This window comes from Protomyctophum bolini (assembly GCF_963924005.1).
Source record: "Protomyctophum bolini genome assembly, chromosome: 15".
NCBI classification, from domain to species: domain Eukaryota; kingdom Metazoa; phylum Chordata; class Actinopteri; order Myctophiformes; family Myctophidae; genus Protomyctophum; species Protomyctophum bolini.
Window position 1 is genome coordinate 23506705 of NC_137876.1, and position 72089 is coordinate 23578793.

At 41.8% G+C, this 72089-nt stretch overlaps 5 protein-coding genes and 2 long non-coding RNA genes across 12 annotated transcripts in view; all 7 read right to left on the reverse strand.

Moving 5' to 3' along the window:
* Positions 1-19878: 19878 nt before the first annotated feature.
* On the reverse strand, positions 19879-23382 carry pcare1 (photoreceptor cilium actin regulator 1; the record flags this gene model as incomplete). Its single annotated transcript, XM_080784279.1, has 2 exons — positions 19879-20277; positions 20437-23382. 2 exons carry the CDS (start codon positions 23380-23382, stop codon positions 19879-19881), a joined length of 3345 nt encoding a protein of 1114 aa, XP_080640405.1.
* A 1330-nt stretch (positions 23383-24712) lies between these two features.
* LOC308329782 (G-protein coupled receptor family C group 6 member A-like) lies at positions 24713-26285 on the reverse strand (the record flags this gene model as incomplete). The annotated part of the gene is made up of 2 exons (XM_080784280.1): positions 25610-26285; positions 24713-24756 (listed from the first exon to the last, which is right to left on the reverse strand). Exons 1-2 carry the CDS (start codon positions 26178-26180, stop codon positions 24713-24715), a joined length of 615 nt encoding a protein of 204 aa, XP_080640406.1. The 5' UTR covers positions 26181-26285.
* Positions 26286-27716: 1431 nt separating this feature from the next.
* LOC308329783 (G-protein coupled receptor family C group 6 member A-like) lies at positions 27717-29670 on the reverse strand (the record flags this gene model as incomplete). Its single annotated transcript, XM_080784281.1, has 4 exons — positions 29568-29670; positions 28837-29125; positions 27912-28732; positions 27717-27732 (listed from the first exon to the last, which is right to left on the reverse strand). The coding sequence occupies exons 1-4, from the start codon at positions 29645-29647 to the stop codon at positions 27717-27719; spliced, it is 1206 nt and encodes a 401-aa protein (XP_080640407.1). The 5' UTR covers positions 29648-29670.
* Positions 29671-33831: 4161 nt separating this feature from the next.
* Positions 33832-45172, reverse strand: LOC308329784 (kinesin-like protein KIF2C; the record flags this gene model as incomplete). Its single annotated transcript, XM_080784282.1, has 15 exons — positions 33832-33914; positions 37545-37680; positions 37944-38012; positions 38096-38186; positions 38995-39062; positions 39736-39846; positions 40785-40998; positions 41433-41575; positions 42438-42529; positions 43103-43166; positions 43305-43395; positions 43801-43963; positions 44087-44141; positions 44481-44591; positions 45158-45172. The coding sequence occupies 15 exons, from the start codon at positions 45170-45172 to the stop codon at positions 33832-33834; spliced, it is 1506 nt and encodes a 501-aa protein (XP_080640408.1).
* Positions 45173-45180: 8 nt separating this feature from the next.
* LOC308328948 lies at positions 45181-45661 on the reverse strand. The gene is made up of 3 exons (XR_013965340.1): positions 45608-45661; positions 45410-45514; positions 45181-45255 (listed from the first exon to the last, which is right to left on the reverse strand). It is a non-coding gene; the product is annotated as an uncharacterized lncRNA (long non-coding RNA).
* Positions 45662-52932: 7271 nt separating this feature from the next.
* On the reverse strand, positions 52933-54692 carry LOC308329039. The gene is made up of 3 exons (XR_013965355.1): positions 54595-54692; positions 53479-53586; positions 52933-53154 (listed from the first exon to the last, which is right to left on the reverse strand). It is a non-coding gene; the product is annotated as an uncharacterized lncRNA (long non-coding RNA).
* Positions 54693-57710: 3018 nt separating this feature from the next.
* LOC308330100 (zinc finger MYM-type protein 4-like) overlaps positions 57711-72089 on the reverse strand; it is a 62647-nt gene continuing 48268 nt past the window's right edge. For 3 of the 6 annotated variants that reach the window (XM_080784788.1, XM_080784789.1, XM_080784785.1), the window contains exons 24-32: positions 71670-71957; positions 71139-71215; positions 70843-70972; positions 70288-70439; positions 69268-69382; positions 60624-60863; positions 59675-59756; positions 59092-59160; positions 57711-58994 (exon numbers count right to left, since the gene is read on the reverse strand). In XM_080784788.1, coding sequence (XP_080640914.1) covers positions 58880-58994; positions 59092-59160; positions 59675-59756; positions 60624-60863; positions 69268-69382; positions 70288-70439; positions 70843-70972; positions 71139-71215; positions 71670-71957 — 1268 coding nt within the window. In that variant the 3' untranslated portion in view covers positions 57711-58879. The remainder of the gene's footprint in view (positions 58995-59091; positions 59161-59674; positions 59757-60623; positions 60864-69267; positions 69383-70287; positions 70440-70842; positions 70973-71138; positions 71216-71669; positions 71958-72089) is intronic. The other 3 variants (XM_080784786.1, XM_080784790.1, XM_080784787.1) reach the window with 2 other exon arrangements.

The window sequence follows — 72089 nt, forward strand, 5'->3', positions numbered from 1 at the left end:
TCACACGGGTGTGATTTTTTTAATTAAAATCGATATATCGATACAGTTACTATATCGTTACACCCCTACCATTTACCCATTGTGTCCTCCCAGTCCACTCAACAGTTTTGATATAGGCATGGACAAAGATGTGCCCAAACATGACTCCTATACTTAACCTGTCCTCTGCCACCACAATATTATTCTCACTCAGTAAGCTGTACTCTTGTCACGTTATACAGTAGGCTACATATCTGGGTGCCGCTGAGTCACTTGTGAGTGGTATTGCAGTGCTGGTAGTGACTTACACGACACGGTGTACTGCAGAGAGGTGTGATGATCACTCAACATTACCGGCAGAACCTCTCTTTTCATCATGTTCACAGATCTATTAACCTAATGTACTAGCTACATTATTGTTCTTCCTGAGGAGGCCCAGCTAGGTCCTGCAAAGGGCTCTACCAGTCTATAGTATCCAGTGTCCTTTTCCTTGCCACATGGTCTCTGCGATACTCCCTCTACAAAACTCGCTTGATTAAAAAAGTATACGCAAGTATCCTACTCATTATGCACAATGTCCCATTTCCCAAGTTTCCACACGCACAAAATGGATAAACATCTTTTGAAAATAGCAGATCTACAAACTCTCACGATGCGTCACATATTCGCAACACATTGTGAGCTGGTACTGTACATTCACCACTCTTCAACCCAATATAATTGTTCCTGGCTCTTCACTAATGCTCATGATAAAATAGCACAATTTGTACTGTCTCATAGCTTTTGCACCGTAATAATAATCAAAATATACAAGGTAACTTATCTGCAGCTGCCAAATAATTGTAGTGAGAGTAAATTATAATATTTACCTCTGAGATGTAGTGGAGTAGAAGTAAAAGTACTGAAAATCGTAGTACTAAAAATTGTAGTGAAGTATAAAGTACTGGAGTAAATGTACTTGGTTACTTTACATCACGGCACAGGGGATGCCAACAAACTCAACAAGCTGGTGGTGACGTTGGCGAGTTACAGTAAACTAGACAAATCTGGAGTGGAAGGGAAGGTGAGGAGGATGGTGGATCGCCTCCAATCCCCTCTATGATGTGCTAGCGGGGATGAGGAGTACTCAGACTCATCGATCCCCAGCATCAGAGCGACCTGGACAGTCTATTGTGCCAGTCTGCTAGCCATTGATTGATTGACATGTTTATTGATAGTGGCGAGAACTTAAAACGCTACGCCTGCTGCTTCGGAAACCAATCCTTTCGATTTCCCCGATAAGAAGAAGGACCACCCTGAAGATTTTAATGCAATGTAGTAACGTCTGCTATTATGTTTTAAAAACAAAAGCTGAGGAATGTCCTACGTTACTAAGGTTGCCGTGGAGAGGGAAGTCTGGAGCTCTCTGCTGGAGCTGTTGCCCCCGCCACCCGACTACGGATAAGTGGTTGAAGATGGATGGACGGAAACACAGCAGCCGCAGGCAATAACTATAACTGTGGTTGCGTTTAATGTTAGGTGTTGCGGTCCGTCGCGGACAGCTCCCACACAGTTTCGCCTCACGCTGGCACACACAGACACAGCATGCAGGGAGGAACACACAGGCTGCACACATGCCTGAGCAACGGGGTGGCGAGAGCGAGGTGCGCGGGATGAAAAAGGCATTTTCGGCCAGTCCCTCTGCGGGGATTATCACAACACGCTGGGAATCACAGGGGCCAGTTGGTGAAGGGCCGTCCTCCTGTTGGCCACGAGGCAAACAGAAGCCGCTTCAAGGTGGTTGTGGATCGTTAAGAGAGGAGAGGCGCAGGGGTGGTGCTTCCTGGCCAATGTGAGAGGGTCACCTGGCTTTTTGATCAAGGTCACATGGTTGAGAGGGTATTCTCACTGTCGAACGACCCCCCCCCACCCCCAAGAACACCCAATGACCCCTGTTAACGGCAACGTGTGAGTGCACCAATTGCATCACAAGATTATATGTCACTCATAAAAGTCACTATATGTAACTTTTATGCTGGCACATAAAATAAATCTAAATGAAACACTCACACTATCAATGTTGTTATATTCTGTGTTTTACCCGACAGAATCGCTGTTGCGAAAAGGGCCCGTAAGTGCAGCCGAGGGGTCAGGATATGCTACAGTGTGAAATCTAATTACGTTTACTGTAAGTCAAGGACAATACAGTCTGTCGGGTAGCCCCTTGCACTGTGAATGCATTATAAAGCAGTGTCCATGTTAAGCACCACACACACGTCACCTCTGGTCAACCACCCTCCTAACGCTGACCCCCCCCCCCCCCCCCAAGGACAATATAGTTTCTCATGTAGCTCTTCATAAATATACATTGTGTAAGGCAGGGAGCACCACCCACATGACCAGTGACTAACCACCTGTCAGCCAGAGTTGACTTGTTGATTTAGATTGGTCTTTTGAATACATTTTCATTTGGTTTCAGCTATATTTTAGTCCTCTGAATTTTTTGCCATGTTTTGCTTTTAGTCTCGATATTTTTAAATATCATAATGCCTAATTTTACACTTCTGCATGCTGAAAATAGCCGATCTACAACGTGCAACGCGTGTGCAAAACACCCGAGCGCAACCAAACAAAAGATTACTTTTAAATTAATTTAGTCTTAGCCTTAATTAATCGTAACTGAGTTGTGAAAAAAGGGTAGTCGACGAACATTTTCCATCATATAGTTTTAGACGACGTAATGAACACCGCTACCAACGTTGACCCCCCCACGCCCTGCGTCAGTAGTGCCGTTATCCCAGCAGATAAGGTCTCCTGTCTGTCTGGCCGACCTCCTGGGACTCCTTGACATTTGGTGGGCAGAACAGTGTCACTGGAGCTTACCTGACCTTTCGCAGGCTCGAGCAACAACACTTCCCAACAACGAGATCCAGAGAGCTGCATGGCGTCAACAGCTCGTGTGGACAAGAGGATCTACTGGCAGTGCTTAATAAAGGACGACTTCAGCTCATTACAATATGGTAGCATTATTTTTGTCTCAAAGGAGGGCTGTGGACGGTTCAGAAACCCGCCTATACCAGTGACATGATCATGTCGATGGGAAATGGGAAACGGCAGGCTTTCTATCCCTTGAACGTTAGCATGCTATAATAGAACCCATTGTTCTCGCATTAATACGAAATTATGATATGAAAAGACTGAAATATTGTTTGTAATGACCAAACCTGCCAACCGATGTCACTGGTTTCTGAACTGTTCACATCCCTCCTCTGAGACACCAAGTGAATAGACAAAAATGCTACCATATGAGCATTGAGGACTAGGGCTGTCACGATTACAAATTAAATTGACGATTAACAATTACATTTAGTTTTCTTCTTTTTTTGCATTGAACATTGGTATTTTTGTTTGCCTTTTAGGCTTCATAATCACAGATATGACAAATAACGTAAATATACAAAGAAATCACTGACACATTTAATCATTGCTTCTTTTTTTTTTAAACTACAAAATAGCAATGCGTCACATTGCGTCATTGGGACGCATTGTGGGCTTGTAGATCTGCTATTTTCAAATGGCCGAAATGTATATAGGGCTGAAGTGGGTAATAAAAGTGTCGTAATAATAATCAAAATCTGCAAAGTAACTTGTAACTAAAGTTTTCAAATAAATGTAGTGGAGTAAAAGTACAATATTTGGAATCGAGATGTAGTGGAGTAGAAGGGATATTGGAAATACTCAAGAAAATGACAAATAGCTGTGAAGTACAGGACATAAGTAAATGTACTTTAAGGATTGAAGACAAGGGTTGGGAGGCACTGCTCTCTAGAGAAGAAATATCTATGCTAACACTGCCCCCTAGTGCAATATTACACCCTGTCTAAACTACTAAAATAATGGTCAAAATGCCAGTGCAAAACAATTGCATTAATAGTGTACTTGAAACCATGTGGTGATTTTCAATAACCTCAAATGCAAACTAAAGGTGGTGCATGCCGCACGCCTGTGACAAATTACTAACATCAAATCCTAGTTAATTAGCCAGTTCATTTATGCATAATACATGATTACACTCCAAATCCCCCTGCCAAAAAACATCAACTTTCTTAATTGCATTCGTCAAATCGAGCCCTGGTGCCCTGATTAGAGAAAGAGGAGACCACACGGTTAAGACTGCCAGGGGATTATTTCCTGGCTCCTTTTCATTACAGGCTATAGGGGCCAGCAGTTTACAGACGTTGAATGTAAATGTGAGCATTGAGATGCACGGTATGCACCAGTACTGTATTGGGACACCGGCGTTGATGCAGTGAATGAATAACAAAAGCCAGGAGGATGCATGCGTGCACTCAGAACTAATGGCTTATAGCCTGTACAACACAAATGCATCATTTATCTTAAAGGACGTGAGGGAAGCTGAAGGCTAAAGGGATCCCTTTTGTACTCTTCTGATTCTTCTTCTCTGCATTATAAAATTGGGGTGATGCTCTTTCACTGCACAGCCTATTGTGCCTGCATGGGCTCATGGAAACATTGATGATCTATATTCAAATGTATTATGAAAGGTTAGCTCTTCGTGAAAACATCTGCGTAGGTTATCACATACTTTTCAGTAACTGATGGGTCGCATACTGTAACTTACTTAAGTCTACTTAACTGCTTGCCATGCACCATATCTCTCACATAATAGTGGCACCAACCATTTTCCGCCAAACTCTAGCCTCCCGGATTCGTTTTATCAAGATTCATTTTCATATTTTCTCATAGGGTCTCGGAGGGACTGTGGGCGATCCACACACTGAATGTTGTGTCATCAGGAGCAGTTGTCTGAGATTACCTTACATTACAGATTTACAATTTCCTAGCTGCTATATTTCTACATATCACTGTTGGAATCCTCCTTGTTTGCTCAGAGTGTTGTGTGAGTGCAGTGCACGTATCTCACACACATTTCCAAAGCCCCCTGAGTGCCAGGGGGCGCAATTCAAATTAAGGTCATAGGATTATTGTGCCAATTTAACCACTTTCAACCTGTACTTCACATACCTCACGCCACTGACACGGTTATCTCAACACAAAAAGATGCAGATTAATGCCACAGCAAACGTCGGAGATAATGTACAGTATATAAAGGCTTCAAATATACAAACTCGCAAGGACCCTTCAGTGTAAATAAACTTTCAGTCATGGATGGAGTCATGAAAGCTATTTTCATTAGTGTCTTAACTATCTGTTAAAAAAAACCAAATGGTAAATGGTCCATTTATGCGCTTTACAGATTGTACATTACATTCACCCATTCACACACCGATGGCGGAGGAAACCATGCAAGGCACCAACCTGCACATGGGGAGCAAAAAAGGTTCAGAGTCTTGCTCAAGGACACTTCGACACTAACTCTGGTGGAGCCCAGGATCGAACTGGAAACCTCACGGTTACCATCCGTTTTTTGTCTGTCAGTTTATCACAAAAAATTCCCATACATGGAGAAAGCCCCCATATATGGTGCATGCTCAGGTCCCGTGACATCACTATGACATCATCAGGGATGATAGTAAATCAGGGATCATAGTAAATGCGACGTGCTGTCGCAATTAAGCCCATCTATGGAGATCCCTGATGTCATCAATATTAGTATATGGATATATGTCAGAACCTGTTCTGACATTCCATATGTTGATCCTTCCCCATCCATCCTTCCTCTTCGATGTATCCCTTTTGACCGATACCTGCCCATTTAAACTCTAGACGGGCTGCCCCAATTAAAGTTATTTGTGCAGCCGTGCCCGGCAGCTGGCGAAGTTCTCAACAGGCCCGAAAATTAAGTCCCGGCCCTATACTACCTGGGCCCTCATCAAACCCTGTACACTCAAGACACGCTGCCAACCTTAGATCTCCATACAGAGCAGACCTGATATGACATTCCATGTTGATCAAACCCGGTACACTCAAGACACGCTCCATATATGGCCAGTGCACGTGACCTCGCACTTTAGGGCGAGGCGCTTCTCGCCCTCAGGCGTTCTTTTTGAAGTCGGTGGGGCAAACTGTTCTCGAGATACGTGGATTACAGACGTACACGCGTACGTACACACAGAGACTTGGTGCATTTATAGATACTAGAGTGGTGCCATTTGGAGCCTCTACAGCGGTGCCCGTTTGGCACTGGCCTACTTGGAACGATGCAAGTTGGAAATGCATGCCCACCCAGAGGCCTTTTTTGTGGCGGTTCTGGACAACCGTGGGTCCGACCGACTCGACACCAGGCACTGGGAGGTGGGACCTGTGGGGGGTGGAACGCGTGTGTCGAATTTGAAGTCGGTAGGACTAACGGTTCTCGAGTTACGCATTTGTAATGACCTTTTAATACATCCCTTGTTGTGCTGTCATGTCAACACTAAAAGTGGTTGCATTAAAGATGGACATTTACAATATCATTTCATCATCCCTCCCCCCCTTATGATGTGAGGACAGCTTTACGTTTGTGGAAACAGTAATGGCTACATTGATCACCCTCAACAACTACGCTGTACTTTGTATTGATTTAAGGAACAAGCCATGGCAATGATATTAGAGGGTTTAAGAGATTGAAATGCCAATGCAATACCTTGGCAGTAACTTCATCTCCTGTAAGTTAACAGCTTTGTTGTACGATGCAAAAACAAAAGCCAATCAAGCTTGCAAATCTGCTATTTTTGTTAATTTTGAATACATATAGATAGATTTTTCCCAAAAATGCCAGATTGAAAGTGATAAATGGAACTGTGGCATTGAGATGTGAAGACTAGAAGGTAAGCCATTATCCCCGTCTTGACACAGGCCGATGGATGCCTTTGTGTGAGTACTTGATGTTGTGCTGCATGAGCAACTGTTTGGAAGTATATTTATCAAGAGCACAGCATTGACCTTCACTTCAAATACGTGTTTAATGGAAGCCAGCACGCACAGAGTATCGACTTAGAGTGACATTATGTGTGACATTATGTGTGACATTGTGTTACATATGATGCTTAGAAGAAATCTGGCTTAAGGCTTCCCATTAAATCATGTGGCATCACCCTGTTATACGGTGAATCTACTCCAACAGTCCGTTTAAAAAAATTAATTAAAATGTTAACATTACCTGGGAGTAATTACTGGGAGTTTTACTGGAGTGAATATTTTGACAAATAAATGTCTGTTACATACACCTGATCCAAAAGTATCTGTGTTTTCTGAATCACAGCTTAAACTAAAATGTAGAAAAGGATTCATTGTGTTGTAATAAAATCAAAAAGTATAATCAAATGCAAAGGAATTACTGTTGTATGTACAGCAGCAGACAATACGGTGAATATTTTATTGTGAAGTTGAATTTATAGCTACATTTTAATATTTAAAAGCCTGTCTGCAACAACAGTCTAACAGTCTATAAATGCCCAGACATTTTGATTGTGTCTGATCTAGTGTTTGACTTTTTATGACATTGTATTACTTCGTTGCGGCAGAGCCTTAGAAGAGCATGCACTACAAGGTTATTCTTCTGAAGCTACTGGAGCAAGCACATGATGCTGTATTCATGCTATTCACATAGGAGCATCAGTAAGTGCAAAATAATTGTTTTTCAAATAACAAATCAAGCCATGCATCCACCTTTTTTACCATCATTATCCAGGGCAAGTCTGCTTTACATGACTCATGCAGATACAGTTAAGGCCTATTCATACTCCAGTTTTAGGTGATAAGCTCTCCTAACTAAACAGTGGCTTTGATACAGGCACTCATAGTCCATCACCTAAACGGTGGTTTAAGGCCTATTCATACTTTTAGGTGATAAGGTGACCACCAAAAACTACAACATGATGTTACGCCACGGTGGTAAGCAACTCACTGCTCACTACCCAAACATCTCTCTGTTTTTACTAACCACCCATTTGTGTGGTCACCTCATCACCTCACTGGAGTTTGAATAGGCCCTTAGGAGGGCACTCCTCCATACGGAACTAGCCAGGGTGAACGCGGAGGTTTAGTACAACAGAGAGAAGTGCTGGGTTGTATAATAGATTCCCCAACCACTGTGGTGGTCACCTTATCACCTAAAACTGAAGTGTGGATAGGCCTTTATTCACACCTGGAAGGTATCCAGTGCATTCACAGCCCTATACTGTTGGCCACTGAGAAGCTCCACTGGATCATTTGGGAGTTCAGCAATATGGGTACCCATCGGCAAAACAAAATGAGTCAATGGTCTGTCTTGACTCTTGAGAGACTATAGGGTTCAGTGCGTGCCTTGCTCATGCATGGGCACTTCAATGGTGAGTGGTTGGTAGTGGTGGAAAAAGTCCAGAATTCAACATTTAGTAAAAGTACTAAAGTATTGGCTTCAAAAGGTACTTCAATTACCACAAATAAACACACTCATTGTGCTGAATTTCCCATTTCAAGTTATAAAATGTATAAACATCTTTTGAAAATACCAGATCTACTAACTCACAATGTGTTGCATCGCATAATTTGTGAGCTATTGGCTAATTGGCTGAAATGTATAAGGGCTGAAGTGGTTTGCCATAATAATCCAAATCTACAAAGTAACTAAACTTTTCAAATAATTGCATTGGAGTAAAAGTACCATATTTGCCTCTGAGATGTAAGTAAGTAGAAGTAAAACGTAAATAAAAGTATACCGGTAATACAACGTCTGGGTTTCCAAGGCTAGTATACCGGTAGGTTGGTAGGCAGGCACTTTATCTAACTCCTTCCCTTCGCCACTAGATGGCACTATTGGCTCAGACTTCCCCGGTTTTCAGCCCGCACAGCTCTTTTAAGAAGCGAGACCGACAAAAAAATCAGTATAAAAGCCCGTCCAATGTCGTCTTTGGCGGTCTGTGATCATTAATTAAAGTCGTCCAATGTTGTCCTTGGCAGAGAAGGACTGTACATCCCTGGGGGGTAATTAAGGTTACAGCAGCTGTCATAGAGACATCAATAAAAAAAAACATCTAAAATAGGCTACCTAAAAGAAATATATTTAAAAGATCCACTTCTCTACCCCGACTTTTCCTTAGATTGTTCAGGTGGATCGCACCAGAAACCTTTCGGCCACAAGAATGCTTGTTGATCCTCTAACCTTTGGGACCATGCTGCACCAATCAAAAAATTATCAATCTCTCAATCAATAAACCAATTTGAAGAGGACTGGGGCAGCATTTCCTGCTAACCACTACTGTGCCTATCCCCAGCTGGTACATTGAATACCAAACGAGTCGCCCATTTACCAACTTGCCCCAGGTGTACAGCCAGCGGAACTGCTCAGCCTGGTATTCCTAAAGTAGCCCAAGTAATTTATGCTTAAACGGTTCAATCTAACCTTTTCCTAACCTTAACCTCAGTAAAACTATGCTTAAACCTAACCCTATTCCTAAACGTAAAACTATGCCTAAACCTACATTTATTTCCAACCTTATTCTCAGTAAAACAAAATTAAGAATACAAGAACCGCCGCACCGAGGGCGAGATGGATTATGGTCGACAGTACCCGATACCGGTACATTGAGAGCAGTCCATTTGGAGCTCATTTCCAGGTTAGGGCCATTTGAACTGCACACATGGCTATCATAGTGATATTATCTGGTTGCCACCATGTCTACACTAGACCTGTGTAAACACAGGGCCTGATAAGAGACATGTTTTACCTCACCCCAATGGACAAGAGAGTTTGTGAGATATAGGCCAACTAGAGAGGCGAGTGCCTGTGTAGGGAATATAACACACACACACACACACACACACACACACACAGTCCAGTAGAGTAACAGTATTTGCTTTCTAATGAGGCATTGGGCAAATGATGTGAAACCAGGATAATAGCGACAAATTGTGTAGGAGTAATATAAACATGTTTTTTGTTATCAATAATCTGTCGCCTGGTGGTTGTATAACTGTGCAATAAAAATGCATAACACATAACAGTGTATTTATAATGTGTAGTAGTGGGGGAATGTGTGTATGCATAATTTCACGGAAATCACACGCCGTGTCCAAGATTTAAGCCAGGCATTTTGTTCAAAATGGACCTAACCAATCCTGCAAACTTTGATGGGATATGGGAAAGCGGACAGGTCTGTATTGATCACATGACTGTAGAGGTAGTGTATTCCGATTTGCGTGATGTATGGATAAAATCTGTACGAGTAATATAAATAAATGTGTTTTGCAAAAATCGGCCTCATGGTGGCACTATAACAGGACATTGTAGAAAAAAATGGGGTTTGTTGGCATCCAAGGAGTGTGTGCAGTTTGGCATTGACCGGGCCAACAGTGCCGGAGATTAGCTGTACACAGACGGACGGACACACGGACGGAGTGCAAAACATACTCTCACCATGCCTTTGGCTGGTGGAGACAATTAATGGGCTCATAATGAAGATAGAAAAGGCAGGTTCATGTATGGATGGTGGGCAATATTTTATGATTGAATATATTTGCATCGGGTATGGATTCACTTGTTATATAATGAGTCATAGCCTAATTGCTGTGCGTGCGTGCGTGCGTGTTTTGACAATATAGCTTAAATGAAGTTATTGACTTCACCTCTCAAACGGTATAAATGTTATGCATTAAAACCAGCAGTTGGCTCAAATGAAGAATGAGGTTTATTTTTCAATTGACCACCCAGTCCCTCAGTGGGATTGATCCACTCCAAAGTAAATGTGCACGTCGTATGAAAACATACAGCACATTTCGCATGCAAGCATTTGCTAGCTACCTTGCAAAGAATGGCCCCCTTATGCCTGGAGCCCCAGAAACGCACCTACAGTACAAGGCTACAACATAATTGGGCCCTATCTTACACCACCCTTTACCCCTTATCCCTAAACTTATTTGCCTTTACAATTTTTAAAATAATTTTAAAATAGTCCAACTAGCCGATCTACATCGACACGCTATTTGAACTAAGGTATTTTAGAAGGTTTTTCAAAATAGTAAAAAAATGGCAAATAAGTTTAGGGGTAAGGGGTGGGGCAAGATAAGTATGTATAATAGTATAATATGCTCAGCGTACTTACCGGTCCGGTATTTGCTTTGCTTGCTCGTGGTTGCCCATCGAATCTGACGATGTCTTCTACTTCTGTCCAGCGGTGAGTAATTTGATGGCTGAAGCTGAACAGTCGAATCCTGATGGCAGTGGCACCCATGGATATCTCCTCCTCCAGCCTGTGAGTCCTGCAGCACTGTCTGTGTCACCAGATCGCAGGCCTGTCACAATTATTACATGCAATTATTTGAGATAATCGCAATAACTTTGCGATTCGTTTCCACGTTGAACATTTTTCAGACACTTTCAGACAAAAATGGGTGAACTGAGTGGTGCACATTAACATTTTAATCTAGTTGAGGCGCTAGCCCCTCCAATGCATGGCTTTCCAAAATTATGTCATAGGCCAGCCAAGACTATATGGACTTAATTTGTTTAGGGCAGTTATCCTTATAATGTAATTTTTGGCCAGCGAAGTCTATAGACTTTAATGTTTGTTTACGGCCGTTATAATGTCATTTTTTGCCAGTCAAGTCTATGGTCTAGTGTTTGTTTAGGGCAGTTATGATGTACTTTTTGTGCTGTCCTTAACCTTTTGGCAAGTCCACTGTGTACACTCACAGATTATTTGATGCACCTTATACTACACAATTGTTCCCAGTTGATCCACTAAGCAGTCTGTGTAAGTAAGTAGCTTTGGGAACCAACAGTTCTAGAGAAAGGCCTATAAGTCAGGGGCCTATCTCCTGTTTCTGTGGATCTTAGTGAGCTGATTCTCTTCTGCTGTATAGTATAGTTAAGCTTGGAGTACTAATGGAATTGAATAACAAGCCTCCAATGTCTTCTGTAAATTATAATGACTAGTCCTGAAAGGGGATATGACCCGTTCTGGGGAGAGAGACAACGGGTGTCCCTGTGGCACACCCGTCACGGTGCCATACATTACATGGGCCTTTTTCGGCACCCAGAAATGTGCCCCGAAATGCACCAATTCAATTTAGAGGACATTACTAAAATTATTACTAGTTAGAAATCCTGGCAGTGGCCGCTCAAAAAAAGGTCTTCCAAGTCCTATTGCAACTTTAGAAATGTGCATGTACACTTATAGTGTATGTTGGCTTGTTGAGCGAGAAAACAATGTTGCACATTAAGCTAATCATCTGGGGACCCCGGCCCTCCCCAAAATAATTTGGCCAGACCCACAGGTTGAGAGCCACTGCTGTGCAGACAGCTTGACAGAACAGAATATCTGTGTGCAGATGGAGATTCTATTCCGGTAAGACCTGGCACTGGAGACTCCCAAAAGCAGGGGAATTCAGATGGGGAAACATTGTTCTATAAGCACAGATATATTTTTAACTGACTGGCATGCATGCATTCTCATTTGAGCTAATAACTTATAAGCTATAGCCTACAAGACTTCAATCATGTCAGTGACGTGGTCATCACTGATTCCCTGCTATATCAGTACATACTTGCTACGTGTCCTGAGGCTAATGCTAAAAATAACTGCTCATTCGTGGGTAACAAGGACGATGCATCATTCATTTGAGTAAATTGCTATGGTAGCCTACCCCCAATTATAATGACTGTACAATATAGAGTATGTCACCTATGCCATGGAGCGCCAGCAGGGTTGGATCCTGTCCAGTTCACGGGCCCCTGGGAGCTGAGACTGCCTGAGGTATTGGGCCTCGGGCCTGAGCCCATCATGCCGTCGCAGGGATATCCAGCTCTGACCACCAGTTGAGTTAAGGGACAGCAGACAGCTCCTGTGAAACCTATGGGCAGTGGTGTCCAAGAAGTACAAGTATAAATACTGTAATGTAGAAAAATCTGGCATTAGAAATTTACTTGAGTAAAATTACAAATGTATTGGTATCAAAATCAAATGCACTTAAAGTACCAAAAGTAGCCAAGAAAGTATAGGCCTTCATTATGTAGAATGTCCCATCGCAAAGCATTGTGATATTGTCTATTTTCAAATGGCCGAAATGTAATAGCCTATAGTTGAAGTGATTATTGTAGGCTATGTTTTGTAATAATTTTACAAAGAAATATCTAACAATACCTCAATGTTAGTTCTACTCAGCTTAATACTTGAGTAAATGTAGGCCTACTTTACACCACTGCCAGTGCCTATACCTACCTACATAGCATTCCTTCAGCTGTTTACCTGTCAAAGTCTGCTGTGAAAATGGCTGCCATAGGTTATTAATATTGTTGTGGACTAACTTTCTGTGGTTTGGAGGCGAGGAATGATGCCACAACAAGGGTTTTCAGTAGCATGCTGTTTAGGCTACTGGCAGAACGGCAGACATACAGTGTACCGGTACTTCCAACAGGTTGGCACAATAACAACAGGACTTCATAGGTCGGCAATAATACAGCAGCAGTACACGTAAACTCACACTAGTACGTCTCTTTGGTGGGTGAGTCTGTTCGTGGTGGTCGGGTGGAGACCATAGACTAGACGGAGGATTCCTCGGTACGTCTACATACTCATTGAACACCGGAACATAACTGACTTAAACCAGGCGGGCTGAACAGAATACCCAGAACTCTCTGAGGCTGAGTGAGAGCCAATAGCAACAGCTAGATTACGTCTAGTAAAGACACACATCATAGGCTGTGGGCAATGTTGTAGCAGGGCATAGAATGGCAGTTGTTCCCGGCTCCCGCGTTACAATATGCCGCTTTTCAGAAACATTTTATTTTAGAAATGTGAGGCAATGATCAATTCCCTGGCTGGCACTTCCTCACAGCGTGAAAACAACAAATGTGGAAGACAAACAGCTACTAAGATGATCTTCTATGCGAATATCACTGGATGTGCTGTGCACCGTGCACGCAGGGGGCAAAACTCTTTTAGACAGAAACCAGCTGTGCATAATTAGCACAGGCGATTTATCCAGCTGCTAGGGAGCAACAATCTGTGTGTGTGTGTGTGTGTGTGTGTGTGTGTGTGTGTGTGTGTGTGTGTGAGAGAGAGAGAGAGAGATAGTAGAGAGAAGTAGGCCCACAATACATACATACAGTAGGCTACCAGGCTGTACATTTTCAGATGTTTTGCGGCTGCCCATAGAAGAGTATGGAGTCACAACTCACAAATTCACTCACGTGAGTTGCAAATCTGAACTTGTGAGTTACAAATCTGTGTTATTTACTGTGAATCTTTCGAGACTGTTCTGACTCCATAGAAGAGCGCTAGGCCTATGCAAGTTTGCCATTTGAATTTCCGAAGCAATTTGTATTGGCCTACCTGTTAAAACACTGTGTGAGTCGAGACGTTTTAGTTTTTAATTAAACGTTTTCTTACAAAAGATTATATTATTGACAACAACAAACACTAGCCTACCTGTTTGTGTTTGTTCTCTATCTTGGGAAACATAGGAGAGGTAGCCTCGGAAACCGAGACGTTTTTATTTCAAGGGAGCTGGGAGAAAAAATGTATGTGGACCAAGTTTGCTCTCTAGTGGACAACAGTCAACATCGCATGTCAGATTACATTCCAGATACTGGATGTAATGTAACTTCCTGTAGTTTATTGATCAGTGCGAAAGGTGGGGGATATTGATACTGAGTCAACCATTATTATTATTATTATTATTATTATTATTAGTAGTAGTAGTAGTAGCATCCTATAGTACTGTAGTAGTAGTAGTAGTAGCAGTAGTAGTAGTAGTAGTAATAATAAACCAGCTGTTACTGTACATCGTCAGTTTTGTCAAACCTAAATCATTTTGGTGCTTTCATCGAGGTGCATGCTTTCATTTTCCATTCAGAGGCTTTTCAAAGTAGTCTATATCAATTCATCATTCATTTGTATTCTTGTTGCACATATTTTTCTTTTTGACTTCTAACCATTTATACAATGTTTTTGTCATTACTCATTAAATGTTTCAATTAAATGAGTACAAAAGGACCTAAGATGGAAACCGACTTGCAGAGCCATCGGCTTTCTTGCGTTTAAAATGCTCTGAGCAGACCATGTACTTGTAAACTGTACTTTCCTCTGCTTTTTATTTTTATTTTTCAAACTGCTAATGAAGTATTCAATCAGTCAAATTCTCATTCACTACTATTCACACATGCAGTATTTTTCTTTTTTTTCTTTTCTTTTTTATAAACATGTTTTACAGGCTGGGGTTGCTTCTAGGCCCAAGTCCAACCTTTTCACAATTTCTGGCTTCTGGTGTGACGTGTGATGGAGTGAGTTTGTTGGTACCCTCCCCTAACCTATTGTCTTCCAAGAAAATGGATTAGAGTCTCCTAGCACATAAGACCAGACAGGTTTTGGGTCACCTAAAGGACAAGTAGTCTCAGCAGCACAAGTCCGGCCAACTCTGTACTGTGCTACTACTGTGTAGTAAAAGCTGTAACCATATGGCAAGCATGTCATACCAGCAGACACTTAATAATAGTTATTGTATGAATTAACAATGTAAGTTGACAACACAGTTTTAACACATCTGTGATGAGTGTAGGCCTAATCTGTATAGGAAAATAACCTGTTTTATACGGTTTACTCCTATGCTCCATAGTATCTGCTGCATGCTAGTCAGGTGCGACATATTACACAATATTACTTTATCCATAATCCTCCCTGAAACCAGTCTCTGTTCCAAAACAATGAAGCAATCATACAGTAGAACTGTTAGAACAGTTGTGCAAATGGATTGTGAACAATGTCATCATGCTAGTGTAGCAGAGTGGCTCAGAGCCGTTTGTGCTGTAACAGCATAAAACCGTCATTACCCTTTTCATGTCACGATTCAACTTTCTCGATCAATATAGAAATTATAGCTTTAAACACGTACGCAGTAAAATCCTCAGTGTTCATTTATCGATTTGCAAATAAACACACTTGTACTGTGCCTATACCAATAATTTGTTCTCTCAGTTGGCTGACACTTCGTGCTTGGCCAGATTGATCTGTAGTCAAATCTCCCTGTAGGATTATATATCTGTATTAATTAGCAGAGTAATTAAATTGATTGAAGAAGCAGAGGTTGTATGAGGTAGGTAGTATAATTTCGTTTAGCACAGCACTGATGTGCCCTCTGAGGCCCTTTAGTCCCCTTCTCCAGCACACAGACAGCACTGTCCTCCTTTGGCTCTCTGCCTGGGAGTGATATGGCAGGTGTCTCCTTGAAGGCTGCCATACACACATATTATCTTATTTTTCTTTGTAAGTGGTGCAACCACTTCCTTAAGTGACTGTGTGGGTGGGTGTGTGGGTGCGTCTGAGCACGGAAACAGCATGGTTGTTTTTCACCACCTGTGTGCAACCTAACACACACACAAACACACGCACATATTAACTGTTTGCTTGATAACATATATGATATTTCCGAGATATAACATCTATATTCTTTGGAATAATACAATACATTGGATTTAAGGGGCCTATAACATTTCAATGGCAAAGATTTGTTGCGTGCAAGCACAGAACAAGGAAATGGAAACATAACCAGCATTTCTGGTACACATACTGTACAGTTCATATCTCTTGCAGTACAGTAGGCTACGTGCCAACTCTTCACATGCAGGTCCTATAAGCCAATTTAGTAAGAAACACCCTGTGACCATTGTAAGCAGAGCAGAGCAGCTGCTTGGAATGGTAACAAGACAACTCACCCCGTTTCTGTTTTCCTCCCAGAATTTTCCCCAGTGAGGGGTGGGAGAGGCTGGACAGCAGACGGCTGGACTTAGAATTTCTGAAAAAACCTATGTTTGTAGTCAGTCGTTCTCAAACTATTTAATTCCAAGGACGCCAAATATTATATGTAATCGGACGCCTAACCACATCTGAAAATATGTTGTTGCAGGGATCCCCAGAAGCAAATAATTGAGTTAAAAACGTTCGCTCTGAAAGCATATATATTCGAAGATTTGTGCCACATTTTCACAGGTTTTAAAAAAATAGCTAAGGGTTCCCGTCCAGAATGGGTTAATCAATGAAAACTAAACAATGGCTTATTTGAAGGACTCTTGGAGCCCAGGGGCCTGGGACACATACAGTACTGGAGTACCACTCACTAACCACAGTCAGGCAAGACAATATGATTGCGTCGACTAAACCAGAGGTTTTCAACAGGTGGTCCGTGGACCACTGGTGGTCCCTGACCATGCAAAGTTGCGAAACAGAGTGCACTAAATGACCTGGTGACGTATGATGACAATGTCAATGTTACACGAAAAAAGTACAAAAACATGCACATCCAACCCAAACTTGGGCAGGTGCCGAGCGGCGAGTAAGCCTAGTATACGCTCGGAGACGCTCGCACACTGTGGGCTCCGATGCTGTGACAAGTGCCTTTATTTGCACAAATAGGTGACTGTAACTGACACGTCAATGTTGTCATTTACTGGAAAGTCAAGAACTTCCTCAGTTGACTTGTACGGGAAAGTGTACGCCCCACACACTGTACAGGATTGACTGGTTGAGTCACCATTATTAGGAAATGTGCCAATATAACCAATATAATAATACATAATGGCTGTTAAGGGGAACACAACAGTGGTCCCTAGGTTGATTCTCAGTCAGGGTGGTGGTCCCTGGTTCAAAATCAGTTGAAAATCCCTGGACTAAACCATATAAAATTGCTGGTGAAATTGCTAAATATATTTGTTTTTTTTCATCATTTTCAAAATAAAATTATATCAAATTGTACCTGCACAGGTTGTTTTTAAGTATAAACTGGCTATAACCAACATTCCTTTCATTCTACCCAAAGGGTCTTTATACACATTATGACAAATTGACAGTAATAAGATGCCATGATTGATAAGATAATATTAAACTGAATTAATTAACTGTTTAACCTATAAGCAGTAACAGGTATCACAGCAAATCAAGGATGCCAAAATGTGCTCATTTTTATTTAAAGCAAAAGGTAAAAAATAAATAAAATCCATCAACAAACACTGAGAATTCAAAGAATGCTTTTCACAAATATTAACAAATACACATTATATAAATCCAGAGATTTGACATCTCATTAGGCAAGTGTAAACACATTATTGTTTTTGCTTACACACAACCTTCATTGACCTTCATAATTACTGTTCTGACCTTCCTCGTAACCAAAGACTCCTTCCAACTCTAATCCAAAGCCAACACTTTCATTGCCTGGGAAACATTAACAACTTTGATAACGACAGAGGAAGAATACTGAAGCGTATTGTCAAAAGAATGACATTTGAATTCTGAAGAAAATCCAGTTCTTGAACAGAATGATTTCAAGTTCATTGAACCCAGTCCTGTTTGATGCATGATTGATTCAATTAAATTCTGATCTCTTTGTGGAACCAAATAAGGTGTGTGTAAGACATCGTAAACATTAAACATGCAGGAAATGTAGACATGATGCATGCACAACACTGTATACTCAGTACATGCACAGTAGGCCTATATGCAGTGTGTATACTGTACTGTGTATAGTGTATACTATATACCGTATATTTTATTGGAATGTTATGTTTTCTGCAGATATGCATATCATGATTCTGCTATGTACTACATGTGAACAGTAAGAGAAACCCCAGGGTGTTTGGTACCGCCAGCACAGAAGCCAGAGTTAGCACTTCCTCTCTTCTGCTAAATGAAAAACAACAGTTTAAATCCCCGGAGAGGCCTGCTGCTAATCCGTAATCCTCCTTGGTTCTTCATTGGCTCCTTCATTCAAGGTGTAAGGCCTGACCCACAACACACAGGTCTGGATGCGAAGCTGAACGTGCTTTAGCTCCGAGACCTGATTGGATGCTCCACAGCTCCACCCCCCTTGCTGGCTCATCCTCAAGCCTGTGAAAATGACGGAGAGGATGGTGGTCATGAAATGGGTCAGGTGCAGGGTGCGTGCCACTTAGAACTGGGCAAGGTGAGTCACAGATTAGCCAGTTCATGAACTACCCTGTACTTAGAAGAAGAGCGCAATATGCTCTACAGATACATGAACTTCAATGTACAGCGCAGTCGGTCAATATTTTATTCTGGCCATTAAATACAGCTGCAAGTGCAGCTGTACAGTATAAAGGCCTTACAAAAAGTTACAAGACACAAATAATTCTGGTTCCCATTGCTATTTTAAAGGGACTGCATCATACAGTTTCTTTCCAAATGCACAACATCATACACAGTAAATGCAATAAAACATAGGCTACATTTAAACATATAGGTTTGTAAGGGATAATGTATTCTTCAGTGAACAAGCATTGTGCAACAACGTAGCTTTAACAAAAAAAAGTGTTGATGCTTTTTACCTCATAATAGATCAAATGTCTCTTCACACGCTCAAATCAAATGTACTCCAATTACTCTGTAATGTGTTGTCTCTCTACATTGTGTTCATGTCTCCTAACTGTCTGGGAACTTTGCTGGCATTGTAATCCAATAACCTGGTGACACAACATTTTCAGCAACATAATTCAGAAACTCCACAAGACATTATGAACAACATATTTGTAGCTTATCCCAGTGAAGATCATTATGTCATGCGAACTAACACACAACTTGCTATACTTTTATATAGTATATACATAGAAACAAGGTTGCCAGTTCAAACCCGGGCTCCCCTAGAGTTACTGTCGAAGGGTCCTTGAGCAAGACACTGAACACCTAATTGCTCCCGATGTGCTAGTTGGTGCCTTGCATGGTTTCCGCTGCCATCGGTGTATGAATGTGTGTGTGAATGGGTGAATGTAATGCACAATCTCTGTAAAGCGCCTTGGATAAAGGCGCTATATAAATTTACCATTTACCATTTAAACAATGAAAATATGCACAATTTTAAAGCTTATTTCTACGTTGTCCAATGTAAAGTCAGACATCAAAAATATGTTTTTAGTTTTTGTCATTTGAGTCAAGTATAAATTCGCCTTAAAAGATGACACATGTCAAACACTCACCCTTGTGTATTTATAGATGGCTCACTTCCACAAAACTCTGCCACTGAAAAGTTGCCGGGTGGTCGAAGTGGCAGGGTCAGACTTGGCCTTCGATCTGAATGGCTGCGCCGGATGAAGGGCTGGGGGCCTCGGACAAATTGCGGAAGCCTGCCCAGATTTCTCCAAGACTGTGGGAGAACAGAGACTCCAGTGGAGGCCCATGCTTGAGGTGGACAAGGCTGTGCCTTGAAGAGTGATGGGGAGACAGGGCAGAAGACGGAGCGAGCATTACTTTTAGGCCGAGTAGATGAGTCTTCACCACTGTTCTCCCGTGTCCATCTTTGCACTTTAGGTGAGGCCGGTGGAGATGGCGCTTTGAAACGGTACGATGAGGCCGAGTTTGCGTTTGAAATATTCTGTCTTTGTACTTTAGGCGAGGCAGGTGGCGACGGTGCCTTGACGTAAGAGTGTACATAGTTTGTGTTTGAATTATTCCGTCTATGCACTTTAGGTGAAGCCGGTGGAGAGGGTACATTGGAAGAGTTGGAGGATGCCGAGTTTACATTTGGAAAGCTCTGCCTCGCAACAGGTGAGCTTGGTAACATCCTCTGAACTGCTGGTGGTGTAGGGAGTTTCCGGTTGGTTGGGGGGCTGATTGAGGACGAAGAGCTGGGCTGATTTGTGAAAGCATGGGGACTGGGCAGTCTTCGGTGTGAGCTGCTTGGAGTAGGTGTTGATGGTAGCATTCGGGCCCTAGACGTTGGTGGGGTAGAAGGCGGTTGGCTACCGACTACTGAAGTGGGAGTCACCATACACAGTGAATCGTTAGAACCAGGGGCCGGACGGAAACTGAAGTCTTCTTCCTCTGCTGATGCTGCTGGGCTGAGAGCTGGTGTTGGAACGTGATAGCACAAAGAAGAAATATCCAATGCAGAGTCTGACGAGTGCCGCAAGTGTATGATTTTTCTGGATTGTTTATACAGGGAAGCAGCGTGTTCTGCGTCTGAGTCGACCTCTGGCTGAAGGTCAGGTTGGCTCTGTGCTTCAGCAGATGTGTCCTGGTAATCTGTCATGGCAGTGGAAACAACCCTAGAACCTTGGGGCAGGCTCCCTTTGCTTGGCAGTACTGCCACAGACTGAACGGAGGCCCGCAGTCGTGACACCGTGGCCTTCTTCCCAACAGCCGACCTCTCTGTATTTGTAGTCCTTTCGTCTGTTTCAGAGGAAATACTCCGGGCTCCCTCAAATGAGTTGTCCAGTAACACTTCCAGTGGTGGCGGTGGAAGATTAGCCAGATCCAGGTCCTCCATTTTATATGTTGATATGGTTTCAGCTCGACAACTGGTTATTCTACTGCTGAGCGCGGCCTCCATGTTTCCCAAACCTGGCAGCACAGGAATGCCACACCTTCGCACACCTTTGAGAGGCCCCAATACTTTGGGGCTCTCTAGTTCCTCTATACCCTGACTGAAAGTATCAATCAGTCTCTTGACTGAATTTCTACCTCTGGACAGCCCAGAAGATGCGCGTGATGAAGGTGGGCTCGAAGGTGGGGTGGCTTCCAATGGACTCTTAGAGGTTTTCTTTTTGTCTTTCTTTTTCTTAACCTCTCCCACATCTTTGGTTGCTTCTTGTTCTCCGTTGCTGTGCTTCATGAGGCCTGCCTTGTCCTTGATAGGTTGACGGCTGTTCTTCTCCAATGCAGGATGTATCCGACTGGCTGCTACAGAAGGCATAGGCGCATTTCCCTGTGTTTGTTTGGATGAAACTTTGTTACCTGTGTTTGTCCCTGTCTGTCTGCACATTCTCTCTATCCTCTGACTTAGATCTCTCTGGGTTCTCTCTAATTCAAGAAGTGTTGGATCTTCTGCTTTGCTTCGCAGTGATTCTGTAGACCGCGTGCGCCGCTCTTTGGCAACAGGGCTCTTTTTGTTGGCTCCCTTCCGAACAGGAGCTGCCGTCTGGGGTCTCCTTGGGGGCCGATCCTCATCCTCTGCCCACTGACGTCTGCTCGTTTTGGGGCTTTCTGTTAACTTAGCTTTGGCACAGGCATGTTGTGACGGAACAAACTGTATCCGTCCACTGATAGCATCTTTCATCTTCAAAGTCATCTCTACGTTTTGAGGGTTCTCTATACGCTTCGGCGGCAGGCGGCAAGGTTTTTGGTCCGGTTTAGCAGGTGAAGAGTTTGATCGCTTCCTAACACACACTTCGCTATCTCCTGTGTCTCCATCCGTTTCCTCCTCATCAGCGTCTTCTTCCTCATCATCTAAGGAGACTGATCCCAACAGAGACTCTGTGTCTTTTTGGTCCCTAGCTATAAGAGTACATATAGAATCTATGGAGTTGAGAGAAACACTAGGGCTCATTTTGCTTGAAACCTTTGGCGTTGATGCTCCTTGCCTCATAGTCCTGGTGTTGCATCTCAAAGGACTGGGAGTCGTCCTATTTGTCCCTGTAGACTCACCACTCCCACGTCTATGGTGTCTTTCAGAGCCAGCCAGGGATTCGATCTCGGCCCCAATACCACTGTCCTCACTAAAGAGAGATGAATCCTCCGGTCCCGGCTTGCGCAGCGAGGCTACTTCTATTCGGGTCAACAGTCGCAATAGCCTGGCCTCTACTGCATGCTTTGCTTTGAGCTTCTCGTCTAACAGCTCAGAAAGAGACGCAAAGTACTCAACGGCCTCCTCCATTGCAGAGTCTCCAATTCCACCAACAGTTTGGCTCACATTCCGCATTCTCTGAGTCGTATACTGAAGGAGCTGCTGCAACAAATCTGGCGGGGGCTCGCTATCCATCTTCAGTGAGGAAGAAGACAGGTTTTTCATTGGGCTCGGCCAAGCCAGATGTTCCCCGTTCTCTTTCAGAAGCCTCTCCCCCTCGTCCACCACTCCCTCAAGGGCCCGGTTTATTTCCTCATATCGTAGAACCATGAAGGCCACCATAGGCTGCACGTTAACCTGAGTTTGGGTTGCCTGTTCCAAAAGACCCAGTAGAATGTCATATTTATTTATACTAGGATTCAAAAAGGCATACGCAGCTTGGTGTGCTTTTACCAAAGGCTCTGGAAAATCCACTTTCTGCTCTGACAGTGTGGCTTTTTTCTCCTTCTCTTTCTTTTTCAGTGGTTTAACGCCTCTGTTATTCTTCTTCGGCTTCTTGGCAGTCTTTTTGTCTGTTGCGTCCTGCTTGTCTCCTTGTTTCTCTTTTCCAGGTGTCAATCTACCGACGTCCATCCCTTGCGTCCCCTGTTTATCCAAGTTGACTGCCTCTGGGGCCAGCTCAGAAACTGAAGCTCTCTTTTTTTGCGGTGTGAGAGGGAGCTGTGCGCAGTGGGTCGGTCCAGCTGGCTTCCTTTCCCTGAGGTCCCCTTCTGCTGGTACTGCGGAGCCCCCACCCTCTCCATCGTCATACTGAGGCTCTCCAGGACAATCCTGGGTCCCAGGCAGCAGGGTCCTACCCCTTCGGAAAGGTCCCTGGGTCCCAAAATTGTTGCCCTTTGATGGAGAACAGCCCATTTCAAATGTTTCAAATGGAAGAAAGCCTGTTAGTGCTACTCAAAAAGTGGCCAAGTAGAATTTGAAGTAAAAATACAAAAGAAAGGCATGGGCCCTTATAGCCACCTTCTGTAGCTGTCGCATTCAGATGGCCCCTCTGCAGGCTGTCGTGTCTGAAAAAGCTGTATTTCCGAACACCATTACCCAAAACAAAATATTGATAAATCCATCTTGAAAGACTATTCTACCAATCATAAATCGGCAAATATATCCAGAGAGTATTCTTCATGTTCCTTAAGTTACTGTACTGTATCCTCCTGTATGTCACGAAGGACGAGCAGCTGAAAGGATTAGTGAGGCTTTCAATGCACTACTCAGTGCACACATGTCAGGTTAAAGCATATAAAACTGCACCCACTTGTAAGACCATAAGCTCATTTGTGTAATGACGGCTGGCATCAGGTAGCTGCTTATAGCTTGCTGCACAGTATGACTCACTTTAACCCATGGCAAACAAAAATTATTGTTACGCACCTTACGTAATGTCCAAATTGTATACAATCTCAACAGTTGGAAAACCAAAGTGTGACAATTAAAGCCTGAGTTATGCACAGGTGTCACACACTGAAAAGCGCATGCCTATATTACCAGAAATAACTGGTAGCCTATATTATGGTATATGACCAATTAAGACCATAACTGCGCCCCCCAGTTATGATCTTCTTAATTGGTCATAATACTGTGAGAGAATGATGGTAACCTGATTGCAAACATTTTCACTTATAAAACTCAGTTTATGTTTGGCATGCACCTTCAAGTTTGTTCCTCTCCAAAGACAAAAAGGGATCTTGTTTACAACACTTGAAAGGAGAAAAGCAACAATAATTGTGGAGATAAAAAGCGATAAAATATAACGTAAAACTTAAAAGCGGGTTTGGCAGCTAAATAGAAGTGTACCTGGCTGAACAAGAACTCAAAAAATGTCAAATAGAAGAGGCACAATTAAAACAAATCTCACAATCTGCCATTAACGACCTGAGGCCGATCCTGCAAATGTCTTTTAAATCCTTAACAGTTTTCTGAAATAACATATATATACAATAAAATGATATGTATTTAGCCACAGATCCCCCCTACGTATGATCCAAGATTCCTATATGCATTTGATGTATTACCTTGTGTTGTCCTTGCTCTGGATTAAGAGCATCTGCTAAATGCCTAAATTGTAAATTGCTCGACTTCTTTCAAATGTTTTGGGTAAATAATACATTTTTAACAACTTCATGTTTATGTTTGTTCCACTGGAAACACATGGCAGTCCAATCAGATTTGATTAATTTTTATTCATTTATTAGATCCCCATTAGCTTGCTGTACATGACAGCAAGTACTTTTCCTGTACAAACAGTACACCATTCACACAACAACACAACAAAAAATATCACCTCATAGCATGTCTAATACATTTGATAGCTAGCTCAAAGCTTCACATTGACATCAAAACAAATACCATATTATATCGGGATCAGTGATTATGAATTATGAATTCACTTCTTAAGACCAGAGAGAGAAATGTTCACATCTAATAATTGAGATGACAAGCTGATGCAGACTTTGTTGTTGTTATTCTGTACCACATTCCGCATTTTAAATGCAAATAAACTAAACAGAGACACTTATTTGTTGGATGCAGATAATTTGCTGTACTTTTTTTAATTGAATGCTTCATTTCAAGTTGATCCTTACAGTTGTTGTATATTCGGGCTTCATGTCAGATAATACAGGGGATGACAGGGGACATTCTTAACTCCTCAATTGTACATTCCATCTGGCTGACATGTGTATGTCATAAAGGCAAATAATAATGTCACACATACACACATACAAATAAAACAGTGGATCTTTATCTCAATGGGATTTTGATCTGAACCTTTGCCTAGTTTGGGGAGTTGAGGATATGGCAATACACCTTGAATCGTTTATATCACTCAATGTTATAACTGCTATAGAAGATTCTACTGTGGATATGCCTGAATCCGTAGAATCACAACTCTTGACTGAATTCCCTCTACATGGTGCTACCGCCTCCTTAGAGAACTCCACCGAATCAAGAGAGATATCTGACAGTATGGGTTTAGTGGAGCTGATTGAATACATGCGCACTCTGTTTAAGTAAGCCTGCTGACTGATATCTTTTTTCTTGTAAAGCATCATGTAACACTTGGGCAAAAAAAGGCAGAGGAGCACACCAAAGTTGGAGACAACAATGGCAGATGCTTGGACAGATGAGCGCTGTTGGCTTTTTGTCACATAGATTGGGATGAAACACACCCAAACAAATAGGTAAATAAGCATGCAAAAAATAATGTAGCCCGTTTCATTAAAGCGCTGCGGAACCTTTCTAGCTTTCAGGGCGAGAATGAAGCAAATAAAGGCAAGTAGGGCGATATAACATAGCATAATGCCAAATCCCCAATTAGATCCTTCATTGCACTGCAGCAGAATGGTCATGCTTTGCCGCAAAATGTGGATCTCGACCTTTGGACCCCTAATGATCAACCATAACAGGCAGATAAGGCCCTGGATGGCTGTACCACAAATAACGATGACAGGGGGTTTATAAAGTTTGTTCAACATATGCTGCCGATGTCCATCCAAAAGGAATGCAAGGAACGTGCGGAAAGCTTTGACCAGGATACAAGAAACAGTCAGTGTGAAGCCAAAGCTGTACATGGTTTGACGAGATCTGCAAATGTGATCATTGGGCCTACCGATGAACAATACCACTGCGCTGAAGCTAACTGCTAGCCCAGCCATCATGATATAGCAGAGCTTCCCACCTGCAACTTGGAAAACAACAGTCTGGCGATTAATTACAAAAATGATCAGGACAGATAAAAGCAGCAGATACCCTACTCCAGTAGCAACAAGCAGGACAATAGCAACAATGTCATTCAGCCTCAAATAGCCTTCTGTTCTTGGTTCACATTTACTCCAACCTCTCAAAGACCATGTTCCATTTGGACATACCAGGCAGTGGTGAAGGTCTGTAAAAAAAGGTTGCATTTATATTTTAGAGGTAGTATACAGTGGTGGAAAGAATGTCAATACTGCAACGTCGAAGCGGGATATGGAACATATTTGTGATTATCAGTTGATAAAATTCGAAGCGGGTGGGGCTCCTCACTGGCAGGTGAGTCCGTAGGATATGACAGCAGTGTGTACTGTGGACTGTGGAGAGGAATCATTTGGTAGAACGACGAGAAAAAAAGGGGTGTAAAAATAATTGGCTATTCTACAAAAATAATACCAAAAGTACCTCACAATTGTACTTAAGTACAGTACTTGAGTAAATGTAATTAGTTACTTTCCACCACTGGTAATAATATAACATATTATATTAATAATGTATTAGTAGTAAGGACAGAATTGTGTACTGACTTGAACCATTGGTGTAAGTTCCTTCTTCACACTTGCTGCAGTTATAGCAGCAGTGTATCATGATGATTTTCTTGGCTGTCCCTGGGGGGCAAGATTCTGAGCATCTCGACTTTGGAACCTAAAAAGGGTCAAGTATTTCTTAATATCTTATTTCATTTAGCCTATGTTTGATTAAACCAGTGGTTTTCAACCATTGGTCCACCAGTGGTCCTTGGAGGGGTTCCAGGTGGTCAACCCGGCTAAATGATGGAGAGTTGGTAACCAAATTAACTCTTGAGAGTATAAATTGACGCTTACGGGTCCATTTGGTTTCATTGTACGCTCTCAAGAGTTAAATTATTGTTAAACACCTGCATTAGGCAACTTAATTTACAAGAGGTAAAATATATATATATATATATATTTATTTATTCCTTTTAGCTGTGAGGCGACAGCATTACCAACTGTGCCACCGTGCACCCAATCATTATTATTTTGATCAAAGTTTGCCTGTTATCTCTATGTTACCACGTCAATACAGCATGGAATTGTGGACAAAACCTTACCCAATTATGACAAAATATTCTTTAGTTTTGGGTCTGTGAGGCAAAATCTCATCAACTGGTGGTCTGTGGCTCAAATGACGAATAAATAATGGGACGTGATATAAAAGAGGTTGAAAATCACTTATTGAAAACCATGAAATAGTGTTGTACAGTGTTACTAGCGTTACTCTTACTGTTCCGTTTGGAGTTGCCCAGTTTATACTTGCTGATCTGATCTCCACAACACTTTCCATCAGATTATACCGTCCGATATCTTCAAAATGTCTCCCGTCTCCCCTCTTCGCCCAATATACCAAGTCATAGCCATCCACAAAGCTGCCAGAATCATCAAAGAAAAACTGCTTATTGTCAAGAGTGAAATTAATTTTCTTCAGTTCCTGGAGAAGCTGAAACAAATAAGAGCATAAACACATGAACATCGTCAATAATCCTAACCCTGGAAAGGATATATAAAATGTATTTCATGAAAGGACACAAAAACAACACCACACCATTCCATGAAACATTGATTTAAGTTGTTCTTACTTTCCATGGTAGAATGTTTCCCTCTCCTGAACAATTAAACCGATTGCATTTGAGAAGAGATCGCAGTGCATGAGCAACTGACCATACGGCCAGTGTCTCTGAATATGTCAAGCTCAAATCGACTGCATCTGTTAGAAAGTCATCATTTGCATTTTGGGGGTCAGGCAGCGTGCAGGCAAGTTCAGATTTCAACATCAGGGAGTATGACAAAGGACAGTGGGCAGCAGACTTGCTCTTGAGGCACTTTTTGTGATTAATTAGTTCTGGAGAACATCCAAACCTGGCATTTTTGTACTCTTCGATGAAACTGTTCACCGCTCCTGGGCCAGGCACAAGATTTGTGAGGAAATCCTTGAATCCCGGGTTAAGGCCTTTGATGAAACTAAATCCAAAAATGTCACCAATTGCATTGATACCTTTCACTGAGGCCAAAGTTCGTGACATGGACCAGCTGTCGGTGGCAATCCAGGTCCTAGAGATCCCTTTCCTGATCATCTCTTCAAACAGCTGTTCAACCAGCTCACTTCTCAGGATCAGTAAGACTACCTGTGCACTGGAAGACTGAATGCAGTCTGCCACCTCACGGATCCGCTGCACTCTGTCGCTGTGGCCCAGGTAATGAGGCAGGACCTCCTGAAAGGCAGCGCACACGTGTGCATTGTCAGCCTCTCTCAGGAAACTCTGAAGCGCATCCCTGCCGTACGCATCATCCCCTGACACCACACCCACCCAGTTCCAGTCAAAGTGAGCCATGAGCTTGACCAGAGCAAGGGTCTGGTGTTCATCGCTAGGTATGGTGCGCAAGAAGGATGGGAAACGGAATTTATCATCTAGGATGGCTGCAGATGACGTGGTGCTTATCTAAAAGGGACAAGAAAGTTACAAATAAAAGTGTTACAGCACTACATTTCAACCTTGTCTGATTTTAATCCAAGTCACATTGTCAAATTGTTAACGCTCTGCACCTGAGGGACCATGTAGATGCCCAGGAGCCGAGCCACAGCGATGGACACTTCAGAGAAGCGTGCTCCAATAATGGCCTTCACTACTGGGCTCTCGGTGAAGTCGCATTGCGTTGCCGTGGAGCCGTTGATGGCCAAGAGGTGCATGGTATTTTGGATGGCTTTGCTTGCATCCACGCATGTGTCACAGATGATGTAACCAAGACGAATGCCGGGCAGAAAGCCAGAGTCATTGATTGTATCAATGGTGTGGATGACAGCCAAGGTCTGAACAAATGACCGCAAATCAAACCTGGAATCAGGAAAGAAGTACTCAATTAAAACTATAATTCTGAATGAACCACAGAACAGCTAAGAAAGTTATCCAACCCACCTAAACATATAGTCATTACTTATTACATATTACTATATTTACAATAATCTTCAATAATCCACAAAATATGTCAAAATAAATGTGTCTGTAGGTATATATTTTGTACATTTGAAAATGTATTGAGATGCAGAAATATACCGGGCCTCATATGTCATAGACTCATAGCCAATGCCGTATATCTGCAGTAGAATATGGATTGTGAAGTTCAGAAATAACTATACGGCAAATTCCATAGTTCAAGAAAATGATTTAAATTACATTAATTAATTAATGCATAATTATTCCCAGCTCATTCTAAAATATGTGAATTCATCTCATAATGCTCAATGCAATTAAAATACGGTACGCTTTGAAAACTTACTCTGTGCAGTTGAATCTTCCTGGCTGGATTCGACTGTGCAGGTACTCACTCTCCACCTTAGCATGGCAGGCACACAGCATTCCAATTATAATGTCCCCTGGACTACTTGCCCCACATGCAGACTCAGAGTAATCACAGCTTGATCCCAAGCCCAAGAAAATGGTCGCAATCAGAATGTAACACCTCACCCAAGGGAACATGATAGCAACAGAGAGGGATTCTATCACACTGAGAAATACTAGGTCATCACTTCACTTTATAGACTGCATGCATGCTGTTCCCTATACTACACACCCACCTGTGAAATGAAGAAGGAAAAAAAAGAAAAGAAAGAAGTGATGCAATAAGTCTTGTTTGTTTAGCCTCGACCATTCTGTTTAACAGCGGATTAGGTAAAGTGTGTCATGACAAGAAAATGAAATGGGGTAAATAATACTTTGGGGACATCAGTTGGGGACATCATTATATATCATTAAAGAAAACTTGAATTCACCCATTTTCAACCTCATCTTCATATAATTGGTTGGTTCCTCACTAATACTCATTATATGTATAATAATAATATAATAGGTATAATTTCCATTAACTCACTCTGCAGACATAAAAAGTTCAATACTAATAGAAAGTATAAACATTAAAAAATTAATATAGGCACACCATCCAAAGGTAATGAAAGTACTCTACAGAATGCAAAATACATGGAATAGCTGGGGCTTGCAGATTGTTTGGTGTTTTGTTTTGTTTATCTATGTTAAATGTACGTCTGTAGGCTACTTAAAATCTTCTTTCTCAAGCCTAATTTATATGGTCTTTAATAATGGTCCTTCAGAACGCTAGAAAATAGACAAGCGCATCATCAGTGGGAGGAAAGGTGGGACTCAAAGCTGTGATGATCCTCGCAGTTGTTTTGAGTGACCACTAGAGAGCACTAGAACTTTAAATAGTCATAGTTAAATGATTTGAAACCTTCGCTTCATGATGAATATGCAGCATATGCTTGTTAATAGACTCGTCCTTATCTATGTATTTTTTAGGATCTATGGTTTAATTACATATTAATAATAAAGTTAATAGTCCATATCACTTATAATGTATTTTCATCGCTGTAAATGCATTCTTTTAATACGCCGCTTTGTCAATTTCTTATTGGAGCATGGCGAAATGCGTCATCAGTTCGTTCCAGGAAGTAATGGAGGTTGATCATATCAGAGTTAAATATTTCGTTTATTGGTGCGTTAAGAGTTAAGGCACACGTTGCACACTTCATTAATATAGACTAAGGGGTTTTGATGTGGCTTTCAGGCTGAGTTTGTTATTTGTATTTTTGTGCCAAACAAATTAAACCATGAACGAGTGTGGTATGTTCCAGGGTCACTTGGCTCTCTCAAGTGGCAATGCGGTATCGCTTCTCGGCCTTTTGGCTAAGATCAAGTGTAGTATCTGTTCTTATCAGTTTAATATCTGATACGTCCCCTACCCGGGGACCATATATTAAATTGATTTTTGGAACTGGGAGATGGAATAGGGGCTTGCTCCGTCCACTCCACGCATCGACCTGGTATTGCAGTATCTCCAGGAACGGTGCACCCCCCTGACATGTTAAATGAAAATAAGATACTGATTCCCAACTCCATGGCCATTCATGGAGGTAAATGTATTTATTATTATTGTGAGGTGTTGTAAACGGTATTTTTATTCCGTATATTTGCAGTGATGGAGACAACAACTTTACTGCCAAAAAAGAAACAAAATGTGTAACGGTCAGATATTTATATCGCTGCTACTAATTATTTAAATCACGGGTTGTGAATGATCTCCTCTTATGATACAACTGATGAAGTGGAATGCAAAGAAGATAGCCTAAATAAGCAAGCAGTAAATACAGTCAGAAACAAAACTCACGTCAACCTTTTATCTCATCAACTCAAGGAATCAACATACAGACAGCTTAAGCAGTGTTGGGTAAATGAATGAATCGAAGCGAATGTCCGTGTCTCGCGCACGCACGCATGCACGCGCTCGCTTATTGTTTAGTATTGTTCCGTGGTATGTTTCCAAACAAGTGACAGTCTGTTTCTCCAAGAGTTCCCTCCCCAACGTAAAACACCCTATAAAGCAAAGTAGATGAGCGAAACGTAATCCATCCCCGTAGCGAACGTAGGAAGAACAAAACCTCGGATCCTCGCGGGATGTTGAAATAAATAAATAAAAGACGAACGATCTCACCAGTATAGAAGAATGTCTCGAGCCTCCATAGTGAGCGCAATCGTTCTTGTAGCTATAGCTTAGTTAACGAGATGTTTAGAGAACAAACGTATCGTCCCTCGTAGACTCCCTGTTTGTTTGTCTCATCTAGTCTATGGTCTCTCCCCGTCAGGTTCCCTCAGGCCGGTAACCGACGCCTACTTTATGGGCGGCAATCCAACTCCAGACCATGTCACTCAAATTATATAAAGTGTTTAAAATTAAAAGCCCCCAAATAACAAAATCACAAAATAAGACAGCACAGAATATATAGGACCTTACCCTTGACAGATGGCGTTAATTAGAAATATTAAATGTGTACGTACATATGTATGTATGTACTTTTAAATGTTGATATTAAAATAAATGTTTAACTTGTGTGGCAGTTGCTACAAATGTATCAAAGAACAGCATGAAATCTATTGCAAAAAGTGTAATAAAATTTATTTAAAAAGAAAAGCGGACAGATTTGTGTTGATCGCATGACTATGGAGATAATTAATACTATAGGCCTACTGTATACCAATAAGCCCCATTCACGGCACTGTCTAGTGAGCTAATCTAGTGAGCTAATTTAAGGCTTCCGGTGGACGATCTCTTCAAAATAAGAGTACCTCTAGAGTATTGAAAAAAAGTTTAATTTGCACATTAAAACTACAAATTAAGCATTTAAATGATGCTATAAGACACACATTATGTTTCTGTGTAAAAACAAGTAATTAAATAATAATAATAATAATAAAGTTATCTAAATGGATAAATGCTATTCACTGGAGTGCATGGACTTCATAAAGTGGACACTGGACAAAAGACGGCTCCGCGAGGCAACTATCTGGACATACCCACGCGTCCGGGGAGATGTCCTCTACCACACCCCACTCTCCGCTAAGCGGGAGAGGTGTAAAATTCACAGCAGCAGAGCTTCTACTGGGGTCAATGCAAAAAAATGTACCGTTTCCGGACCCAGAATGGACACTGGACAAAAGACGGCTCCGCGAGGCAACTATCTGGACATACCCACGCGTCCGGGGAGATGTCCTCTACCACCCCACAGTCTCCGCTAAGCGGGAGAGGTGTAAAATTCACAGCTGGAGCCCTTCTACTGGGGTCAATGCAAAAAAATTACCGTTTCCGGACCCAGAATGGACACTGGACAAAAGACGGCTCCGCGAGGCAACTATCTGGACACACCCACGCGTCCGGGGAGATGTCCTCTACCACCCCACAGTCTCCGCTAAGCGGGAGAGGTGTAAAATTCACAGCTGGAGCCCTTCTACTGGGGTCAATGCAAAAAAATTACCGTTTCCGGACCCAGAATGGACACTGGACAAAAGACGGCTCTCAATTTTTAAACAGGTGCCATCTACCTACAGCCCACCTACTACAAAACCGTATCCATAATATAGTACACACGATTCAGCTGGTTCTATAGTATGGAGTCTGTGCCATCACTGCCATGACAGACACATCGGCCAAGTGGGCCAAGCTGCAGATCACTAGTATCCCATGTAAGTAAGCCCATACAGGGCAGGAGCCCATCTCCTGTTTCTGTAGCATGAGGCAGCTTAATAAACAGAATTAGTTTGGTGTGACCATACCCTACCAAGTTCACAATCAAATCGGCAGTGAGGGACAAAGTAGTCAACCCCAGTCCAATATTTACACAAGTACACTTTTCCTACACATCAGTTGCCATGTCAAGTGGTCAAATGTGTGCAGTTTCATAGCATATCAAGCAAGACTCATTAGAATTAATACAACACTTTAACCAATCTGTAAAATGACAGCCTCATCCTTAGATTAGGGGAAATGAGCCCATAGGCAACTAGGAGCTACTGTAGCAGCATCTTGGCAAAATAGCTTTAGGAATCATTTCACAGACATGGGAAGACTCCAAAGATAAAGACAAAATTACCCAAGTAGTATGACAAATTACTTTATTACAAAACACATTTAAAACCTCAACAGAACAAAACACATTTAAAACCTCAACAGAACAACTCCAGTTCTCCAGGGCTGCTCAGCGGCGGCGGGAGCCTGATGGTTTAGGCAGACGTGACACTCGCTCCTCCTCCACAGCAGCCTGCAGAGCCTCCACAGCAGCTACATGGTGACAGAGGAAAACACAATTATAAATCACTAGAATTTCGTGCGCGCTACGCGCGCACTCATCCCAGAGCGACTTTGCCACGCACTATGGGAAGAAATAAATGGCGGGAGTTGACTCCACATGTAGTAACGAATGGGTTATTGGAAATGTACCATTGTTTTGTCCTGAATATTTCCACAGCCTAAGTACTAAAGGATTGTGACTGTGGGACAGACATACAGTCTGACATACAATAGGCTACACGTGTGCACAGTGAATAAACAATGACCTATATGCCCAGAGTTCTTAAATTAACATAGTTGGATTTTAACAGAAAGACAATGCCATAAATCAGTCAAAGTAAGTGACAGACTCAACAGTAGCACACAGCATGCAAGGCAGCGATGCATGCATGCAAACATGTTTGTCCAGCTGAGATTTAGTGTCTCCATCTCTCTGTGGAAGAGGTTGCACATGACCTGTACGGCCACACTGAGGCGCCCCAACACAAACACAGACACAAAACAACACCACGCTGTTTGTCCAGTTGACCCAAATCAACACCAATACCTAGCCTGTTTGTCCAAAACACAGTATCTGCTGGCCACGTGTCTACTTCGCCACAACCTAATGTTAGTAACAAATGTAGGGGAGAGCCGCCAAGGTTGTAACGCTTCACGGTTGTAACATGGACGTTATATCTTGATTGGTCAACGCCACCATGACGCCATCGCGTCAGTATGTGTACAGCAACGTACTCTACGTGGCCAGGAGTTTGAAGTTTGAAGTGTTTACCTTCAAAATGCGTCTAATTTTACACCTGGAGTATATGTGTGGTACAATTTTTGTCTTTGGTGTTGGTGAATAAAAATCCACATGGATGTGTTCATGCTTATGTTCTTCATTAGTTTGCATCGTGTTTAGACGGAATTCACGTTCATTCTGGTCTGTAAGCAACTGCAAAGAAAACTTGCAAAAGCGGGTCATTTGTAACATGTGTTACAAATGGTCCGCTTCCATTCAATGCCATTATATGTAATATTTACATATTTGACATATTGGCCAATATTATATGTTCTGAAATGGTATTGTATCGTGTAGTGTATTCTGAAATTAGTTTAGGGTTGTATAACGTTGTACAACTCAATCAATCAAACGTTTGTTTAATCAATGTATTGCCCCATTGAAAAAAAAGAAATGGCCAAACTGGTACTGGTACACCCGATACTATTTAATATTTCCCTTATGTTTGATACATTTTCTTATCACATCCATGGTATAAAAACAATGCTAAGGAGTTGCTTCAATGAAATGTAATTGCTTTAAGCTGAGAACGATATGTTTAATGGTGTTTTTTAGCGTTGTTACATTTATCATGCATGCCGTTACAATTGATCCGATATGCGCAGCAAATGTAACACTGAAACAGCGTCCACGTTCGGTTGAATAACTCCCGACCTGTTTTATCAAAAAAATAACTTGAAGTGGTTTATGGTAGCTGACATGTGTAGGTCCGTTGCCTGAAAATATTACATGTGTAGCTAAACGGATCTCTGAGTAAAAGAATGAAACGTGCAAAATGTTACATCCTTGGCGGCTCTCCCCTATTAGTTTACTCACAGCACAGCACCGTCACTCCTGTCAGTTATTTCGTCCTAATAACTTGAAGTGGTTTATGGTAGCTGACATGTGTAGGTCCGTTGCCTGGAAATATTACATGTGTAGCTAAAGGGATCTCTGAGTAAAAAAATGGAACGTGCAAAATATGTTCTAAAATTGTATTGTATTGTGTAGTGTATTCTAAAATTAGTTTAGGGTTGTATAACGTTGTACAACTCAATCAATCAAACGTTTGTTTAATCAATGTATTGCCCCATTGAAAAAAAAGAAATGGCCAAACTGGTACACCCGATCCTATTTAATATTTCCCTTATGTTTGATACATTATCTTATCACATCCATGGTATGAAAACAATGCTAAGGAGTTGCTTCAATGAAATGTAATAGCTTTAAGGTGAAAACGATATGTTTAATGGTGTTTTTTAGCGTTGTTACATTTATCATGCATGCCGTTACAATTATTCCGATATGCGCAGCAAATGTAACACTGAAACAGCGTCCACGTTCGGTTTAATAACTCCCGAGCTGTTGTGTGTATTGCGTGGTGAAAAGGCCGTGTGTTTGTGTTGTAAACAACTCATGTTATGTCTGCGCACACTGTATGTTGCTATGGCTGCTGACGTTAGCATGTGTGCTATCAGGCAAAAGCTGAGATAGATATGCAACTACTACTGGGGAAAATGCCATACAAAACACAACACCTAATTTCGGAATGTTATTGTGACCTATTGAGCACAATCAGACCATCATGATTTGCTTGCTGGACCTATAATTAATTTATTAGCATTAAATGTCCACTCGCCCATCCAAAAGAAAAGCAAGATGGCTGCGACAGATTGTGAGCGCGACGGACTACGGAGGCCAGGAGGAGCAGAGCTGGTGACGTAAGAGGCAGGCAGTGTTGCCAGGTTTGCGAATTGTAAGCGAGTTGCAGTGTATGCAAGTAGCGTGGTTAAATTCCTTGTTTCTCGGCGTGTTGTGGCACCCGTTTATCTGCTGGCTCGATCGTGATTTTCATAAAAGTAATATTTGCAGAGTAAATAAGAAACTTGAACGGCTAAAAAATAGGCTATGTCAGTTCGGGGAGGGTGGCGAATTTATTTTGCATATAGAGATGTGTGGTAAAAGTGTGGTTCGGTCGGAGATAGAGCATGAAGAATGAGTATGGGTACACCTTTTCACTTGTATATATAGATAATCGTACCTTGATCAACTTTACTACAGCATCAAAAGTAGCAGATCTGCAAGCTCGAAACGCAGCACAGACGTGTTGCGTGCCGATCTACTACTTTGCCATGTTTTTACAATTTAATCTTGAAACTGTTGACACATTAGGGGTGCGTTCGGAAATAACGCACCGGAGTGCACTCGCCTATTAGTTTGCATTGCACAGTGCGCCATTTCTGAACGTGCCCCAGGTTTCCACCCGACAGACACATGTCAGTTTGCTAAAAAATAAAGACTAAACACAAAAAGGTCAAGGCTGAAGGCACAGAAAAATTCAAAGACGAGAAACGATAGCATTCAGTTGATCTTCATGTTGATATGGTGTGATAAAGTTGCTACACCTTCAGTCATGTTGTTGGGCAGAAACTAGACTAGTTTAAGACCTAAACTAAAGCCACTGAGTGTTGCGTTACACAAGGCCTTACTAAATGGCCAAACATGTTACCTTCAGGACAAGGTATAAAAAATAAAATAAACTGTTCCAAGGAGCCAATATAGGTCACAAGCTCTACTTTTTATAAGACCAACTGACAAAAACAAGCTTATTGAAATGACACGATCACAATGCTATACATACTTTGCTACTTTTGCATGTTCTATGACCAGGCATCAATTCCCCCTCCACCCCAATAAAACAGAAGTTGAAATATGGATACAAGGTTTCCAGACAGCAACGATATGCCCTCACTAGCCTATTCATTAAAATGGCAGTCACCATGGCTTGCTTATGCAATGCTTTTGGTCACAGTCAAGAAGTATCATGACACTCAATCTAAAGAGTAATAAATAACTCCAACCTTGCAGACTGCTGGAATATTCTTGCACACGTCTCGAGTAGTCCAGCAGATCAGGGAGGGCAACCGCCACGTCATATGAAATGTGCTTCATTGGTTCAAGAACCTCACTGGCTCTCTGAGACACTTCACTGAATCTCTGGAAAACAATCAAATCAAGATGCAATTTTATGAACCATATGCATCCCTCTCCTGGACATTGATAACACTGGCAAAAATTGCGTTACGAGAATTGGTAATGGAAAAGAGGGGGCAAAGTATACCCAGGTCACCTAACATAAGTATATAGAATTTAAGTGGCCAAATTCCAATAACGCAGCTATGACTTGAAGCGTCAAACACCAAGCCAGAAACTGTCTCAAAAAGTAACAAGGACATGTTATTAGTCAAGGGAAATTCTACCTCTATCTCGCCCTGGACCTTGTCCTCTAGCTCAGTCACCAGGGCGTAGGGGTCAGATTGGATCGAGTCCTGCAGAGGAAAATAATCAATGTCAGAGACTAGTATGACTTAATATTTCAGTCAGGATATTTGGGAGCCGTGTCCAATCTGACCTCCTCCTCCTCTTCCTCCGATGAGCTGCTGTCTAAGGGTTTTGCTGCCTTGGCGGGTCGCGGGGCCTTGGGACCGTTCAACTCCTTCACCCTAATAGAAATGACAAGAAAACCCAATCAAGAGGTGAATTGTATCTGTATGCATGGCCATTCTGTGTATATGCATGGTAAGGGTCAGGTGTAACGATACATGGTTGATGACAATTTAAAATCCACAGTAACAAAGAAATTAAATCCGTGTGAAACGTGTGGATAGTGCAGTTTTCTTTTAACCCATTTAGCTCCCGGATTCAAAGGTACCAGGCACCAGGTCTAAATGGGTTAAGGGAAACATTATGGATATACATAAGTAAACAGTGGTTCTCTGGCATACATGGACATTGTATTTGAAGTAACTAACATATGGACCAACCCACACCTTGACATGAACAAATACACATTTATCGATAGACAAGTGTAGCGATATTGAAAAGTAACCTTTTCTTAAAATGTTTAAATACAATGCACACGTACTTAGTATTTTGATCAATAATTGATTTATTTGCATTGCAAAATGATTTGATACAAAGTTAAACGATATTTACAATCACATTTGTTGATTGAGAGAATTCTTCAGTGTAAATACCATTTTCTAATTTTACAGAGTCGATTCTATACACTGTACAGAGTAGATTCTATACACAGTAAATACTAAGTGGTAAGTGGAAGAAATGATCTGGAGAATAGTTAACATTATAGAGTTTGCGGTGTACCAATTTCCAGTCGCACTCTGAGTGGACAGAAACTCAAGGTCCAGGGACCCTCAGGGTTTCTAGAAAGGTTCCAAACAGGTCCAGAACCAACTCTGTTAAGTGTACAAATGGGGACCACAGGTGTAGTTTCATGACATAAATGTCTACCTGTCCGCATAGCGCAGCGTATTCATGGTGTAGTCACATGAAGCCATGCCTGGAGCGCACAGTGCGATCTGGCGAGAAGGAGGAAAGGTGCATGTACGTTAATATTCATGGTTAACCAACTGAGCACCAGTCATTTGCATGGTTTTAAAGCATTTTTCATCCGTCAGGTCTTTTTACTCTTCTTCAATCTGTTGGCAGCAAAAATACTCAAATACCAGTGTATATGTAATTTTGTAGGTTGTGGGCACTTCCAAGTAGAGAAGTCCTAGGCCAACAGAATTGCTAGCCTATGGTGCTTTATAGAGCCTATACAAAACTTCTAGTCAGGAGACCGGAGTAATTTCTAGCATACATTTTATTGCCGATACTAATCGACAGTCATTTGCAAAAACAAAGTGGCCCAGATTCCTTTTTGTCTGCGTATAATACAAATAAGTCTGTTTTTGCAAATGGATTTCCAATTTCTATAAACAACAAAGTAGGAACTAACAAAGTGACCGATTAATTTTTTTCCGAGTAAACTGCAGTATGAGAAATGGTGCATCAGTCATGACTTTTGCACAATTATTTATTTAACACTTGTCACATGTTGTAGTCGTGCATGTTATTACTGAAGGAAGGTTGCCTTTTGATTGATATGCACCTAAATATTTAAAACGCATTGCTTTTATTAAATGTATTTATTCCGAAACACGCTGGATGCCAGTAGGCATTTTAATGGTTCCATGTTTGTATACATACCATGCAGGTCCTGGACTTCTCACCGATGAAGGAGTCTCTGAGTACCTTGGTCAAGGTGCTCAGTCTGAACGGCACATGGTCCCTGTTCCTCCCCAAGGAGCGAATGCATTCCTGTGGGAGTGAGAGAAACACTTTATTCATTAAAAGCCCAGACTACAAATTACTGGAGAAACATTTTGAAGTGCATTTTAGAATTCAGTCCATTTTGCAGCTCATGGATTTGTGTAATATCCAATCACTGCCTCTAGATGTCACTAAAGGACCTCTGAGATGTCAGCTTAGATGTCAATAAAGGACCTGAGATATGTCAGCTTAGATGTCACTAAAGGACCTCTGACATATGTCAGCTTTAACTCAGCATCTAAAACAGTAAGGTGGCAAGAAAGAACTTCTGGGAACTCAGAGTGCATTTGGGAACTCAGAGTGCATTTGGGAACTCAGAGTGCATTTTTGATGCCATACCTTCGTACCGAAGTAAAATAGGGTTGGCTAGTTAGATTATAAATAACATTCATGTTAACTAAAGCAGATTAATAGAGTAGAAGTAAAATATTCATATCATTTCCAGCATTCAAACTCTGTAACAAAGCAGCAGATCTACACACTCGCAATGTGGTTTAGATGCTTGTGTGATGTTGTAGTCGAGCGTTTAAATAAAATGTTAAAATATAGAGATAAGGTTTCTGCCCTTTCCTTCCCCACTGTGACTTCAGAGACAGTGTGCAGCCAGTCTTAATACCATAGACATAAAAGGTAGACGCCCCTTTCCGGCTCTGGAGCGCATGTGCTCAAGGGAGGGCAAAACTTTCCCAAGATTCCTTGCGAAGCATGAGCATGCGTCACAGAGCGCATGTTCGGGTCTGATAAGGCCAGGAAAAAATGCGCTGTGATTGGATAGAATGTGTGGTAGTGTGACGCAACGTGCCTTCCACACTACCGTGTACTTCCTGCCCCAGTGTAAATTCTTCCGCCCCTCCTTCAAAACACATCGCTCCAACGAACTGCAGCGGCCAATGAGGCATAATTATTTTTATATCTATGGTTAATACCTTCAGGGCCAGCAGGCTGCGGTTGATCTCATTGGTTTCCACCATTGTGGCACGGTCGTTGCTGCTGACGTCCGAGCCCCGCTCGTTCCCAGCCAGGTCGATCAGAGAGAACTTTCCATGCAAGGTCCTGGCGCGGTTGTTGCATCGCAGGACAATCTGGAGGATGGCGTGGGAGCGGGACGAGTTGGCATTCGCAGACGTCTGGCCAGACGTCCTATAGGAGTGACAGAAGAGAACAGTCAGTAGAACAGAGAGTGTGTCGGCTTAGCTTTTAACCATTATTTTTGTAACTTTAGTGGTTGAGAAATGGCTATTTTGGAGAAGAAAAAATAATAAAATGTGCTAATATTCTGGGGGGAAAAGAATAATCACAGTGAATATTGTTAACTCAAATATTTGCTTCTGGGGTGACTGGAACAACATATTTTCAGATGGGGGTCTGCAGATAATTCTGTTGGTCCTTGACATGAAAAGGTTTGAGCATCAGTGCACCACCTATCCGGTCAGGATTTGAAAGACATTTTGTAGAATCTGGTCTCAGGTCTTCATGGGTTAAAAATGGAAGTAGATTGGCTTGTAGATCTGCCATTTTTGAAAACGAAGACTTCACAAACATTGGTGACATTGTTCAGCATTAATATACTGTACCTGCAAGCACTGCCAACTTCTATGATCGTGATGACGTCCTCCGCTGCAGAGACACCCACTTCCTGCAGGCCGACCACCTGAACCTGCTGCCGATCATCCTCCAGAACACGCAGTTGGGTCTTGTCGTTCAATAAATCATAGACCTGAAATGACAAAACACTTTGTCATGTTGGTTCATTTGGTCCACACAGCCCACCAATGGCTTTGTTGAATGCTTTATTCCGATTGGTCAATCGGTGAATTCAGCGGTCTGTTATTTCTGATAACATACTCTAATACAGACCGATGCCTAATCAAACCCTCGGAGCACCAGCTGCGCCCTGCTGATTTACTGCCGTTTCCAACATGACAGCCATGTAAATGCACACAATGTCATTTGCAGCTAAACATTGCTCTCAAAAATGTCTGAAAATATTCGAGCGAGAAATAGACGAAGCAGTAGCGAAAATAGATTGCATTTGATCAACTCACTTCCTCGTTTTCCGACAGGGCTCCAGCCCTGCAGCTGGGCAGGGAGTTCCAGCCAGATATTAACGCTTAGCCACTTCAATCTGCTATGTCATTATAGACACTATTCAAGTGTTTTTAATACAACTTTTCTAAAAACAGATAACTGTACAAGCCAAGGGGTATCGACTATTTTCCCCCCTCCACACAAGTCCATAATGATGTAGGACTTCAGGACCATTCCAGCCATGTTCCATCCCTCTTTATAATTAGGGGTGCACGATTATGAAAGATATGATCCAATCTTGATTTGCAGGGTCATATCTGCCGATATTATACAGAGGAACACAATGGAAACAAACCTAGGCCCTAGGGGGCTTGGCCCAAAGACTATCCGTTTTCACAACTGAATGAATTTTTACTTAGATTTTACATCAAATTTGGTTAGGCTTTTGTTCTAGACTAGAGATACTAGAAACCAGATACGAAGATTCGGTTGAAAATGTAAGTTATCGCTACACATTTGGGTACAACAGCACATGTTTATTAGATTCATACCTTGCCATTGTAGATCTCAAAGAAGGAGACGTATGGACAGAGAGCCAAGTGGGCATACCTCCGGCTGGTAATTAGGCTGAACACATCGTGGGCTGTGTAAGGGACAAAACAAAATTGCAAGTTGACCCATTTCTGCCCCATATAGCAGATCTATAAGCTCACAGCGCAATGTGAACGGTCAGCGATCTTCAGCTAAGATAATCAGATTTTCAGTGAAGCTAGGGAACCCCGTAATATACAGGATTAAGTGGTTTAACTAGCCTAGTGGGGGGTCACATGAATGAAAGCAATAATAAAATCTAATTACTGAAAGATGTTGCTAGGTCCAAGTCCTAGTGTGATTGGTTTGTGAATTAGCAAAGTTTCATAAACAATTAGCATAATTATGTTTAGTTAGCCTGCCATAGCCAACCAGTTTAAGAAATCGGAGATTGAGGCTTTAACCTTTGCTTACATATCTGAGCTCAATAGGATTTTCTGGAACATTAACGTTGCATTTATTGCAAGTTTTAATCCAAAATAATTAATACCAGCAATGAGCCATCTACAAGCATACAATGTGTGGTGCCGCAATGCATTTTATGCTTGCCTGAGACCTTTAATCCATGAGGTAGCCATTTTTAAGACATAGTTTTTGGTATGGAAATTGTATGAGTATGGCTTACCTGCCAAGGCATAGATCCCTTTAGTGCTGTTCTGGCGCTTCCCAGAGAAGTCACCTCCCATGGTCTGGAAATAAGTAAAGTGCCATACCATAAGCACATGGTACATTTTAACTACTGCATTAGTAGGCTCAAAGATTCAACCCATAGTGCATAAAATGTGGATCATGTGCTCTCCGGCACTATGAACAGACTGCACACTTACATGGGTCTTTCCACTGCCCGTTTGTCCATACGCAAAGCAAGTTGCCATGGCACCATCAAAGATCGACTGGACCAGGGGTTTGGCTGTGAACCTATGGGGGGGGGGGGGGGGGGGGATAATTAATCCTGTCCTTTTAACCACTTCTGCTGAATGTTGGCCCAGAACAGGGATGCCATGTTTCCAGTGGTTAATTGCAATCTAAAAACCAATGACGTGTAGGGAAATGGGTCCTACAAAGTCACAATACCAGAGCATAGAGATGGGAACTGCTAAGATCTAAAGGCCTCGTCTGGTGTTCTAAACAGTGGCATTTCAAACTGAGAGGTAATTCAGACCAATGAAAGTTATCTGCAACATTCTGCTCAAAAACATATGCCGTCATATGGAGCATGAGTTGGTCTTTTGTTTAAAAATAAATAATTTGGACCCGTCCGTGGCTGTATAGCACGTTGGGGTTTGAGAAGCACTGGAGTAAAGAAATAGGCCACATGATTACCTGTAGACCATGTCATTGGTGGCGTTCTCATCGAAGGAGTAATCAAAGTGAAACTCCTGATTCTCCAGGTACTTTGTGAGGTCCACCTTGGTCTTGAGTTCGTGGACCAGCACAGTTCCATTGCCGGGCACAAACACTACATCAATCTCCCTTCGAGCCAGTTCTGGGAACATGACAGATCAGGGAAAATAAATAAAGCCGTCTACTAAATGTAATTCCATGTAAAACTGATTACAGGTTTTGATAACACGTTTCTTCTTTAAACATTGTTGAATGGACCGCTTACCTTTATTGTTAAACGGCCGCTTGCGGATGCACACGCATAACTTTTGATCTTCTACCTGTACAAAGAAATAAAGATCAGAATTGAGAAACTGAGATCAGCGATAAGCCATCAAATATGTGCCAAGCTGACATACTAGGTCGTACTGTAGGTAGGGCTACAAAATAATCCATTACAATTCAGGTTATGTTTTTCTCTTCTTTTAGACCCAGTCACGCAGTCGCACACCTGAGTTCCATGTGAGCAGCAAACCGGATCATATCACAATATTCAATACAGTTAATGCACGCTTCCCAATATCTTGCAGCCCTAATAAGTACAGCTCCCATTAGTGATTCTGGGTGAATGCTACAATCACCCATATACACGTTACAAAATAATAAAGTTAACATCTTACTTCGCATGCACCATCCATAGGTTTGGGAGGGTTCATGTCCAGGGTCTCTCTGAACTCCTCGATCATTTCATAAAACCTCTGGTGGGGCCGGGACTGGAAGACCTCTCCAAACTGCAGGAAACAAATGGGAATTAAACCAAAGGACAAATGGAGTCTACCAGCACGCCTCAGCCTAAATCTGCCAGTCCAGTGAGTGACAATAGCAGGGACAACAGTTGCAGAAGGCATAGACACTGGACCAGCTACTTTCACCTGCAACTACTGTGGTTAAATACAAATATACAAAACAGTTGACTGCAACCATGTCTACATAATATACAAACTAACTTCCATAATTGTTTGCCTTTGCATACGCCTGTAAGGCCATTATGGCTAGGGCAAGTGCATGAACATAGTTGACGTAATTATTTATTTTGCTACTGAATGGCTGGACAATGGAAATTAAGAGTTTACAATACATAGTACGCAGTCGCACAGTACACACATAATTTATTTATGATGTATCTATCTTCTCTATTATTAAGGTTATTGTAGTGGTCAATTTGAATTGGGGTGGGGAGGGGGTCATGAGACATGCCGAAGCATTTCCGGGGGTCCCCGGGACAAAACGTTGAGAACCCCTGCCTTAGACGAATAACTGGATTCCCTTGACACAATTACTAGGCAATTTGTCTCACCTTCCGCCTCTTCATTTGAGCATCAGGGGGCTTCGCAACACCAGACATCCTTTTATTGGGCTTGATTTTATCCTTTGGAGCCATGGATGGTCTTGGGCCTGTATACAGAATATGCAACATTACGGTCAGTAAAAGAAAACAAAAAACAAGTCTAGTCCTTTGCCAAGAAACATTTTCTTGTAACACATGGTTCATTGTCAGTTGTAGTTCAGCTAGTTGACAGAGAATATGATTCCACCACCCAATCCTGACCTTTGACCATGTTGTTTACAATGTCCTGGGCCTCGTCGTTCTCCTTTGCCTCCTCGCGGGGACGATTATAGCCACCGGCATCCTTCCTCACCTTTTTGGTGGCCACTAAGGAGAGAGAGATAAGAGTCAGTTATAAATATACAGATGCATGCAAGTTAGTCTTATGTAGCCAGATCAGGGGCTGAAGTGAATACCAACCAGTTCCAGTTGAGGGGAGGGCAGAGTTTAGAGGAGTTGGCTCTACGAATGTGGGTTGAAGTGGAGCCTCAAACATGCATGTTTGCCTTGTCGAAGCCCTGGGAACTAAAGAAGTGAAATGTAAGTCAAACAGCAACCCGAGTTGTGATAGTAATGATTGAACTTTACTTTTACACAATGTGGAAAAGGAGATTATTTCAAAGTAAACTAAAGCATGCACTTGGGGAGAGAAACAAAGACTTGGGGTTTCTGAGCCACACAGCAAAAGCAGTTTGCAAAAGACAACTGCAAAGGTGCTGGAACAGCAGTCTACAGTAAGTGTCATCAGAATTTCAGAGCAACATCACAGATTTAACAGTCTGGTTAAATCGGCAGGGCTGCCCTTAAAGACTGACATGCACCCCCACCGAAAAGTGAAAGGCTATGCTCAGCAGGTATTAAAATCATCTACAAGACTGAAACGAAAAGCATATTAAATCCCATTTGGTGATTATTACTTTATCAATTGAATGCAGCATTTCATGGGGTTGCCTATAAGGGAACATGCATAAAGTCATTGCATAGTCAGATGTTATTAACTGTTTTCACATTAAATTTAAAACATCTAAACAAAATGTATTAAAATTAGCTTATGGCCAACTCTGGCTAATTTACATTTGCAAAATGACATGTTGATTAATGTGCATTGTCCTTGTTAAATAATTTAAAAATCTACACATGTCCCATGTGATGGTACAATACACTCCTTTCCTAATAGGCTTGCATAAAACCATTAAATTACGATTTCATTTCACCCCCTTAACCTGTAACGATTAAACTGTTCAGATATGATCATCAGCTACACAATGACTTTACAGGCAATATAATCCCAAAACACCCGTTCATGACCTTATGGAGAATAAGTGATTGTGATTATCAGCTTTACAAAGAGAAACATGTATAGCATGCCAACCTGTCTGTTCAGCCACAACGGCTGCTGGAACAGAGGCTTTCGTTTTAAAAAAGAAAGAAATTGTTGGGAGAAAACAGTCAATATATACAAATGCCAAAATGGATGTGAATCAGAAGTGTAGTGAAAACCAATTTACATACCAGTTGGAGGAGCTATTTGGAGGTATTTCTGCAAATGGAAAGAAAAGAGACAGGTGTACAGTTATCATGACAGACATGACACTGAGCTCATGCAACAAGCCATATCACTCATGGACAACTTCATCCATATAGTGGTCCTCATTAATGCTCATGATAAGTTTCTACTCTGCGTTTCATAGGAGCGATTTACCAGACCACCATTAGGCAGTTTTTTCCCCAGCAAACAATTTCAATGTTTTAGATTAAGTACAATGGATTCCATTACAGCATGCCAACTTTCCAGTAATAGAAAGCATGGAGTTCCTATTAGATTAGATTAATCATCGATTATGTCACTGGTAAGCAGGTTTTTTACGTGTCTAGTCCTCCGAGACACAAAATGATTATGAACATTAGCAAGGCCCAATTATAATGAAGCTCACACCCATGCATGCAGTTTCATCTCCGGTTACAGACTCACTATGTGGATATTCCAAAAGGGGGAGAACAAAACAAAAAGTACATCAGTACAAACAAGGCTAGGGGAAATCTCCACTCTCCAGTGCAGGCCACCAATCGGTTTCACTTTAAGGGAAAAGCCAAATAAGCTTGATTGCATGGAAACCTTGTTCACACTTGCCTTGTCCATGCATGGAGCCTCTTTCACAACCAAAGAGGTGAGGTGAAGCAGCAGCTCCTTGTTGTAGGCGTTCAGGTCTTCAAAATCCACCTGTACACCACAGATGAACATGGGTAGAGGTTAGGCAGGGTTTCTGTGAAACATTTGTCAACCAAGGGTGAATACTTGTTGACCTGGCCGACTTAACAAATCCATAAACACCAGCTTTGACACTTGCCTGCTTCCCTTTGATTGCATTCCCCTCTGTCCACTCAACCATAACCGCACCTTTGGCTTCATCCACGGACTTCACCACTGCAGAATGAACTCGGCCTAGTTGCATATAGATTCATGAAATGGGTATGAACATACATTTCATACATTTGTTTTAAAGAAAATGTATCAGAGAACTGGATCGCTCACTACAACATAGGGTTATCATGGCAATGATATTACAGTAGACCCAAAATCAGGGATATGTTCTTTAATGTCATGTCATATTCAATCATTGTTGGCCATGTCTTCAGTCCTTTTGTCCCTGGCTTATGCAAGTCTGTCATATACCCAAAGCCCTTTCAATAAACTCATACAAATCATGCCCCTATTAAAAATACACAGCTCAACCAGGGCATACTTGGACCATTACTAAAAAAAAATGTCTGAATTATGCTCTTACAATTTATATGCACACAGAAATAGTCATACAGCAAGTAAGCTCTGGCTAAGATACAAGTGCATTTTTAATAGGGGCAGTGGTTTGCATGTATATTAATTGAACTTGCTCTGGTCCATAGCCTACAGTTGAAGTTCTCCTACGCGACCCCAATTGAATTGTTGATTGAGATAATCAGCTTCAGGTGTGAGACGTACTTGGGAAAGGGCTGAATACAAATAGCCGCTACAGAGGAAGGCATCGCTGAAACATTTGCTGAGTGAACAGTTGAAGTAAAGTTGAAAATAGGATAAATACTTATCCCATTTTAAAAAACTTTCCCACAATTACACAAAAAGACTAGTTAGCATTAACTGCAATGATTATGGGAATATAGAGCAAAGAAATGACATGGACTGACCATCGCGCCTGCTATATCCTATGTTCACAGTCTGGCCGAGCAGACTCCCAATAATATGTGCCTCCATTTCTTCGAGGTAAGTGGTTATGCCTGCGCCGAAAACACTGTAAAGTAACAAACAGTCGTTAGCCGAACATGACTTTTTGCGAAATTTCAATTAACAACACTTTAGCCATTTAGCAGGGCCTTTATCCCGATCGACTTATCGGAATAAGCATGAACTCCTGCCAAAGTTCTCCACGTCGCAGTGGAGTGCCGAGAGAACAAAATCTAGTGGTGCCTCGAATAAACTATACACCGCAGGCAAAATATTGCATTTGTCTAAACAACTGGCCATCTAAATAACATTAACATTTGGTCAAGAAATAACAACAGCATTGGATTACCGTACTTACCACTAAAAAGAAGACTAATCGAGCGAACGCAGAGTATTTTATTTTGCAACAAAAACACTGATTGAGAACGGCTGATGATTGGCTGCGTTCTTCTTCTTTGGCATTTTATCAGAATTTGGAACACGTGATTGGCATAGAGTATTAGTGATTGGTCGAATGACAGGAAGTTGTCATGATCAGACTGATGACGATAAGCCCTATTCACGATGACGTTCCACAACTTCCGGTTCACGTCCGGGTTTGGCTTTGAAGGGGAGCGGCATATTTCGCCCATAGGGATACATGCAATTTTACAGACTTTAAGAGGACAATATCGTTTCATTCCAAAAGGTAAAGTTAACATTAATACTGTTTTCAGTTTTACCATCTTTTTGTCTTGATAATGGTATCCGTCTTTTATACTTTACCATTTTTGAATTGCCTTAAATGTCTTGTTTGGATGTGCGTGTAACTTGTAAGTATCAATGCTAATGCTACTGCGGCTGCTGTTTGCCTTTGTTTATCTGATTTCTTTTTTTAAATAAACGGCAGGGAGTCCGTTTTGTTTTATAACTAGATCCTTTAACGGTTGAATTTAATTGTAACCCCACATGATGCAAACTAATCATTGGTGTTTATTTAGCCCTCAGGACTTTTTGTGTTATCATTTTATGTGACTGCACCTCGATCGTGCTGTTTACATTTCTGCTTAATACAGTATTAAATAAATCTATCATCCATTCAGTCAGTGTGTATCCAACTCTGTATGTACATACTATAACCAAAATTAGCCTTACATTTTTAACAGAGGTTAGGGCACATAATCTGTTTCATATAGATAGACAAGTAGGCTATGATGTTTTTCATTTTAGGTCTGCAAGCTTACGTATTCTTTATTAGCGATTTATTATTTTTTAGTGAAAATACAATTGTATTTATTTTATATATCAATTATTTGATAGACATCAATCCTCAGTGGATATCCATCATTATACTAAGTTACTGACTTGATCAAAGCTCTTAATTTAAACCATTTCCATGTATATCATTATTAATTTCAGGGTATGGAATTCACAAAATCCCTTGCCCACCTGCCGCAAATGCGGTTCAATGATGTTGAAAGGCTTGCTGCTCAGTTTTCAGACACACCATCTTCCAAACGGGAAAAGGGGTACAAGTTCTTCATTGAACAGTATCTGTTTGATTATGAAGGTAAAGTGCTTTTGTCTTTGTTAGTAAAACAGGACCCCACTTTGAGAAGTACATAATTTCATTCTGTATCATGAAATATAATAATTAATTAATATGCATTGTTAATCTTGCACACTTCGCATAGTCCAATTAATCTAGAGAGAACGGGTGTTCCATTGGTCAGTCTTCCATTCAAACTGTCTTAGAAAAATAATAGATTATGTCATAAAATTATCAATAATGTGATAAAATCACATTGGGGCAAAAAAATGTGAATTATGCTTGCAATACACTTATACTGAAATTATTTGTATTTGTTTGTGCTACAGTGTGTTAAAAGGTTACATCGTCCAGCACCTCCCTGACAGTACGGTCATGGTGGAATCTATAGTCCTCAAAGTGTCATCTTCAGCTGAAGACACCAACACAAAGGTTCTCCTGGAGTTATCAGGTAATTCTAAGCACATTTGGCTGAAATAGTTTTTTCTGATATCTGGCGTGATCATTTAAATCTAAGCTATTAAGGGTTGGTTTTTCCACACTGTTAAATCACTCTGGATTTTACTTTGTAATACTGAATTTTTAACCACTTGGTGTCAAATTTGTAATTACCTTTTTTTCTTTTCTTTTGGTATTCAGACAGCCAGCAATGAGTAATTACATTTTTTTTAAATACTGAAAAAATATTGCTTATAGCAGCTTTAAACCCTATATATTTTGTGGACTGCGGTCCCCCAGGGGTCTGTACTTGGTGCTCTCCTTTTTGTCCCTGTACACCAAATGTCTTCGCTGACAATAGCTGATCTGAAAGTTCACATCAGCTAATCTGAGCTTGTAGATCACCTATTTCAGCCAAATATTTGCCTACATGCCTAAAATAAGGATTAATGATGCTTGTGGGGGTCATGTGGTTAAAAACCTAAGGGCTGAAAGCAGAGAGACTTTATTTTAATTATTTTCTAGTAAGTGACATTGGTGGGCTCTGTGTGCTTGTGCCATCTTCCCAGAGTGCTGAATAAGCAGTAATGCATATTACAGTATGCATGGTACAGTATCTGACACCAAAACGTGTTGCAATGTTTCCTCGTGATTTCAGGTTAAGAGTACTAATCACTACTTACACTTACAGTATCTATAACCACAGTGTTATATATAATACCAAAGTGTTATTGTTTACAATTTTGTGGCAACAAAATTGGAAGCACACCGTTGTCTATAGAATGTAATTGTAGCTGATATTTTCCATTCACTGAAACAAAGGACACTAATTCGAAACACTAAAGTAGAATAGCTGTTACGGTTTCACCATTCGATAGGGTGTGTGTTCTGACTTTTTAATCACATAGTGTATTTTTACATTTGTTATAACCTCAAGTTATTAACGCATGAATCATCATACTGATGATTTGTTCTAAACCGGAAAAAAGTTTAAAAGGCGAATCAAATAAATTCTCCTACAGTGCTTATTATTAACTTCCTGTTCTGCTGTACTTTGTCAGGATGAAGACCTGGGGAGCTTCCTTTCTACTCTCCTGAAAAAAGGGATTCCTTCTGGATTGTGCTGAAATATCACAAACCAAAGATCGATGATCAAACATCAAACTGCATCGTCAGTGATGAAGGTCATCCAGTGTAGGCACATTAACTGAGCCAAGATGGACTGTATAGTAGATCTACAAGCTTGTGTTCTGAACTTGTACATCAGTGATTGTCACCAAGAGATTTGGTGTTTGGAGGGGGGAAAAAAGCAGACGAAGACGAGTACAGCACCAACTCGGGTCAAGTTTCTTAAGTGGAGAGTCTTCAAGGGGCTAAATGTTCCCTGACATTATGTACATTTTATTCACTGTTGTTAATTTAGATGTACCTGCCAAGGGCCTAGAAATAAAACATGTAAAACATTTTTTTACTTTGGATATTGTACAAATGCCAAATTCACTAAACCTATATTAAAAAAAGACAGTTTAGAAATACTTCCATTTTTGTGTGTGTTATCTTTATACATGCTAGATGATACGTATGAGTATATTACATTTGATTATACAGGAACAGACATCAAAGCTATCAAATAGGACAAAACAATTACAGCTGAAATCAATAATATATCAGTATTCTGATATTAACCTGTGGGCCACATGAAGTGTAGGTGGGGGCGTCGTGTGTGGCCGCCAGTTGCCCATGTATGCTGTAGACTATACTGTATACTTATTGATTAATTAACAAATTGTGGTAACAATTTAATTCCACTGGCATGGTGTATACTGTAGTGTAGGCCTACATTCTTTCCCCTCTGTACCTGTTGAAGTTCTCTTAATAGATGTATGCACTAGAAAGCAATTGATGTTTGTATTTTATGGCTAGTTTTGTTTTGATCTGCTACTTTTAATGCTTTTAGAATACGGATAGGAGATTTCTGACCCAGGCAACAATACTGTCACTGAATATGCTAAGGCCCTGCCCAGACTGGCATCCCAAATCTGATTTGTGGGCTATCCAGATTAGAGTCGCATTGTTTTTATGCAGTCTGAACAGCAAAAACAGATTTTAATCACATTCCTCAGCCACTCCATTTCAATCCACTAAGTAGTAATTAACCAATCATTAAGCCATATTTCAAATATAGTGGAAATAAGATCTACAGTACAAGCTCACAATGTGTTGCGATGCATTTGTGAGCTTGTAGATCAGAAATATTTTAAGTCAAAATTGTAAAACAGCAATGTATTGATAATAAACTAAAAATTTACTTTGTAATTTGTGCTGTTAAATTCTTACTGTTTAAACATTTGCTCCAGTACTCAAGTAGGCCTACACATTTGTTTGACAAACAACTTTCACTTGTAGTAGTCAAATTTAACCAGGAGTAATATTTTGACTGTACTGCCGTTGAGAACTTTGTCCAACGCTGGTTATACTGCCAAGAAACATTGTGAAATAATCTACCAAACACAAATGTCATTTTTTTTTAGATTAATACACACTATTTATTTGACTAGAAACAGAATTGTACTAGAAACATGTGATTGACTCAAAGTAAGAAAAATAATACACACTTTATTTACACTATACAATAATAATAAAATGAATATAGGCTATTATAAAGACACTATTTACAATGATAATTGATCGAGTGGGAATTTTGGGAAAACAGCACTTCCAGATGCTCCATGTCCAGCTCCAACCCAGGTCTGCTGACTGCACAGCTCTCACCTCCTAGTTCTGGAAGGAAGGGAAAACATGTCAGCTAAAAACAAAGGACTCCACAATTGTACTTTGAAGTGCAATACTTATCGACCTACTGTAATCTTTCTATTAATTTACCAATCTGTGTGTGTGTGTGTGTGTGTGTGTGTGTGTGAATGAGTGCGTGCGTGCGCGCACAGGCTCTAAGCCAGGGGTCTTCTAGGCAATGATACAGAAAGTAGGCAAAAGCCATACAATGGAAGAATGAGACATGGTACATGTCCTTTAATGCCAGGAACACAGGAAGACGATGGCTGCTCTAACAGAATGACACAATGTAACTTAAGTACTATTACTTGCCCTGCTCTGGAACGCTCTGGGGGCGTTGTTCCTCTGGAGTGCTCTGGGGGCGTCCATGGGCGCTTCAATCAGGATGGCAAAATGTGGTTTCCTCATGGGCTCTGGAACCTTATGTGGGAGAAAATGGAATAGTTTGTAACTTGAACTTGGAACAAATTTTCAGAAACTGAACTGCTAGAAAATCCTTGTTCTGTTCTACAGGTGCATTTTTTTATGTCTTTGCTTACAGTTTTGTTGAAAGTGAAGTATGGCCAGCAAGGTGCTAAACAAGGTCTCCGGACTGACTAAGTTTCTAGCTCGAACAGCAAGATACATGGATAGGGAGACAAAATTAGTGGTGGCCAACTCCCTTATCCAGTGCCACTTTAAAGTGGCACTGGACCACAGTAAAGTGGGCAAAGGCTCATTCATTTATATAGGAGCCACACAGTGGAATAGCCTGTGTTAAATCCAGTGTTAAACTGACCTCCAATTTGAGGACATAAAACTAAGACAAAAAAAATGGCTACTGGAAAAGGTTCCCCTATAAGGGGTCATCTTAGAGACTTAGAGGGATGGATAGGGATGTATTTGTGATGTATTTTAAAGTATTGTTCAGTGTGAGAGGACCCCAGTGGAAATAAGTCTTTGGACTTTACTGTGTAATCCTTGAATCGCTGATTATAATGTTGTATTATGATTGCTTTTCTAAATAAATCAAATCAAATCAAATCAAAGGCCAAATGTTTAACAAAAATGAGCATGAACGAGAGGCTGTGTCAGCGTAACTAAAACTAACATTGTTCAGCCCCCTAGGCTATGCATCACAAGAAAGGTGTCAGGACAAAATCACTTAAACAAATGACTAAAATGATTGATATATATGGAAACAGATTATATTAAAAGCTTTGGACAAGAGTCAAATGTATGGTGGAGGTATAGTGATCATTATACATTCATATAAAAAGGTAAAGCTTAACATAAACCAGGCTAAATATACAAGAGGAAAATCGCTAGCATTATTAGCATTCGTTAGCTTCCATTTCCAACTAACGTAGACATTTTCATAACAGTAAAATGCAAAAGACCGATAACATTAGCAAGACAGGATCATCGCAAAGCCATAAATACCATTACCTTATAATGTACCGGTCGAAATTAAATATTGTAGCCGTAGATCAGAAGAGGTCCATAGAAACTCAATGGAGAATTAAATATTATCCCCTACAAAGTCTAAACCGGAAGAGTAACTGACGTCACGTGAATAGGGTCTATCAGCGTGATGTATGGATAAAATGGGTAGGCTACGAGTAGCCTAATGATTAGGCTACTAAGATTGACTTCCAAAATTTGCAGGATTGCTTCAGATTTTTCCCAGTCCTCTACTCTAATACTTTTCAACTTTACCTAACTGAAGGCTAAAATACAACAACTATGAGAGATGGTGTACTGGTCTGATGATCAGGCTCTCAACACAGAGGTTCCATGTTCAAGTCCCAGATCTCCTAGTTCAATTCTGGAGAACTTTTAAATATATATATTTCTAGTAGTGCACGAGCCAAGTATAAATTCAACATTGCACAAAGAAATTAATATCACTTTTCTCTCTGCACAATTAGCCACACGACGTCCAAGTCAGACGCATGCCAAACACTCAGTCAGCAGTCTCAGCCTGAGCTCACTGACTCTAATTCAATGTCTTATGAAGTTATGATTATGAATATAATTAAATATAAATGTGTCTTATAAACCCATGGGGGTTGGGCACTTTGTGTGCAGAACACGAAAATAAAATAATCAATCAAAAATCTAAGTGAACAGCGCCAACGTTGTCCAGGTGAAAATGAACTACGCCGACACGCCATCCATACGCCGTTGATACGCCGTCTCTCTCTGGACGGCCTATCAACGGCGTATCAACGTCCGCTCACGCCGTCGGACAGTTTTTGACTATTTTTGTGTTTTCAGACAGTTGAAAATGAACTACGCCGACACGCCGTGCACACGACGTTGATACGCCGTCTCTCTCTTGGACAGCGTAGTAACGGCGTATGGAAGTCCGCTCACGCCGGAAATGTAAGAGATTTCCTCAGTGATAGAATGAATAAGTTACAGCTATATCTTTAATGCATTTAACAGATGGAATGAATGAATTATTACAAGTTACAACTAGGCCTAGTCTTTAGTGGATTTATTTGATACAATTAAGCAATGGAATTAATCATTATAACTAAATGTCTTTAGTAAAGAAGTCAAATGTAAATAAACATTTATATTAAAATAGCTTAAAACGTGACAAATGTATTTGTCTGTGCTTGTTGACTTTAGGTTTGGTTCTTCGTCAGGTCTGGCTCTTTAGTCCATGGTAACGTATTCGCCTTGTTGATCCGGGGTCCGGGTTCGCCTCCCAACTGTTAATGAACTCAATTATAACTTTTAATGATTTGCGAGTTCAAGGTTTAAAGTTAAAGTTACATTTTGTTATCTAAAATGCCTAACAACACCAACGACGGAAACATCTAGCTGCCCTCTGAACAATGCTAGCCGCTTTACACGGCGAGTGAGCTGTAGTAGGCCCTACACCTACATAAGAAATGCATGCATTCGTTATTTGATCCCTGCGATTAAATCCAACTGGTGTGATCATCATACATTATTACAGTCACCAGGGGGCGCTATGTACCAAGACGATCTGACGACGAACTGGAAGAAAATGTATGGTGTGTGGTCCTGTTGATTGAGCTGAGCAGGAGCCTGGAGGACATCAATCCATCCATGGGGAGGTCAGAAGGTGAAAAGGAGGAGGAAGCAGCCATGGCGTCGCATTCCCCTCAGCTGTATGGATGTATTGTGACAATCCACTCTCTGGAGTCTGGGAGGTGATGGAAGGAACCCATCATCAGCCACACTCAGCGACAGATACAGGTCCAGTGGACACCTCAATGTTAAATTAGCATCCCCAAAACGTAAGTCTATGCTTTGGAAAATCGTTGGAATAATACATGTAAAGTATATGATTTGAACATGCCCAGTACATCTTTAAAATAACTTTATTGACCCTTCAATTCCTTGTTTATCCCCAAAATGACTGTACATAAAAGGTTTTTTATTTTGTAGAAATATAGGGCCATAAAACATATATAGTGTATTTGGCCACTCATTTATCAAACAAATCAGGTGCCCACTGTACCGTTATCCATCATCTAACTGTAAGACACATGCAATCAACATGCTTCCTATGCTTATACATTTATTTAACGTTTATCCTTTCATTCATCGTTTATTATAACTACACAAGCCTTACATTATATTTGGGCTAATCAAAATGAGCGGATCTACAAGCTTACTTGAGTTTACATGATCTTGTAAATCTATTTCTTCTATTTTAATGCCTGGATTGACTGAGATACAACTACTCTCATCACAGCTGCCTAGCGTCATCTTCTCTGAACCACAGCATCCTCTGGTGTTGGCAGCGGTTACTTATCTTTCCACTGGCTGCTCACTGCTCCTTCCTAGGATGGATAAAATGCAGAGGACAAATTTCCCGTATGTGCAAATACACAGTGACAAAATTGGAGTGGGGACCAAATTATAACCACTTAAACTCTATATACTTTGTCATACAACTAATAGTGAGGGTTGACAATTCATTTTGATTTGTAACATTTCTGTTGTCCGTATGCAGCAAAATGGTGCATTTATATAGCACCTTTATCCAAGGCACTTTACAGAGATTGTGCATTACATTCACAGTCACACACCAACGCTGGAGGAAACCATGCAAGGCACCAACCTGTGTCAACGACCAACCAAAAACCAGCAGAGGAAGAGATCCTCAAACCAGTGTTGGAGATGGATAGGTCATTCTCTCCGTAAACCAGCCTCAAACACCACAAGGCAGTCACCCAAGTGGAACCCCCAAGGGAAAAGAAAGAGAGGTCGGCCACGGAAACACCTGGTGCAGAGACCTGGAGAAAATGGGCCACACTTGGGGACAGCTGGAGGTGGTGGCTCAGGACCGAGATGCTTGGAGAACTCTTGTAGACGTAGACGGCCTAAGCCCCAGAAGGGGTAATAGGCGAAAGTAAGTAAGACATTTTATAGCAATCCAGCCAACTTGATACCTCCTCGTTTGTCTTGAGGTCAGGTAACCTATTATGGTTAACACTTGGTTTTGGTCAATAGAGAATGCACACTTCGATAGAAAATACAACGTAAATTACCCTTTAATAACCTTTTTGGAACACTACAGAACACTTGAATTTGATGGAACGGAAAATAAAATTAAAACGTGATGCACATCCAAACACCCCTGCAAAATAATAAATAAGTGCAGTGGGTAGTCTCTCCCGAAGTGCCCACATAGGTATTGTTCTCTGCGATTCAAGTTGTCTTTGTTAGAAAACCGACGAGCACCTCTACCTTCAACTGGCTGAAGCAAGCTGGCTGGACTTCTCTTTGTACAACCAAACGGACAATTGAAACTTCAGATGTGATTTGATAATACAAGGTTATTTATTTGAGCCTGTTGCAGGAGGCAGCAGATACAAAAACTCCTTTAAATCTCTCTGCAACACTGTAGTATACAAGGGCATTAATTAAGGCCCTATTCAGACCACCAGGCCAAATCTATTCCAAATCCCATTGGTGGACAATCCGGATAAGATTGGAGTCGCATTGTTTTTATGCACACTGAACAGGGGGAAACGCACACACACACACACACACACACACACACACACACACACACACACACACACACACACACACACACACACACACACACACACACACACACACACACACACACACACACACACACACACACACACACACACTGTAATAGTGTAATAAAGTAGTGGTTCCCAACCTGGGGTCCATTATTTTGGGCATGTCATTATTATTGTCATTATTGGGGGGGGGGGGGGGGGGGGGGTATGTAAGAAGGGGGGCTCCAAGTAAAATAGGTTTAATAGGATTGGGAACCACTGTAATAAATGACAGAGCATTGGATGAGTGTAAAAACTGTAACCATCTTTCCCCAGCAGAGGTCACTAATGCAGAGGAGATGGGCACGTCATGAACACCAATGTCCTTATGAGCACTTCAACAAAGGTCTTTAAGCACTTAAGCCCTAAGACAGTGCTGACAACATCAAACTGGATTGGATTGTAATGGGAAAAAAGGACAAGAAAAGTAACAAGTAAAAAAGTAAAAAGTAGCACGGTGAGCTTGTAGATCTGCTAGTTTAGCTTGTTTATATCTTTTCTTTGGCCTAAAATGACATTCCAAAATATGGACACCAGGTTGAAAGTGAACCCACTCATAACCAAAACCCACTGATAACCCTAGCCCGTCAGTGGGTGATTCCACGTCCTGATGCTGTTGTTGAACCTCTCCACATGATACTGAAATGCAACTAGGTGCTGCCGAGACCGAAAATATCATGCTGCACCTCCATGACAGCCAGGATACGTGTGAGCATGCTCTGTAAGGTCCTTCCCTCCAGTGGCTTGGCGGTATACCAGTGGGAACTGTTGAAGAGAGAGAGGGCAATTCATTCATTTCATTAATTTAAAAAATCCTTTCAATCAAACAGGTTAAGTTTGAAGGCGGAGGAACAGCTCTGACCTGTTTGTATGGACAGACCCTTCAGGTTGCAAGTAGAAGATATCAGTCCTATTCTTGACCGTGTCTGGGCTGGAGCAGAGAGGGGGGTGGGTCGAGATTCAGTACAGTTTGAGAAAAACTCCAGCGCAAACAGTTGGTATCATCATGCCACTTTGCATGTACTGTGTGAATGTGTTTCTGACTAGAACTATGACTAAAAAGGTCCGTCGACTACCTTTTTTCACAAAAAACAAAATAAATATAAAAAATATAATATAATTATATTAACAATTTGTCCACAAATAAAAACTAGACAAGAATAGTTGAGAAGATTCATTTTATGCAAATCAGGCATTACGACGCCATCAAAGCCTGCCGAAATACATTTTAGTTGACTAAATCAATCATATCAGCGCATAATGCTTTTGTGCTTGTGTGCTTTTGTATGTATCTGTGTATCTTAAGTGCGTATGTATGGCATTTTATGTTACCATTATGGTTACGTTCGTCTGCCGGCACTGATGTGTGAGTGTGTGTGTGTGTGTGTGTGTGTGTGTGTGTGTGTGTGTGTGTGTGTGTGTGAGTGCGTGCGTGCATGCCTCACCATCTAGACATGTAGAACTCATAGAGTCTGACAGGACAGTGGAGAGGGCTGCTGATGTTCTCTGGTATCTCCAGGTCTTCTTCTGGGAACAGCACCAACAATGTGTAATCACAGAAAAAGAGACAGCATTATCAGGTTTGTATATAATATGTAGTGATTAGTACATTAGAAAGTATTGTATCGTGATTCGTGACATATTGTATATATATTATATTGTTGCTAGTCTTGCGTGGCCAGACTGTTGCCTCTCGCAATTTTCCAATGCTTCCGTCATACAGTCTGGAGAACGGAAGCTCTGATCATGAGTAAGCGATAAAGTTCAATATTTACAGTCACGCAAATTTATCCTAATATAAATCTAAATCATCTAAGCATATTATGCTGCTTAGCAGAAATGTAAATGTAAAAATAAAATGTAAAGATATCTTAAAAATATATTTTCGTGAACGGAAATAACAGCTTCCAGTTCCAGACTATATAGAGGGTATGCACAATTGCACATGCATAAAGTGAATGGATAATTGAGTGGCAAAGTGAGTGAAAAGTGAGTTTAATTAAATACAACTTTTCTGCTTGAATGTATGAGCTGTCAAGGCTAGAAAGTAGTTTTGCCGCATAACTTCCGGGTTTGATTATGTTGTCACGCGCATACCCTCTATAGCATTGGGAGATTGTGGAATAGGTGTCTGGCTACGCAAGACTATATTATTGCTGTCGGGCAGAAACCTCAAACCTCTTATCTCTTCATTTTAACTTTGTGTTTTTCCGTAAATTAACGCCCTATTTGATCACACTACACTGTCACTACAGCGTCACACAAAAGTACCAAAAGTTTGTTCAGTTCAGTATTTTGACATAATGAGGTTTCCAAGAACAAGCCCAAAGTCACTTGTGATAAGCGGAACATAAAACATAAAACGGCAACACTGCCTCTCTCGGCATCATCCACCTGTAGCCTCGTGGCCGCGGCGGTGCTGGAGGTAGAGGGTCTTGCCCCGGTGGCTGCAGGGCCTGGAGCGCCGCGTGAAGTTGGCAAAGGACAGCTGCCGGTGCTGCGCCGGCGTGGTGAAGCGGAAGGCCTTGGTGCAGAAGAAGAGCAGCGTGTTGAGGAGCACCACAGGCGAGTAGGCCCCCAGCTGCTTGCAGTCCCACAGGTAGGCCTCCTGCACGCGCGACGGCATCAGGCCGCCTGGCGGAAGGAAGGAAGGGGGAGAACAAAAAAGTACCGTCACAGGTCAGTGCTTCTCAGTGGTGTCCAGGGAACCCCATGGGGTCCCTGAGGGGGTTCCAGGGGGTCCTCCAGCTAAATTAGTTAATATAGCATCACAAGCACTGTCTTTAACCCCTATATAGGCTCATTTGCAGCAACGCCCTATACATCAGTTATTTGAAAATAGCCGATCTGCTAGACTGTAGCATTGATTTAACTGTCTGACCAATGACATCATCAGTAGGGAGTTTTGGTAAGATGAGCTTTAGTAAGGAGCAGTTATATGAAGATGAGGTTGACTGATGTAGCGACTACTTCTTCCCATCAAATCAAATAGTAGTAGTGCTATGAGGCTGAGCTGTCGGCAGGAACTGTGTGACGCGTTTCTTTCAATCAAATCCAGAAAAGTTCTTATTGTAGTTAAGTTGATTTATTGACAAATAAACAAGGTCCAAAAAGAATGTACTGAAGATGTTGATAAATGAAAACGTAGGTATACTTAAAGATTAAACGACTAAACGGTCAACAGAAAATATTGAGCCTAGAGCTCACCCCCATTCTCTCACTGAATGCCACTGCCCAGACACACAGCTGACATAAGTACAATGATTAGCAGACACACAGCAGGAGCTCATCAATCAAGTAAGGGCTGTGGCACATCGAAAACCCAAGCATGGGAAAAAATAAACAAATAGAATAAACAACAAACAAAATGTATATTTTGGCTCCTACAATACCGGCCCCTAATTATTAAATAACAAATAATAATTACACAATCATGAATGGCAATCAAATCGAAGTCTTCTTTCTCCTTTCTTCAAGATGTGTGTATAGTTCATAGTGAGTGTAGTGAATCAGTGTAGTGTAGTGTGCAAGGGGCAAAAAAGGGGCAAAAGTCAGCGGCAAAGGGGAAAAGGTGAATCCAAAGTCAATTTTCTTCCGCCTCCTGTAGCAGGCAGATTTTGGTGATGGGTCTGTTCAAAAAGCCAGTCTTGGTCTTAATTCGAACTTGACGTACGAGTCCTCTTCTGTCCAGAATGGTCTCCACAATCTTTCCAGTTAGCCAGGAGTTTCGAGGCGCTGTGTCATCCACTATGATCACGAGGTCCCCTGATGCAAAGTTGCGTCTGATGTTAGACCATTTTTGTCTCTCCTGTAACTGTGGAAGATATTCTTTGACCCATCTTTTCCAAAATAAATCTGACATATATTGAACTTGCCTCCACCTGCGGCGAGCATATATGTCATTCTTCTGAAACTGTCCTGGTGGCATGGAAGGTGCAGTCTTCAGAAGCAAAAGGTGGTTCGGGGTAAGTGCTTCAAGGTCATTTAGATCTGTAGAAGCCTTGGTGATCGGTCGGCTGTTGAGGATAGCTTCAACTTCACACAGAATGGTGTGCAGACTTTCCTCATCAAGATTTTGCACATTAAGTGTAGAATTGAGCACTTTTCTCACTGATCTGATCAGTCTTTCCCACACACCTCCATGGTGTGAGCCAGCAGGGGGATTGAAGATCCAATTGATTCCTTTTTGGAGCATCACATTGTGAATCTGGGCTTGATTCCAGCCTTGAATCGCCTCCTTCAACTCACGCTGTGCTCCCACAAAATTAGTCCCATTGTCACTTCTTAATTCTTTCACTTGACCTCGTCTTGCTGTAAAACGACGAAGTGCATTTATGAAAGAGTCTGTCTCAAGTGACAGACATGTACAGACAGCCAAACATGTAAATATGACACCATAGCGTTTCACAATACTCCTTCCACGTTTCACTCCAAAGGGTCCAAAATAATCGACTCCCACATATGTGAATGGAGGTTCATCAGGAGAGATTCTGTCAATAGGCAGGTCTGCCATCTGCTGTTGTCCTGGAGTAGCATTGATGCGGCGGCAAACAACACATTTTGACATGATTCTCCTGATTGCAACAGTGGCACCAGGAATCCAATATTTCTGGCGTAGTCTGGATAACATGTGGTTGCGACCACCATGTCCCACCTGTTTGTGAATATGTCTAAGAATCAGATTTGAGATATGAAGCTCTTTGGCCAGTATGACAGGATGTTTAATTTCTTCTGGCATTGCTGCTCTGTCAAGTCGCCCTCCAACTCTTAACACTTCGTTATCCAAAACGGGATTGAGTTTATGAATGTGACTTGACCTCTTAACATTCATTCCTTTTTTCAGATTTGAGATTTCATCTGCAAATCTCTTCTTCTGGCAGAAGCAGATTAAGGTCATCTCAGCAGTAGCCAGTTCTTCAATAGTGAGACCTTGCCATTTCTGGTTTTCATGTTTTCTTGTCTCCTTCTGTGCAGATCGCAGTTCTCTTTGTGGGATGTCATCTTTGTGCAGCTCAGTGGCTTGTTTTCTTTTTCTGATACGGCTGAGAAGCAGTCCTTTAAATCTGAGCATCCATGCTGCAGCCTTCTTCAAACGAGCCCAGGATGAGAAGTGATGAATGAAGCATGTTGTTGCATCCACTTCTTCAGATGTTATCTGAGCAGCATTTACAGTCATGCTCCTTACTTCAGTGTCCTTGGCTGAGATTTCTTCCAACCTGTCAGGATTCTGAGGCCACTCTTCCTGGGGATGAAGAAGAAACTGAGGACCGGACACCCATGTGGTTTTCTTCAGAAAGGATTTAACTGTCAGGCCTCTCGATGCCATGTCTGCTGGGTTGTTAACAGAGTTAACATATCTCCACTGGTGTGCATGTGAGACTTTGACGATTGCAGCAACTCTATTTGCCACAAAAGTTCGAAATCTTGCAGTCTTGTTGTTGATGTACTTGAGCACAGATGTGCTGTCGGTCCAAAATACAGAGTCTGCCAGTTCCATCTGCAGCTCTTTTCTCATTAGTGTGTCCATTTTGCTTGCCATGGTAGCAGCAGTCAACTCCATTCTAGGGATAGTAGCTGGTTTTAAAGGAGCTACTCTTGCTTTCCCCAGCACAAAACTACAGTGTACCTGGCCACGGTTATTGTACAGTACAAGGTACGTGACAGTTCCATAACCGTCTTCACACGCATCGGCGAAATGATGCAGTTGAGCAGATGTCACTGTTCCAAAGTTTGTGGGTTTGAAGCATCTGTCAACTTTGAAATCTTCCAATAGATGAAGATCTTGAATCCAATTCATCCATTCCTCTGTAATAGAATCTGGAATTGCATCATCCCAACCAATCTTTTTCCTACACAACTTTTGCAGGATCTTCTTGGCAGTTAAGACTACCGGAGCCAACATTCCTAGGGGATCATATACAGAACTGACTGCAGAGAGGATTCCCCTTCTTGTGAGAGGTCTGTTTTTCAAGATGATTTTAAACTTGAATACATCTGATTGGACGCACCATTGTACTCCTAACACTCTTTCCACAGGTAAATCATCATGATCTAAATCAAGATTCTTCATTTCCTTTGCTCTTTCGGTTTCGGGTATGCCGGTCAAGACTTGACGACTGTTACTCATCCACTTGGTAAGTATAAAGCCTCCCTTGAAACAGATTGCTCGTAGTTCATGATACAGAGCTATGGCATTTTCCTCTGTAGCTGTTGATGCCAGACAGTCATCGACGTAAAAGTTGTTCATGATGGTATTTACAGCCTGAGCACTGAACTGTTTGACGTTGTCCTCAGCACATTTCCTAAGAGAAAAGTTTGCACAGCTGGGTGAGGAAGTTGCTCCAAATAAATGTACAGTCATTCTGTATTCCATCATGTTCTGACTGTAGTCTCCATCTGGCCACCAGAGGAATCGTAACAAGTCGCGATCTTCAGTGGGTACTTTCACCTGGTGGAACATTGCTTCTATATCGGCAGCGATGACAACAGGCTCTTTACGGAATCTGGCCAAGACTCCAATTAATGAACTGGTCAGGTCTGGCCCCTGTAAGAGCTGAGAGTTCAGTGAAACTCCTCGAAATGTAGCTCCACAGTCGAACACCACTCTAAGCTTTTTCTTTTGTGGATGTAGAACCCCATGGTGTGGTAGATACCATTTTCCGCCGTCACTGCGTCCCAAGAAGTTGTCTGGTACCTTCTCAGCGTAACCTTTAGATATCATATCAGACATGAACTTGGTGTATTCAGAATGAAAAGAAGAATCTTTCTTGAACCTTTTCTTCAAGTTCAGTGTGCGTTGTTCAGCCACACTTCTGTTGTCAGGCATGAATATCTCCTTTTGCTTTAAAGGCAATGCAATGCAATAATGCCCATTGACAAGCTTAGCAGAGGCTGAGACTGAATTCAAGAACTGCTGGTCTTCTCTTGAGTGTTCTTGGTCGTCTCTGCTGCACTCTGGAAAGTCTGTCTTGAATTGTTGTTCCCATAGTTGATCAAGTTTCACAACTGATATCCGGTTGGCACTTATAACTGACTGGTCTTGCGCATAGTCAGTCTTTCCATCTAATGGCCCATTAACTGTCCAACCAAGCATGGTTTTTACAGCGTACGGTCCATCTCCCACACTCCGGATGACATCAATAGGTTCCAGTGCCTTGGGAACATCTGAGCCAATCAGCAGCTCCACCTCAGAGTCAAGTTCAGGTAGGTGAATATTCCTCAAATGAGGCCACTGATCGATGTCATTTTGCTGTGGTATGTTTCTTTTGTTCACAGGCATAGTCCTCTGCGTATACATGCCTGGAAGAATACAAAATTCATTGCTGTTCAGTCCAGCCACTTCTAGGCCTGAAACGATTTGTGTTTCAATAACCTTCTTTTGTCCCATAGTTCTCAACAATATGTTGGATTTCCTTCCATGAAGGTTTAGTTTAGCCATGAGCCTCTCTGTGCAAAACGATGCCGTGCTACCTGGGTCGAGGAATGCATATGTATGTACTGTCGTGTTCCCCTTCCTGGCCTTTACCTGAACCGGCACGATTGCAAGTTTGCATTTATCTTCACCGGCCCCAGTTAGACCACCTGTCAGCACGGAAGCTATGGCTTTTTCTTTAGTCTCCTTCATTTCAACTGGGTCTTTGTTCCATTCCTTTGTTCTTTGGTAGATATGCAGCATTTTTGGGTGCCTTAAGCCGCAAATGCTGCAATTGAGTCTCTTTCTACATGTAGCACTGACATGTCCTTTACACATACATCCAAAACAAATTCCGTTTTCTTTTAGAAATGTGAATTTCTCATTATGTGCCTTCTTCTCAAGCTCTGGGCACAGTTCTAGAGCATGTTCACCCTGGCAGAATAAACATCTCTTCGTCACAAAACGACCTTCCTTTTCCTTCTCTTTTGCAGCTGTCACTGTGGTTGCAAAATTACTTCCCTTTGTTTTGTGAAGAGGTTGTGACCTGGACCTTCTTGTGTCTTTGCTTTCTGGAGTGTCTTTGATATCGCCAAAAATGGGATCTGTTATAATTCTGACTTGTTTCTCGAGAAAAATGACAATGTCTTTGAATCTTGCCCTTCTGCCGTGGTTCTCCTGAAAATCACATACCACCGATCGCCATTTATCTCTTAAACGGTAAGGCAGCTTCTTTATAATGGTCAACAAATTAGATGGCATATCCAGCTCGTGCATGTAGTCTACGTCCTCCATTGCATTAGAACATCCTCGTAGGAAGAGAGTATACGCTTGCAGAGCTTTAGTGTCATCGGCTTTGATTGACAGCCATGAAAGAGCCTTCTCCACATAGGCTGTAGAGATCTTATGCTCATTGCCGAAGTGCTCTTTTAGTAGAGATTTTGCCTTTCTGTAACCTCTGTCTGACACCATATGTAGACAACTCCTCACAAGATCCCTGGGCTGTCCCTGGGTGTATTGTTCCAGATAGTAGAGACAATCTGTCGGATTTGGGTTTTTGGTTTCAATGCTGTGTTCAAAGGATTTTATGAATGTGTGATATTGAAGTGGGTCACCATCAAAAACGTGAATCTCCTTTTTCGGCATAGATGACAGACATTGATGTTGAATGAGTAAAGCTGTGAGTTCATTTTGCTTCTCCATGACAGAATATATATTATTGTCCTGTTCAACTGTACCTCTGGTGCCCATTTGGCTTTCCACGGGTGCTGCTGTTGTGCGAGATCGTACAGTCTGATTCACAGCTCTGCCTGTGGCAGTGACCGCTGGCGCTGAGTGGAGCGGAGCCACAGCGCCACCTGTTGTTATAGGTGCTGGTGCCTGCCTGCCAACAGTGGGTTGTGAGGGCACATGAACTTGACCTTGAGTGGGTTGTAAATGTGTTGTGTAAACAGCAGCCTGCTTTGCCTTCTCAAAATAAGACATCATTCCATCTGTCACATAAGATTGAATAGTAACACCAGATCGCTTTGAGCCTAGAACCTTCATTTTTGCCACATTAGCAGCCATGTTCGTTTCCAGCTCCAGCCTTTCCTTTTGTCTTCGCAGGTGCTCTATTTGCTCCTCCTTTTGTCTTCGCAGGTGCTCTATTTGCTCCTCCTTTTGTCTTCCCAGGTGCTCCATTTGCTCCTCTAGGGCATGTCTATTCTGGATCATTTTTTGATGAACAATGAGACCAGCCATATCTGCCTCAGCTTTCAAACGTGCGGATTCTGTACTTGAAGCTTTAGAACCCCTTGTTTTCTTGGTTATGTTTGACACACTGTCACCTGGTTGGATTGTTTCCTGTAAGTCAGCTGACTCTGTTGCCTGTTGTGACTGAGTTACATGTTGTGATTGTGTGTGCCTTTGAATATTAGTGGGTAGCAATTTGTCCTGCTGCCCATCAGTCATTTCCACAGTTTCCAGTTCCACCTCCTGTCCAACAGGTATTTCAATATGTTGTGCAAGTCCAACATTAATTTCCACATGAACAGATTCAGTAACTGGCTCAACTTCAGTTACTGATTGTGCAGGAATTGATTCATTCACAATAATCATTTCATGAATTGGCATTTCGTTAATTGGCATTTCATTAATTGGCATTTCAATCATATCAAACCACAGTTTTACATCATCCCTGAAATCTGAATGGTGCTTTATGACACGTGAAAACCACAAATTTTGATTTTCCACCTCCTCCTGTGGAATCAAGACAATGACTGAATTATGTGCTGCTTTTGCATTTTCATACATTTCATTCAGTTTCTCCATTGTGCTTTGCACATCCCTTACATTTGCATCATTTTTCATAAGCCCTCTTATTTCTGTTGTGAGCTCTTGCGTTTGTTTCACAGCATTTTTCATAAGCCCTTTTATTTCCTTTGTGAGCTCTTGCATTTGTTTCACATAAGATTTACGGTCTTTCTGATCCTTTTCAATTTTATTTGACAGCGCTTTAGCCGTGAGTTTGACCGTCCTCCTCCGTGACTCCTCCTCCTCCATTTGAGCCTCCAGATCCATTTCGTTTGTGTCTGTACTTGTAACGTTTGTGTCACTCATTTTGACATTTCCATCCAATATACAAGAAAGAATTCACGGCGAGCAACCCCAGTGAAACGAGCAGCCGTAACCCCAGTCAATTGCGTCAATGCAGCGCAGCGCGCACACAACACCAGCCAACGATCAATAGTCCCCAATGGACCAGCGGCAGCACTTCTTTCCAACTGTGTTCAATTCAACCAAATACACAGAAGGAATTGGCGTGCTAATACAATTGTATCTCACCGCTAATGGCTGTGATGCGCTGCTGCGTGTTCAAATATTTTCACCGCTGCGGCGGTTCATCTCGCTCCAATCCGAGATACTGAGGCGCCGCTCAAAGTACAACTGTTGCTGCGATGTCCTCCATGTTCCAATGTTTCCTTCCCGATCTTATTTTCTGTTGACAATGATGTAGCGACTACTTCTTCCCATCAAATCAAATAGTAGTAGTGCTATGAGGCTGAGCTGTCGGCAGGAACTGTGTGACGCGTTTCTTTCAATCAAATCCAGAAAAGTTCTTATTGTAGTTAAGTTGATTTATTGACAAATAAACAAGGTCCAAAAAGAATGTACTGAAGATGTTGATAAATGAAAACGTAGGTATACTTAAAGATTAAACGACTAAACGGTCAACAGAAAATATTGAGCCTAGAGCTCACCCCCATTCTCTCACTGAATGCCACTGCCCAGACACACAGCTGACATAAGTACAATGATTAGCAGACACACAGTAGGAGCTCATCAATCAAGTAAGGGCTGTGGCACATCGAAAACCCAAGCATGGGAAAAAATAAACAAATAGAATAAACAACAAACAAAATGTATATTTTGGCTCCTACATTGACAATGGCTGCAGTGCTCCTTCAAGCTCAAACTAAAATTAAATACAAAGAATAAAGATACACAGTGTTTAAGTATCTTGAGCAAAATCAGACGCTCTACAACTTTTTCAGAATTGAATGGAAATGAATAAGTGATTCAAACATAATAATGCTCATGACAGTCAATCGGCGCTACAGAAAATAAATGGATAAATCAGCATACCGCTGGGGAGCAGTTCAGGCTTCCAATGTTGCAGCATGTTGGCGATCTCCAAAGAAAACTGACTGTACAGCTCATCCGTGAATATGTTCTCTATGCGGCCCTTCTCAAACAGGTACTGCAGAGAAAGCGAGACACAGATTGGATGACGACATATTATCTTAAAACCATTTAGACTCCCTCATATAGTCCAAAACTGTTACTTTTCAGGATTCAAATTCCAAAATGGCAGAAATTGCAGATCTAAAAGCTCTTCGAGCGTGTATATCTGCTACTTTTTATGCTTTTGTGTGACGCTGTAGTGTAGGGCATCAATTTGTGAGGTGGGGCAACAGCAGTGGTAGAGCGGCCGCTTGGGAACCGGAAGGTTCCTAGTTCTATCCCAGGCTCCCCCAGAGTTAGTGCAGAAGTGTCCTTGAGCAAGACTTGTGGCGCCTTGCATCGTTTACTCCGCCATTGGATTGTAAATGGGTGAATGTAATGCGCTATGTAAAGCGCTTTGGATAAGGGCGCTATATCAGTGGTTCTCAACCAGTAGTCCGGGACCACCAGTGACCCTTGAGCCGAATAAATAATGGACCTTGATATGAAAAGGGTTGAAAACCATTTATGAAAAGATCACACCCATGTGAACTGAGTGGTGCAACTCCCCTCTCCCCCCCCCCCCCCCTCTCTCTCATTAGCAGGCAACAGTGCAGCACTATCTCTCTCTGTTTCTGGCACAACAGCGCCCCTACTCGTACTAATAACGTCACATACATAGGCAGACACATAGGTGAACCAACACATAGGTGAACACGGACATTGCTGTTCCTTGGAGTGGTCATGCACCACTCAAAAAAACCCACGAGGTTTCTGCCCAACAGCAACTATTGTATGAATGAGGATTGTGTGTGTGTGTGTGTGTGTGTGTGTGTGTGTGTGTGTGTGTGTGTGTGTGTGTGTGTGTGTGTGTGTGAGTGTGTGTGTGTGTGTGTGTGTGTGTGTGTGTGTGTGTGTGTGTGTGCTCCCGTGTTCCTGTACCTTCTGTATCCCCAGACAGAGGTAGAAGATGCTGTCAGCCGAGTACGTGCCTCCGTTGGGCCGCCGGACATCTTTGATGAAGCGACACAGAGCGTAGCTCAGCTCCGAGGCGTCACACTGAAGGATGTCCTCCTTAACAGCTGGTGTATGGGCTGGAGGACGAGAGACCACACCATGAAGCACATCACATTCTCCTGTCAGCCACACGTCTCACACCGTGACAAATAAAGATCTCATCTTTATCACAGAACAGAACAGAACAATACCAGTAGTTCTCAAACCTTTTCCTGTTCCAAATTAATATGTATTTGGCCTGTGGAAAATGTTGTGTGCCAGGAGGCAGGAACCCACAGAAGCTCTCAAGTGGTGCACTGTGAGCCTGCATTTCTGGCTGCTATATTTATTATTTGGATGAAGTGGTTAAAATGATTGCGATGCTGTATTAATTAATGTTTTGCTGGGGGCCTTCTGGAACACCCCAAAACGACCCACCCCACTTTGAGAACCACTGCAGGAACAAACACAGTATAGCACAGAATCAGTTTGTCCACTCACAGCTCCGGGGTTCTGTGTCAGTGTGTGCGTTGTGCCTCTGCACCCAGCTGCCCCAGGCTTTGATCCCATACAGGTGGTTCAGTTTGGGACGGGTTGACAGGGCACTGCGGTCCAAAACTCGCCTCTTACCCTGAATTGACATGAGAGAATAGATACAGATAACAACCGATCACTCCAGGCTATTATTCAAAATGGTCGTATTGCATTGTGACAGCTGGTTGTGGATGTAACTGCTTTAAGTCAGTGGAAGACACTGTGTAGTAGGATGACAACAGAGGTCACTGAATGTGTCATACCCTTTTTCGGCTATGAGAGCTATCCCTCGTTCTCTTTAATCCTCGCCGGGGAGCAGACTGATCCAGATCATACCGCTCTGGAAAGACACACACCGGTCGAGGTGAAGATAGTAGGAAATAGGAATGATCTTAGAATGTCTATTTCACTGGAACTAGCAACGGAGAAAGTGAAAAGCATGACTCTGATTATCTGATGTGTCAGTCGTTGGTTCTGCTGCTTTCTCATTTTGATGTAAAACGTAGTGATTTATCTTAAATTCTGAGGTTCTTTGGTTGACCGGCTAGTCTTTGGAGTAATTGACTGAATCACGCCCATACAAATGAAGGGAAGTCCATTTGTGAAATGCTTGAAACTTAATACACGTCTTAAGACAACTTTCCTCAAATGATGCAAACCTAGCTAATTTCAAATAGACAATCAAACCTTGTCGAATCAATTTAATCCGAGCGGGTGTTGAACTTTCACAGGTCCTGTGCGGCTTGTTACGGTAAAACATAAAAAAATATATCACTTTGTCAGCTGTCGCTCACCAGGTGAAAGGTCTGATTCCAAGTCCATCATTGGGGACAAGGGGGGCTGTTGATCCACGCTGGTGCTGGAGGTGTTGTCGTCTGTCCCATGGCTGTGCTCCGTCTGTGTGGTCTTCAAGGGGTCTCCTGGTGTGGTCATGGTGAGTGTGTCCTTAGACTCTGTGCTCTCCTCTTCACGCGCGGTGGTCCTGCGTGGCTCAGCTTGTCCTGCATTCCCCTCAGTTTGAGGGTCCTCACTGTCCAAGCTAAGACGAGTAACTGCCTCTCCACTGTGTGTACTCACTTGGTCTGAGACAAGCGCGTGCACATGCACACACGCACACGCACACACACGTGCACGCACACACACACACACGCATACACACACAGACACACAGACACACACACTACATTACACTAGGCCTGGAATTTTATCATTTT